General features: G+C 24.6%; 10 protein-coding genes across 14 annotated transcripts; 1 reads left to right on the top strand and 9 right to left on the bottom strand.

The window, feature by feature from the left end:
• Positions 1–13,314: 13,314 nt before the first annotated feature.
• On the bottom strand, positions 13,315–17,627 carry LOC129606075 (zinc finger protein 234). Of its 5 annotated transcripts, none has more exons than XM_055516167.1 (8): positions 17,309–17,604; positions 16,006–16,174; positions 15,619–15,810; positions 14,669–15,549; positions 14,421–14,606; positions 14,251–14,354; positions 13,944–14,165; positions 13,315–13,818 (listed from the first exon to the last, which is right to left on the bottom strand). In XM_055516167.1, exons 2-8 carry the CDS (start codon positions 16,162–16,164, stop codon positions 13,688–13,690), a joined length of 1,875 nt encoding a protein of 624 aa, XP_055372142.1. In that variant the 5' UTR covers positions 16,165–16,174; positions 17,309–17,604; the 3' UTR covers positions 13,315–13,687. The 5 variants fall into 5 exon arrangements, with proteins under 5 accessions (XP_055372142.1, XP_055372140.1, XP_055372139.1 ...); XM_055516165.1 differs by having other exon boundaries at positions 13,318–13,818; positions 16,000–16,174; positions 17,509–17,627; XM_055516164.1 differs by having other exon boundaries at positions 13,318–13,818; positions 16,000–16,174.
• A 3,348-nt stretch (positions 17,628–20,975) lies between these two features.
• LOC129606040 (very long-chain-fatty-acid--CoA ligase bubblegum-like) lies at positions 20,976–23,317 on the bottom strand. Its single transcript, XM_055516092.1, has 6 exons — positions 23,174–23,317; positions 22,248–23,053; positions 21,980–22,135; positions 21,495–21,636; positions 21,181–21,430; positions 20,976–21,049 (listed from the first exon to the last, which is right to left on the bottom strand). The coding sequence occupies exons 1-6, from the start codon at positions 23,315–23,317 to the stop codon at positions 20,976–20,978; spliced, it is 1,572 nt and encodes a 523-aa protein (XP_055372067.1).
• An 869-nt stretch (positions 23,318–24,186) lies between these two features.
• On the bottom strand, positions 24,187–29,327 carry LOC129606039 (very long-chain-fatty-acid--CoA ligase bubblegum-like). Its single transcript, XM_055516090.1, has 8 exons — positions 29,124–29,327; positions 28,778–29,065; positions 28,652–28,710; positions 28,461–28,573; positions 25,321–26,113; positions 24,872–25,166; positions 24,527–24,814; positions 24,187–24,459 (listed from the first exon to the last, which is right to left on the bottom strand). Exons 1-8 carry the CDS (start codon positions 29,325–29,327, stop codon positions 24,187–24,189), a joined length of 2,313 nt encoding a protein of 770 aa, XP_055372065.1.
• Positions 29,328–29,514: 187 nt separating this feature from the next.
• Positions 29,515–30,707, bottom strand: LOC129606135 (very long-chain-fatty-acid--CoA ligase bubblegum-like). Its single transcript, XM_055516253.1, has one exon. The coding sequence runs from the start codon at positions 30,616–30,618 to the stop codon at positions 29,533–29,535; it is 1,086 nt and encodes a 361-aa protein (XP_055372228.1). The 5' UTR covers positions 30,619–30,707; the 3' UTR covers positions 29,515–29,532.
• A 3,265-nt stretch (positions 30,708–33,972) lies between these two features.
• On the bottom strand, positions 33,973–36,877 carry LOC129606128 (very long-chain-fatty-acid--CoA ligase bubblegum-like). The gene is made up of 5 exons (XM_055516246.1): positions 35,687–36,877; positions 35,177–35,471; positions 34,831–35,118; positions 34,517–34,766; positions 33,973–34,425 (listed from the first exon to the last, which is right to left on the bottom strand). Exons 1-5 carry the CDS (start codon positions 36,760–36,762, stop codon positions 34,352–34,354), a joined length of 1,983 nt encoding a protein of 660 aa, XP_055372221.1. The 5' UTR covers positions 36,763–36,877; the 3' UTR covers positions 33,973–34,351.
• A 370-nt stretch (positions 36,878–37,247) lies between these two features.
• LOC129606038 (tigger transposable element-derived protein 1-like) lies at positions 37,248–39,231 on the bottom strand. The gene is made up of 2 exons (XM_055516089.1): positions 38,998–39,231; positions 37,248–38,941 (listed from the first exon to the last, which is right to left on the bottom strand). Exon 2 carries the CDS (start codon positions 38,916–38,918, stop codon positions 37,248–37,250), a length of 1,671 nt encoding a protein of 556 aa, XP_055372064.1. The 5' UTR covers positions 38,919–38,941; positions 38,998–39,231.
• A 1,593-nt stretch (positions 39,232–40,824) lies between these two features.
• Positions 40,825–44,082, bottom strand: LOC129606100 (very long-chain-fatty-acid--CoA ligase bubblegum-like). The gene is made up of 5 exons (XM_055516205.1): positions 42,895–44,082; positions 41,911–42,205; positions 41,432–41,719; positions 41,097–41,346; positions 40,825–41,022 (listed from the first exon to the last, which is right to left on the bottom strand). The coding sequence occupies exons 1-5, from the start codon at positions 43,971–43,973 to the stop codon at positions 40,949–40,951; spliced, it is 1,986 nt and encodes a 661-aa protein (XP_055372180.1). The 5' UTR covers positions 43,974–44,082; the 3' UTR covers positions 40,825–40,948.
• Positions 44,083–45,644: 1,562 nt separating this feature from the next.
• LOC129606037 (long-chain-fatty-acid--CoA ligase heimdall-like) lies at positions 45,645–51,587 on the bottom strand. The gene is made up of 6 exons (XM_055516088.1): positions 51,503–51,587; positions 50,018–50,237; positions 49,652–49,952; positions 49,283–49,538; positions 48,984–49,147; positions 45,645–45,650 (listed from the first exon to the last, which is right to left on the bottom strand). Exons 1-6 carry the CDS (start codon positions 51,585–51,587, stop codon positions 45,645–45,647), a joined length of 1,032 nt encoding a protein of 343 aa, XP_055372063.1.
• A 2,683-nt stretch (positions 51,588–54,270) lies between these two features.
• LOC129606127 (leucine-rich repeats and immunoglobulin-like domains protein 1) lies at positions 54,271–57,216 on the bottom strand (the record flags this gene model as incomplete). Its single annotated transcript, XM_055516245.1, has 4 exons — positions 54,271–54,511; positions 54,584–54,766; positions 54,833–55,396; positions 56,548–57,216. Coding segments are annotated over 4 exons (1,581 nt in total), but the record flags the coding sequence as incomplete, so codon positions are not given.
• Positions 57,217–60,613: 3,397 nt separating this feature from the next.
• Positions 60,614–64,652, top strand: LOC129606035 (protein tilB). Its single transcript, XM_055516087.1, has 5 exons — positions 60,614–60,623; positions 60,686–61,529; positions 62,025–62,230; positions 62,629–62,674; positions 64,503–64,652. Exons 1-5 carry the CDS (start codon positions 60,614–60,616, stop codon positions 64,609–64,611), a joined length of 1,215 nt encoding a protein of 404 aa, XP_055372062.1. The 3' UTR covers positions 64,612–64,652.
• Positions 64,653–72,089: the final 7,437 nt, after the last annotated feature.

The following is a 72,089-nucleotide window of genomic DNA, read 5'->3' as shown; positions in this document are numbered from 1 at the left end:
ATGAAAATCATATATTGCAGTGTGTGTTAAATTCATTTTTGTGCTACATATAGGCATTTTAATAAAAGTAAATAATACCTTTAATAATTATATAACAGTTTCATTTATGGCAATTTTATATAATCCTAAAATTATTAACAAACTTTATATTTAAAAATCTCACAACATAAAATTTATGGTATGTGGTAACATTTTTCTAATTATATTGCATTTATAGTAATAAATAAATAAAAAAAAACCCCTATACTCATCTAGCTTCTAGAATTCAAACCAAAATGAAATGTAAGCATAAATCGTTATACATACTTTTGTACATATGTATGTATACATATGTATGAAAGGACTCAAAACCAAAAATATATGTACGTATATAAATTTCATGGTATCTCATAAATCTAAATTTTAAGGTTCCTTTTTTAATGAAAATCAATTGAGTGAATAAATATGTGTATGCAATGTAAATTCTTACATAAATACCTTATTGAATTTGTTACCTAGAGCAAGTGCATTTCAATTCATAAATTTATTTACACAAAGGACTTTATTACTTTGACAGTAAATTAAAAAAAAGAAAGATAAAAACAAAAAATTTTTCTTTTGTTTTTAATTATTCACAAAATAATTTTTTATTTTTTCTTTTCTATAAAACTAGTTTTGTTTTTCAATAGAAATTCATTAAGAATTCATTAATAATTTTTTACTCCTTTCAATCATCGTAATGGTATGTATAAGTTTGTTAGGACAAAATAGGTTTCTTGTAATGCAATTTTTGGAAATATTTTCTTTTTGCTCTTGAGCCGATATATACGATTTTAAATTGCAAATAAAATTTAGGTTCCCTTTTTTTTTTTTTGAATATTATCAAAGAAACAATAAGGGAACACTAAAATTTCTTTACTCTTATTTCTTATAACTATTCAAGCGAAAAATTACAAACAACTTCCAACTAGACATATACAAAACCGGTACAGTTCAATTATTTTTGATTTTCTATCCTTATTTCAATTTCCTTATTTCACCTTCCAATATAGTTATTTCTTTAATTTAAATTTATTCTCTTAGTATCCTTTTTTAGCTAGTATGTATACAAAACTCTTATTGTGTTGCTTAATTCTGGTATTAATCCTCTTTTAAGAAATCCGATATTTCTTTTATTTAACACTTTCTTTATTTGTTTGCTGAAAGAAAATTTTAATTTAAAAAAAAAATATTTTTGTTTTTTTTTGTAAAGCAGCTTTGCAAATAGTTATAAAAATTGAAAAAAAAAATCCTATGAAATGAATGAATTGAAATTAAAATTTGAATGCTTTTTGAATGTAAAATATAGAAAAAGATTAAATTTCAAGAGAAATTAATTAACAAAATAAATTTTAACACTTTTTTTTTAATATTTTAATCAACACCTTTATTCATTCAAAATGGAAATTTTAAAATTTTTATTTTTTAACACTTTCAATTTCAATAATTTATTTTCATAAATCATAATAATAAATTAGGTGTTGTTCATAGATATTATAGGATATAATTGTTGTTATAGAATTTGAATTTAAAAATCTTATTGTTATGTGATTGAATTTTTGGATTTTTTAAAGTAAAATATGTATAAGATTTTAAAATTAATAGTAAATTTTCGTGCAAACATTTGCAGGAATGTGGTCATTTAAGGATATACTACGGGTATCTGACGAGTAAAACGATGAAAGTGCATTAAGATTAATTTCATTTTATACAACGCAATCATCTTATATCAGAAGATTCAGAATTGAAAAAAAGCACAGAACGAAGTATATTGAAGATTGTGAAGAGAAATAAATTTAGTTAGTGAAATTTTAATAAGTATGGAGTTTTACTGAATTTTCAGTATTGTAATACAGCAATTAACTCTCGTGAGCTCAACATTAATGATCTTTAAGCGATTATTTTGAAATTATTAAATTGAACACATAGTTACGTAAAATTTAACTTGTTAATTGAAATTTATTAATTAAATAAAAAAATTTTTAATTTAAAATTTATAAAGATTTTCATAAACGCAATACTGCAAAACAATCACTGCGAAAGGCAATACTGCAAAAAAATTAACGTGACCAAATATGATACAATATAATGAGCTTTATTCTAGTTGTCGAAGTAGAGCGACAATTGTCGTTACGACTTGAATTTGATATTCTAAGCGGCGATCGCAGTGACAATCGTCGGGGAATAGCGGGAAAATGTGTTTCAGCCATATTCCAGTTGTCGTTCTGATGCGAGATATGTCGTAGTGAAACGACGTTTTTTGTCGAAAAGTATTTACAAGTGACAAGAAAGAAGGATACACCAAAAATGCAAGTTAAAACAAAACAATTTAACAAAATCATAAAAAAATTAATTTTATACATAAATCAAGTCATAAAATAATTATATATAATTTAATTTTCGTTTTTAGCGTGAAAGTATTTATAAATTTGAAGAATTGGAAATTTCATGACAGAGAACGCCTTTTACGGGTACTCGTTTTTCCCGCGAATATACGAGTATTCAGTAAATATACAAAATCTGTGAATAAAATAAAATGTTTGCAACTAATTTACTAGAAAAAATTTGGCAAATCCTTTGGATTAGAGCTGTCGCTAATCTTAAATCTTTCGATCCTTAATTGTTGTTTTTTTTTTAATTTCATCACTACCGGAATGAGATGAATTCGTAAAATAACTTTTTTTATTATTCAAAAATATAAATATATACACTGAAAATTTTTTTTAACTTGAACTTTACTCCTCGAAATTTCTTTTTAAAATGTATCAATTTCACTTGAAACGTGTCATTTTCGATTATTTCTCGCACTCACGTCACTCGACAACCAGAATACCACATTTCAAATGATGTGACAGCGTCAACGACAAATGTCACGTAAGTGACGTAACAACTAAAATAAGGCTCAATACTTTGATCTATTCTACAAAATCAAAACAATTTATATTGATTAAACTGCTCTAGTATATATTTTTTTTCCTTCTTCACTCCTAGGAGGAGCATAGGGCTAGTGCATGATATCATGCCTTAGTTTCATATAGTCATAGAGTTATCTAGGTAGGTGACTAATTTCGCTATATTTCGAAAACTTACCAATGTTCATTAACAAACTAGACTAGTAACATTTGTGTCAGTAACATATCATGATATATAGCGTAGTTTCCGATATTTATCGTAATATACTACGTTTCTAAAAAGTACTTTATGATAAATTCTAAAATAAGTTATTCTTTGTATTCTCTTTAATAATTTCAATAAATTTCGAAAGAACATCGAGAAAGAAATTTAATTAATTAATCTAATGAATTGATGAGGGTATTATGTGGCGACACAATTTTCTTTATGTAAATTCTATTTTAAAACTCTTAATTTTCTTCATGATGATTATATTTATTTTATAATGCCGAACAAATTACTGACGTTATTTTTACAAAATTTAACTAAAGAGCCCAATTCAAAATTAATTTGATTAATAATGACAATTACATATATTGAATAGATCTATATTCAAATACTGTATTTACTCATAGAACTTTCATACTATAATATATGTACAAGAAATTTAATATAATATTTTGGTGGAAACTCCATATCGAACCACAGTAATAGTCTTTTTAAAACAAAATTCAAATGTATACAACTAGCAAATATGTATGTATGTACTTCATTTAAAAATGAAATTATTAATATTAATAGACAATAATTTAAGTATAAAATTTCTTAATGTATAGTCAGTCAGTCATGCCATATGCTAAAAATAATATGTAGAACAGTCACTTTCCTCATTTTTTTTTAAATTACTTTTAATTTTCCGGTTTCCTTTTATTTTCAATTAAAAAAGATTTTTATTTCTCTTATATTTTTTTTTTGTCTGCCTTTCAACCATTAAGTCAATCAGTGTTGCCTCTTAATTAAAATTACTTGAAATTGATATACCGCATATCAACAACTACTACTACTACTACAAGTATAAAATGGTTAACAGTTAATAAATTAAATACAAATTTTGAATATAGTACTAAGCCGTGTATTTATATCATAGTATGTGTGTCCGTTTGTATATTGCATATTTAAATATTCAAAACACTTTAATAATAAATACGAGTAATAATCTTCTAAATTTCTATAAAAAGCAATAAAATTAATTTCCATATTTTTACATATTTTTTATTTTTCTTTCTTCTTTATACTTTGTTTTCTTTCAGTTCATCTGATTCCCAATAATGTTATGCATATTTCCATAAAATCCAGTTCATTTTATGTGCGTCGTATTCAATTTCTCCTCTTCCGAAACTTGATAAAGAATGAAAATTATACACGAATACAAAATGATGACGACGGGTGTAAAAAGTCTAATGTTGCAGTAATTTAAAAGTGCAGCAGAGCGAATATGTAAAATAATTGTGAGTAAAAAAAATTTTTTTTTTCTTTTTTTTTTTGTTGTTTTTTTCTTTTGCTTTTTTTTAATGTAAATAAAAATGTAAATTAAATTAAAATCTTCCTCGTTTTTTACATTCTTTCCTACCATACAAATGCAACATTGATCTTCCTCTCATATATAATACATGTGGTACTCCATCTGGTAGATAACTCTGAAATCAATAAAATAAATAATTTCTTTTATGAATAAATTCAATACTTACCTACTTTGTGTGTATTTGAAAAAAATTAAATTAGGTCAAATAAATGGTTTGTAAAGAAGCAATTTTCCCTTCAACAAACGGAAAAAGCTAAGAACAATCGATTTCATTTTAAATTACATTCATAAATATATAAAATTACCAAAATATTTGTTTCGAACGATTATATGCATTTTGATGGATGGGCCAAAACAAAAAATTGAAAAAGGCGTTAACATAATGGTCGAATTCAAGCCTTAATTGCGTTTATTAAGGTCAATAACTTTTTGATGGCATGGCATCGGTCTCGTTAGCTTCCTGCATTCATAGAAATTTAGAAAAACTTACTGTTTCGAAAATATAAAGTTCCGATAATTCAAATTGAGAATGGATTGAAAAGAATTTCCTCTAGTGAAATAAACGGTTTATTAGTATTTAAAAGATGTTAAAATTTCAGACTCCTACTATTTTACATCCAAAAGAAAAACAATATCAAAAGTCTGAAATAAAACGAACTTTAAATAACGGTTAATTTTAACAGTCATTTTTCCATTCCCATTCTCATTCATATTTTGCTGCTGCAGAGGAAGCGAGCCACTACTAGTGTTTCGTTAATAAATAGTGAAAAAATGGCATTTTTAGGATTTTGAGGGGCTATAATTTTTGGAGGAGGGAATTTGTTTTTCATACATTTCTAGTAAATATGTATTTTTATATAAAATTTCTGTTTGTGTATTAAAGTGTGTAGAAGTTTTTTAAACAAAAACACGACGAGCTGATGAACGCACAGATTGAAACTAATAAATACTTTTTTCGAAATATTTTTGGAAAAGTACTGAAAAATAGCTAAGTTTTTATATGCATACAAACATCATAAAAAAAAGTTGAATATTTTAAGAGAAGGTCAGAGAGAGAGAAAGAGAGTAAAAGAGATGGGATGAATAAAAAACAAAATTTCAGTTTTGTTGAAAATTTGCCGCCAGCAATTTTAATAAAATTCGAAAGTGAAATGTTCACTTTTTTTTTTTACTGTTGTTTAATTTTTATAATACCACGATACTACACCACTATGCCACCACTATCTATCTATATAATGATGCCGGTTGATGATGATTTTGATAGTAAAGTAATAATAATAATGATGATTATAATGATGATAGCGATGACGTTAGTAGTACAACGATGTTTCACTAGCTGTCATGCCGTTAGTTAAATTTTTGTTTGACATCATTTTACTTTTGGCATTTTTTTATGATTTTATATTTTTTTTTTCTTTTTCTTCATAAAATCTTCTTTTGAAAATAAAAATTTAGAAAATTTTTTTTTTTTTGAAAAGTGAAAATTGCAGAAAATCTAGCTAAAGATATTTTTGTTACAATTATCCTCTACATATGTATTTAATAATACGGGTACTTATAATAGTGAATACGAAAATATTAATAGCCTTGATTGAATTTATTTGGGAAAATGATCAAAAAGAGAAAAAATGTCTTGATTAGGCTGATAGAAGAAAGTGCTTTATAGTTTTAAAAGAAATTTAAATTTAATCCTATATATATTTAAGATTGAAATCAAATTAATTCAATAAACGTTATATTGTAAATTTTATTTTATAATATGTTAGATAAATGTTTAACAAAAGTGGTAATTATATAAGCGATCAGATCAGTATTCTAATATAGATTTGATAATATTCCAATCTGAAAGTTACTGAATGCAAGTAAACGATTTTGTAGTTAATTCCTATAAAAATTCTCAAAAATCCGGGAATTCCACGTAATAATTATTGTTTAGAATAGATTTTATAGAAAATCAAAAATTGTATAGACTTCAAATTATTCCCATTTTGATTTCAATTTCAGATTTCATTTTTAATTGCATTAAAATTGGATTCCGAACCTTATACAGTCCACATCCATAAAGTGAAGTTAGCGAATATATGTATCTTATCGAAAGTTTCAGCAAAAGATAACGAACTTCCAATCAAAAACCAATTTTTATTCGTGCTATCTATACAGAAATATGTTTCGTCTTTTTAATAATTATCCCTTCTTGATGATAATAAGCCTATTTGCACGTATGTATATACATTGAGCTTATGCATAGCCCTTCTTGAATGGTTTTCGCATCCTTCTTCTTCTAAAAATAAAAATTATTCTAAAAATGATTTGCATTGTATGTGAACAAGCCTATAATTTCAGATTTGAATTAATTAATTTTTTTTTTGTAAATTAATATTGACTTTATAATATTACAATAATATTTATTTCACAATTAATTTTCATGAGTGCGTAAGAATTTGTTTCTTTTGCGGCTTTACAACAAAAAATTGTTTCTAATATTCAATTGCTTTTCAAAACTAATTAGCTTTCAATAGAGATCACAATTGCTTTTCCCCAAATATTTCATAGCTTAAACTATTTAATTCTCATAATAAAAAATTTCTATAATAAATTACAACTTTCCGCATTTTATTTAACTGTAGTAACACTACTATAGAAAATCTTTAGACATCATAATTTTTTTTTACAAACAATATGGCGCTTAAAATTTTTGTTATTGTTTACTGTTGTTACACTTACAATAAATAACGACACATGTACTTATTTACATAATTATGGGAAAATGAATTTTTCCAACGCCAGTATAATATTTTAATAGCATAAATAAAATTAAACTAAAGCAATTTCCTTGAAAATAGGTACATATGTAAAATAAAAAAGAAAAGTCAATACAACTAAATAAACAAAAACAAAAGACAAACAAAAAAAAAACAGAGCAAAATGAAATTTTATTATAGACACAAACCACATTTTATCGTGTGAGTTTTTATATTTTTAAAAAATACTTACATATTTCACTTACCTACATACCAACTATGTATGTATGTATAAAACAATTTTCATTTTCATGGCCAACGCATATTTTATCCAAAAGAACAAAAAAAATACCCTAAAGCAATGGAAATTTTCAATTTCAAAATAATTTTTTTTAAACAGCATAACAACAGCAATAACAACAAACATCAACACTTATACTTAAGAAAAACGAACGAATTTATGCCACAAAAATTAAAAAATTTGAAAAATCTTAGAAACTCAAGATTATAATAACAACATGTCTGGGAAGTCTAGTCAACCTATTGACGATAACAACAACTACATAAATACGCAATAATAATAGTAGAATATAGCAGGCAGCGGAATCAGCAACAACAGCAAAAAATTGAAAAAAAAAAAATGGTAAGAAAAGAAATTTTCTTTTTGTTGTTTCTTTTTCTTTTTTATTATTCTTTTTCAACTCCATCAAATTTAGGTCAATGTTACAACAACAGATGGAAGCTGCTACATAGTTAATGGTATACAAAAAAAATATGTATGTATGTATATAAAATGAAGATAAAAAAAATAATGTTACTGGTATCTATATAAGAGATGATGATAGTTAAGTTAATTATTAAATGATAGTAATAGACCCACATACATAATTATTAAATTTATTTCTATACAAGTATGTACAATGTATGTACATATAGCTCATATCACAGTAATACGATACTATAATAAAAAAAATTTATGTTCAGTGCAGTATTAAGAGCATTTTATTAAAAAATTAATTGTATTAATTCAAGAAAAATTTGGCTGCGTTACGATTCCGTTCAGTATATTTAATTAAATTAGGTTATATAGAGTGTCGAATACAGAACTACAAATGTTGACAAAAAATGTCATCTAATTATATCAGAATTTTCCAATTTAATAAAAATCTAAAGAAATTGAAAATCTAAAACTTTTAATTGCTTTTTAAAATTCGCCTATTAGTTATTACATTCACCTTATTCGAAAATTTGCAGTATCAATTATTATAATGTCCTTTATTAAATGTTACATATTTTAGGGTGCTGTAACTTTTTATCATTGTAGTTATTTTGTGCCTGTATTCATAATTCTTATGAATTATGAAAATACATTCGCATTATTTTCACCTGAAATACTTCACTGGACTTGTGTATTGAATATTTTAATTATATTTCATACATACAATATATATGAAATTAAAATTTACTGACTGGGGCAAATAAACAGTTAAGCTTCCATATGGGAAATTCAATTTCCATTGGATATACACTTATAATACATTTGTACAAGAGAAAGAGTGAAAAAAAATGTGTTTGAAAATAAGAAATGAAAAAAAAAAAATTTTTTTTCTATTCTGATTTTCACTAAAGTGGCTATGAAATTATTTATGTGTTTGTCAATATATTCGCTTTATTATTCATATTAATAAAACATTTGGGGGAAAAGAAAATTTGAGATAAGTGACATAATCGATCTTAACGATTAATATAATTATATTTGGTCATAATATCTAATACAAATCTTATTAATATAATTCTATAAAATTAACTGGATAGAATAATATTAATTCTTTGAGATTTTACAAAAAAAAATATATAATACATTCATGACAACTATACATACATATGTATTTGAAATCGACTAGGTTTTCTGATGTGTAATAACAATAGGATTATCATAAGTTTCGAAAAATAGAGAAAATATAAATGTATATTGTTGTACTATTGAGATGCTACTCTGAAATACATTGCTGAAATTCTTTTCGTTGACAATATACTCTTAATGTCTCAAAGTTCATGACATGACGAAGCGAGAGAGTTTAACAGAGCAATTCTTTAATAATTTTTTGAAACTCATGATTAAAATTCATTCAAATTATTAAGAAATTAAAAGTAATGACGCATACTTAATGAAAAATTTTATTTACAAATCCTTAACAGAATATAAAACTCAAAGTACAAAATTTTTTTTCTACTATTTTTCCAAAACTTAAACTAAATGATTATCATAATCAATGGAAAAGACAACCTAATATAAATTTTAATGATTCTTTTAATGTAGGTGACTACTAAGGCGATCATAAATTTAACAGATTTCCTAAATAAAACATACCTATGTATGTGTGTATGTATTAGTCGCGTAGACAGTTTGATGGTGAGAGTGAAATTAATTTTTTAGTTTTTCAAAAATTCCTTTTCTTTTTCTAAAATATTTTTTCTTTTTTGGACGAATGTATATACATACATGCCTATATGTGTTTGTTATCTCAATATCCGCATACAAAATTTAATTTTGGTTATTGTAAAGTAGTAAAATTCGTTTATAATACGCACTAAAAATCGTGGAAAGCATTTAGTTATAGAGTATGCTACAGATAGCCCGAGAAAGTAAATTCTTAGATTACTTAGAATAAATTAATTAGATTTCAAAATTCTGACCTTTAACCACTCGTAAGATTATTTTTTAATTTAGGTCATCTGTTTTTATAAAAATTTAAACTGATTTGAAAAGTTAGGAGTAGAAAGCAATGATCCTAATGATATTACTAATGACTAATATTCAAGTCTTGACCAATTAATTTATTCGGAACTGAAAATTTTTCAGACCAACGCTATATTTTTAATTTAATCATGATTTTTTTTTTTTATTGCATTTTGATTGTACTAAATTTTTATAAGAAAGTTTTTTTGTTTGATAAATGAATGTTTAGCACATTTGTAAATTTTTTTTTTCCTTTTTCGGAAAAAAGATTTAAAGAAGAATTTTATTTAATGATCAAAATCACAATTCATAATGGTGGTTTCTATTTTTTTTTTGATTTTAAATTTTTTCTATTCGGTCAAATATCATCTTCCTATTTTTAGTGGGAGTTAATTATGAAGTGGAAATGGATACTGAAAATGTACAGAATTATTTAAGATAGTTGAGAATTTATATGAGATTTTCTTTTTTTGTAAATTGACCTACTTAATGTCTTTTTAATAATATGTTTATTTCAAATTAAGTTGTCTAAAAATGGTGAATTGAAATAAGGCAAATAGCATTATTGGAACTTCTATTTGGTATAAATATACATACGTTACAGTTACCGTATTATTTAAAATAGAGAATTTGTATGTATGTAGGTATATAAGAGATTTTTTAATCAATATTTAAAATTTGTCAAATTTTTACTCATATAATGAGAGCATACCTGCCAAGTCTAAAACAAACTATAGATACCGTAAGTAATATGTAGTTGCCACCTTGTCTACAGATCTGTTTAAAAATCTATTATTATATTTTCAATTATTTACCTACACATAACATTATGTACATATTTACATCCACAATTTCATCGAAGTAAACCAAAAATTGTTTAATGAAAAAATTAAATAAAAAAAAAAAATTAAAGATTAAAATTATATCAAAAAATCAAAATTTCATTTGACTTACAAAATTTTTAATTATTCGTCTAAATTGTTAACATAATTAATATAACTCGGTCTAGAACGGTCAAAATTACATAATTATTTTTCTTTTATTTTAGAGGACTTTATAGAAATTTAGAAAATTTTTGTTTTGAAACTGTTTTCTTATATTTGTGCAAGATTCAAAATTGATCTAATAAAATATTAATGAAATATAAAAATTATACATAACATGCATTGTCTACATACATATATATGAATGCAATATGCAAATGTAATATGCAAATTATAATTGAAAATAATGTCATATTCAACACAAAAAAATTTATTTAATAAAAGAGAATTTTCTAATTTGAATAAAAATATTTTAATACCAGAAAACAGAAATTTAAATCATTGTACTAAATTTAATAATAATTATCCATTTTCAATAAATAATGAATTAAAAACGGAATACTTGAATGATTTATTAATTATATCCAATAATGTAAGTATGTATGTATATATTTATAAATTTTGGTTAATTTTAGTATTATATTGCGAGGATATAAAAGGATACATTTTCTCATGTCTATATTCAGATTTTATGCAAAAAATTTGGATATAGCATTATCTATATACATATGTATGTATAGTATGATAATTAGGATTTGCAGAAAATGGATAATAGAAAGGTGATTTAACTCAAGTATTGATGAAATTTAATTGGAAATCACGAAATTATTTCATTGGAAATTTTCATATTTTGAAATCTTAAAGTACATATGTACGAACTTTTATTCAATTAGTTTAATTTTCATAATGCATTTAAAGTACATATTCTAAATTTCTTAAATTTAACAAATTTAGTTTATAACAAGAAATAAAATAATATTTTAATTCCCATAATTTCTATTAATAAATCAATTATACGTACATAAGCCATAATCAATTTATACGCACTTATAATAATATAAATCCTTATTACAAAGATTTCAAATATATCTGCATACCTTCAATATTATTTTCTTTTTCTTTTAGACATCACCATCAATTTCTTATATCAAATATAGTGGACAATTAAAATATAATAACTTAAAAAACTGTTCACCTAATTTAGAAGATGAAATTAAAAATTCGAAATCAGAAAATATTTCAATTTTTAATGAAAAAACATGCACATTCGATGATGAACAAAAATTATCAATAATTATAACAAATAAATTATGCCAGGAAGTCAAATGTCTCAAAAACGAATTAAATTTATTAAAATGTAATTATAAATTATCTTTGAAACAATCAAAACCAAAAATAATAGAAAAAAATCTAAATATTAATAATAAAAACGAAGATTTTCAAATATACCAAAATATAATTGAATCTTCTGAATCACTTTCATTATTGACTAGAAATTCATCTATACGAAATCTAAAAACATCTTCTAAAATTCAATTGAAGTCCAAAAATTCTTTATGTTCGGAAAAGTTAAAATGTCTACAAAATAAAATAATTTATCTTAAAAAACGTGCATTAGAAGCTACTCAATTTGAATCTGAATTAAAATGTGTTCGTGAACGAATGCATCTTATAGAAAAAGCTGCTGAAAATCAAATAACAAGATTAACTTTTGAAAATGAAAAATTAGAAAATTTTTTACAATATAGTCAAAAAAGTAAAAACAACAATTTTCTATATTCTGAATTAGAAATTTTGCAAAATGAGAACCGGTTTTTAAGAAATCAAATTACAGATTTAAAAGAAGCATTAATGTATCAATTTAATTGTTTAACAAACGCTAATGTAAGATTTGATATTAAATTTTATACTTATTTCGAATTATTTACATACATATATAGTTTAAAATGTGTTTATTTAAAAAAAAAGCAATCTCAGAATAAAGAATTTTTTATTTTACTCAAGCTTTACAATAAAAATTTGAAAGGGTTTCCTTATCAAAACGATGTTCAAAACACCAAATTAGATGATAGTGCTACGTGTAAACATAAAATAGAAGGTAAAGAGGGAATTTTTTTGGAATACAAAAAACTTTTATTTGGAATACAAGTAATTTTTGTCTTTGTTTTTACTAACAATATCAAATTTATCTTATATTTTTTTTTAATAAGCAATTTTTTACAATTTTGTGGAAGAACTAAAAAGCTAAGCAAATACAAATGGCCAAAAATTTGAATCTTGTAAAAATACGGAATTTGAATGAAATTTTTGTAATTAGCTCAATTCTTGTAAAAAAAATATTTAAATGTAATTGTAATTTAATAAAACTTAAAAATTTCTTTACAATTGAAGTGATTGTAATTGATAAAAAATCTTTACTTTTCTATTTACGTTTTCAAAAGTAAGATTTTTTGGAAATAAAACAAGCTTTTCTCTCGAATAATTATTTACAATTTTATTTTTGTTGTTTTTCTTTATTAATTTAGTCCATTACATTAAATTTTCCAAAAAATGTATTAAAAATAAATGTTTATCTAATGATTTTTAATTTTTTTATTTTTTTCAATTAATTTTTAATAAAATTTGCGAAATTAAAAGAGGTATATATATCTCTTACAATTACTTGTTTTTTTTTTTTTTTGATTTTATTAAAGTAAAATTTCAGAAACTTTAAAGTTTAACTAAATACTACTTTCTAAAAACTACATATATACACATTTATTTATATACTCGCTTTTGCATCATATTTATTTAAAGATTTGTTTATTTCTTTTCTTCCTAAAGTAGTAAAATTATAAGAATTTTTTTGTTTCTGAAAATTTATCAATTTTTAATAATATTATGAAAACCCCTAAAGTCCAGATATAATAACTTCTGTTGGTTCGGTTCTATCTTCACCATTATCAATTTCCATTTTATGTATAATTAATGGCGCTTGTTGGTTATCAGCAGGCGGTTTTGGTTGTCTCGGTGCGGTTTGGCCTAAAAAATTAAATTTATTTATATATTGTAAATGTATTTATTAAAAAATATTTCTTAAATTATTTAATAGCAACAATTATTTAATAGCTTGTTAAAGGAAAAAATTTAATTTTGTGAGAACATACCGTATTTTTCATGAATTCCCCTATGACGTTTCAAGGCAAAACGATCAGCAAACGCAGCTGAACATATATCACATTTAAAAGGCTTTTCACCAGAATGAACTTTTGCATGATTTTTTAGATGTGCAGCTTGACTAAAACATGAACCACAAATGTCACATTTATATGGTTTCTCACCGGTATGAATGCGTCTATGATTCCATAATGTAGCGTGTCTAGCAAATCCTTAAAGAAGTAATGAAAAATTCAATGAAATATAAATCCTTACTTATTAATGTAATTTTAATTTTTTGTTATATAAAAGTTTTACCTTTGTCACAAACTTCACAAACATAAGGTTTCTCCCCTGAATGAGTTCTTTCATGGTTTTTCAAATGTGGAGATTGAGAAAATTGCATTCCACAAGTGTTGCATCTAAAAAAATTAATATTGAAGTATTAGGTGAATTTATATATTTATAAAATAAATATTGTTTTATACTTGTAAGGTTTCTCTCCCGTATGAATCCTGGAATGGTTTTTAAGATAGACTGCTTTTGCAAAAGCTAATCCACATATTTCGCATTTATAATTTTTTTCTCCACTATGCAACTTTTTATGTGACCATAAACTAGAATATCTTGAAAATGTTCCCCCACAGATATTACATTGAAACTGTTTTGAGTGCCTAGTATCAAAAATGAAATACAAGAATATAATACTGTCATTTTTTTTTTTAAAAAGGCTTACTCTTGTTTGGTTGTAGTATTCATATTTGGAGTTTTTACTGGATGTGAATTTGTAGTAGCTCCTCCTTGATTAACCAAAAATATTACCCCACTACCATTGCATTTGTTGCATCTGGTAACTTGATTACGTTTTTTCAATGGATAATTTCCCTGTTGGTGGTGATGATGATGATGATGATTTTGATGTTGATTAGTATTAGAATTATGATTAATTTGCTGTGTATGATGTGTTTGTATTTTATGTAAATTGTGTTGTGGTTGTACATGAACCATTTGTGTTTGGTTCAACGTTTCAATAGATTCTTCGTTTTCAGGCAATTCACTCATTTCAAATTTAACATCACCATCGGGTGCAACAAATATTTGAGTGGATGCTGCTCGTGAATTATTTACTACAGCTGAATTATCGTTATTTTGTAAACAGTTTTCACAACGAATTTTTGTATTTTTACGTTTCCCTGTTGGCGTATGTAAAATTGCAGCACCACAACCGGAGCATTTACCTCGCTCCAACTTTAGTCCATTTGCTGTAGTTACGGTTACTTCATTCGCTGCTGTTGGTTGTTGTTGCTGCTGTTGTTGCTGTTGTTGTTGTTGCTGTTGTTGCTGTTGCTGCTGTTGTTGTAATGAAGCTGATTCTAGAGATTCTGTGGCAACTATTTGAATTTGTCCTAAAGGTTGACCACTTTCTGAAACTAATGTTTGACCTTGTAAAACGTTTGAATTACTATTACCTTGGGTAACAACAGTTAACGAAGAGTCTTGACTTTGATCTGATGAAGTTGTTTGCGTATGAATCCTTTTATGATGATTTAATAAAGTTAAGTGCGAAAACATTAATCCACATACATCGCATTTAAAACTAATATTTGATATAGTATTCTAAAAAAAGGTGGAAATGCAATAGTAGTAATTCATAATGGTTTTTAATATAAAATTTTAAAAACTTACAGTTATTGGTTTATTTACTATCTGTAATCTTCCTTGATTGTCAACGGTAGCTACTCCTGCGACTGTGCCGTTTGGTGCAGCTAATTGCATTTGATTAACAAGAGCATAATTATATCCACCTAACGGTTGAGCTATATAACAAGTTTTATTTTCATCACCTGCTAATTGGGCTAAATTAATTGTTGCATTGCCCTAAAAAAAAAAAAAAGAAAACTATAAAACTTATTCGATATTCAAAATTAAATATAAAAGACAAAACGACGAGTTATAAACAAAAAGGAAAAAAGATATAAAAAGGATAAAAAAAAAATAGGAAAATAAACAAAATAAAAATTTAAAAGCTGCTATATAAGTGCGATTATTTTTATATAGCAAACTCACACCAACATTTGTTGTATAAAAAGTTGGAAAATCTTGAGTTTTTTGACCTTCAATTTTTGGTTGTTTTAATATTGTTCCATCAGCTGTTTGATATTGTATTGTTGCTGGTTGACCATTTTGTATTGAATTTGCTGTAAACATTATGGTTTTAGTGATATCTTCCATTTAAAGTAAACTACAACAAAATAAAAAAAACAATTCAAAAATATGCAATTATGTTCAGCAAACTTTCAAAAATACAACAATTAAAAACTTAAAATAAGTTAATCTTACAAATAAAGAATATTATTTATAAAAAACTAAAGAAATGAAAAAAAAAAAAATAAAAAAAAAACTTCACTCAACTTCAAACTCTTTTCCATTAAAAAAAAAAAAAATTGTGTTTATAAACAAATCCTAAACTGTCAAATTTTCTTTTAAGTTCGCATTATGTTGTTCTCATTTTCAAAAGTTTAGCAGAGACAAAAAGAAATAGATACATTATGTCCATATCTAGTATGTTAGAAAAGGAAAGATATATATAACAATTGAGAAATTGCACAAAAAAAATTCATAAGCATTTAATAAAAACCTACTTTCCCTTATTTTAAAATAGTTTCGCATTCAAATTTATGTGCCAGAAAGAAAAAAGCATATATCGCTTTTTTTATTTTAAGAAAAAATTCATTTTTGGGGGGATAAAATAAAAATAGCGCCATATTTAAAATCAGCAAACATCAAAAAGTTTTGATACAAATTTTATGACGCCAACAATATATTTCAATTATGTTTTTTTAAAATAGAACACCACCATCTTGGAATTTACGAAACGTCCAATTTTTTACATATCTAACATGCTAATTCGTTTTCTTTTAAATTAAATTTTGAAATTTTTTATTTTATGAAAATGTACTCATGGATAACTCCCTCTCTTTCCTGTTTTAGGAATTTTTCAATTAGAAAAGCATTCACATTTTCTTATCCAATCAGTCCAAGATGTGCGCCAGAGATTTTCCGTCTTCCGACATCATTTTCTTCTTTCTTTACTTGGAAATAAAGCGTGCGGAAGAAGATTTTCTATTTCTTTTTTTTTTTCTTCAAAAACTATGAATTTTTTTTTTCTGCTCTTCATTTCTACATACTAATGTCAAAAAATACCAAAACAATAACACTACAATTTCTTATAAAAAAAATTTCCAAAATTTTTGCCTAAAAATTTAAAAGCCAAAAAAAAAAACTTAAAACTTCAAATTAAAAAAAAACTTTACTCAATGAAATAAAAAAAAAAAAAAGAAAAAAGTGTATTAAATTGTATGAAGGTAACGCTTACACAAAAACTTATCTAATCACTATACCACAGAGCACTACATGTCCTCGTTTTTTTTTTTTTGCCTTAATTTTTTCAATTTTTCAAAAATTTTAATCACTTCAAAAATTTATTCAATTTTTTTTATTGTATTATTTTTAAATTGTTTTTAAAAATTATTTTATTACACTAGGAGTTGTTAAAACAAAAAATAAAAAACGTACAACGTAAGTTGAAATCTTTTGTCTCGGTTTTTCTAAAAGAAAAAAGTATGGCTGACTACTTGGCTTGCTTCTTTTTTTGTCATCCCTGTTGTTCACCTTTCGAAGAAAAAAAAAAGACTATGAAATTAAGAAAGGCTAGATGATAAATCGATTTGTACTCTTCTTTCATACATGACATAAATTTATATGACATTTGGGTTGACAATCTATATATTATTTATATATTAACATGCGACATCTGGCGGCTAGAATTGAAAACGCGAAATATTTTTATTCTATAAAAATGTGCTTTTTAATTATAATTTAATTATACAAACCATTTTCAACCATTTTCAAAATATTATAAAATTTTTAAAATGAATTACATATTAGATAATTTTCGATAATACAAAATAGCAGAACGAAAAACTTAAATTTCCGAAAAAGTATGAAAGGCGTTATTGCAAATATCACATCTTTTTTTAAGTGTATAATTTTAGTGGGCATTTAGTGAAAAATTTTTACAAGTACAGGCATTATATTGAAACACATGACCATTAGACTCGATTGAGTCAAATGAAAGCAAAATTTACAAAAGTATAATGAGCGATGGCAACTATTTTTGACAGTTCGTTTTTTAAAAATAACAAAAAATTAAAGAATAGATTCTCAAAAATGTGAATGATAAAAACAATTATAGTAGGCCCCTTTGTTTTATTGTTATAAGACCTTTAAAAAAACTTGGCGTTTGAAAAAATATATTTAGGGGTTATACAATGCGACTCAACGTAAGTTTTTTTTTTTATTCAACTGCAAACAAGATATCCAAGATCCAAGATATTTCTTCGATTTGGTCACTACAAATACTTTGCGACTCAACGTGTTAAAAAAATTTATAAGTAGTGTGCAAGACTTTTGTTTTGATATGGAAACCCTACCGTAGTTACCCTAAATACACTTCATCTAGAATTAGAATGTTCAATCTTTAACAAACAAAAAAAAAATTTTTTGTTGTTGTATTTTGGTTGGGGATCAAAAAAAGTTATTGATATAATTCTTCAAAATAAAAATATATGTGCTCAATTTGATGTAAAATCGAACTTTTTGATTTCGCAAAGTTTTCTATATTGAACACGAACATTTATGACATTTCGTATGTAAAAAACATGTTTTTGTTTTTTCAAACACAATAAAATATATAGACACATATAGGTATTGTTCATGTTTATTTCAAATTACTAGCTGTCTTATGTTTAAATGATCTCCGAAAAAGTTATTAGAACTATAGAGATAATTATAAAATAAACGGTAGACCTCTATTGTTAGTAGAACGAAGATAGGGATGCATTAATGTAAAAAAAACTATTAACTCAAAAGAGTTTGCGTCTTTGAAGATATTTCTATGTCATTTAAAAATGTCACAATTTCTATTCAAATTTCAAAGAAATTCACAATTGATTGTAATTCAGAATATCTTTCCGAAATTATAATTTAAAATATTACTGTGAATATTTAATGTTACGTAGCAGTATGCTAATGTAGCTAATTGAATAGAATTTTCTACGATTTATTGTGACTTATTGTCAAATTTCATTTATTTAAATTTAAATTCAGTTGGTGTGGTTTAGGAGATGCATAAATTTGCTATATAATGTACATACATATGTATATTCAAAAACTAAATAAAGGATTAAATTATAATAAGAAATAAATTGACTGTGTGATTATCGGCTTTTATTGAGCTTAATCAAAAAGCAATAAAGGATATCAAAACAAGAAAGAAAAATTAATTTAAAATTGAATGTCATGTAAGTTAAATTAGCAATAAGCGCGTATTAAAATATACAAATTTTTAAACACTAGTCCAAAAATATTACCTAAATAATAAGAAGAACTGCAACATTTGCATGAGTGATTACCGCAACTGACCGGCCCTTTAATTAAATTTTCAAACTCCAATAAATACCTACTTACATCAATTTGCGCATACTTTTATACATATGTACACAGGTGTATACAATTTGGCGGGTGTTTGCGGATGTCAAACATGAGTTTATATATTAATAAAAAAAAATTCTATTTAATATATGAATTTACTGTTATAGGTACATATATGTATGTAGGTATGTAGGTATAACTTTCAAAACGCATAAATATTTGTTAAACTTTATAAAGTTTTACACAATAATGCCCTTGTACTTTTTATTTACAATATTTTTTAATTTTAAGGTTGGATCTATTAAGAAATCGGGAAAAATATCAGAAGTTTTTAATTAAAATATGAAGTACTTATACTGCAGAGTTTGCAAATACTCACCTACATAATTGTGCTGTTTAAAAATTATTTGGCAGTGAGGTAAATTTTTTAATCTTGTGCACATTTTTATAAGTATAACCGTGTATTCTTCCATCTTGAGTTGATTTCAAAATTTTCTGATATGGTCCAGCATCTAAAATTTCTAATAATTTTGTATATTTAAAATTCAATGATTCCATTCACTTTAAAGATTCATATTGTAATTTTTGCTAACGAGTAGCATTTTTCAAGATCAATTTCAGTCTACTTAAAAAAAATATTATGTGTTGTGTAATTTCAAAATTGGTATGAAGGTATAGGTACAATAATATTTAAAAAATATAAATTTTCTTACCTTTATGGTCAGTGAAAAAGTTAAACGTTTTCTTTTATCACCTATCAAAAGTACATTTTCAACACAAGGGAACTCCCTTTTAACATATTTTTTAATAAAAACAGTTGGAATATTTTCACCACCGGTTGTAATTTAAGTTCGGTAATTCGCCAATCAAATATATAAATTATAATTATTGTAAAGTCGACCTAAATCATCATTAAAAGTTTCTGCAGTTCGTTCAAATGTTCCATAGAAAACAACGGCTTTCAATCCATATACCTATGAAAAAGTTGGAAAATTTTGTTTATTTGTACCATTTGTATGTACCTGCTAAAATAAATTATTTTTAAATAATCTCTCCAATTCCTATTTCATTAGAATTATGAATTTTTAAATCAACTCCATCTAAAACATGCCAATTATTTCACTTTTTCTCAATGTCATGTCGTTAAATGTAATTGGCTTCATTTAATTCTAGAAAAATACTTTTTTGTTTCCAAATTTGTTGGGGCAGATTCAGGTAAAAATGTAAGACATTTGCCGAGCCAAATTGCTGATTAAATTTTATATATAATTTGTTGTCCAGTTACCATATGAGGTATCATATGAGTTCCTCAAGAGAAATCTTGGGCATTTGAATAATTCTAATTCTGTAAGAAAGTGGAGAAAATCTCGATGCACTTCAGAAAATTATTCGTACCAGAAAAAATGGGAAGAAAAAGAAAAGATGGGAAGAAAAATATTTAAAATTTAAATATTTCTCGAATCCCGATAAATGTTCATAGGTGAAATAATTTTCTTTACTGTGTTTAATTTTAAAAGTAAAAGCAAAAATTAAAAACTATTTCCGAAAATTTATTCATAAAATTTTTCAATAATGTGCATGTATTTTTGTTTTATTCCGCTTCTTTTTAGCTTCAATGTTGGCCCTGAAAAAAAAAACAAGATGGAAATTATGAAAATTTTTTTCATATTTTTTGACATTCATTTTTGAAATTTTTATGAATTTACGGAAAATTTTTTTTTTTAATATGTAACTATGTATTTCTTGAATACTTACCTAATTCACCTGTAACCATCGAAAAATCGTTTGGCAGTAAAGCAAATTTTTTTATTGTGTGAACATTTGATATTGCTTTTTTATTATAACGATCGACTCCATCTTGAATTGATTTTAGGACTATAGGACATGGTCCAGATTTTAAAATTTCTGATAATTTCGTATATTTTAAATTTAATGTTTTTATCCACTGTAATGATTCCTGTTCTAATTCATCTAATGGGCCACCATTTTCTGGATCCATTTTAGTCTGTTAAAAGTACAATATATTATAAGTTTAGAATTAATAAATTAAGTACCAGTCCATTCTATACTTTTATTGTTAATAAAATACTTAAATATTTTCTCTTGTCACCAATTAAAAGAGCATTACTAATACCAGGTAATTCTTTTTTAATAGATTCTTCAATAAGAATAAATGGAATATTTTCACCACCCGATGTAATTATAAGTTCTTTAACACGTCCAACAATATATAAATCATTATTATTATCAACTCGACCTAAATCACCAGTTTTAAACCAATCACCTACAAAAGATTCAGCAGTTTTTTCGGGATCATTTAAATAACCCATAAAAACAGATCGGCCTTTCAGTAATATCTATGAATTTAAAATCAAAAATGGTTTTGAATTTTATGATAAATCGTTTGTATATTACCTCTCCAATTTTATTTTCATCTGGATTAAAAATTTTAATTTCATTGCAATCCAACGGATTGCCAACAGTATCAAAATTCCTGATGGTTGAATCATTAAATGCAATTGGTCCAGTTTCAGAAAGTCCATACGCTTCATATAATAAAATATCAATACTACAAAAGTACTGTTTTGTTTTTGAATTCGTTGGTGCAGCACCAGTCATAAATGTACGACATCTATCAAATCCCAGAGCAAATTTGACTTTATTCGTAATTTGTTGTCCGGTTTTGTAAGCTACGATATTACCATAACCTCTAAAATAAAATATATTGAAAATTCAAAGTTTTAAATTTTATCACAATTACATATTTTTTACCCTTCAAGTCAGTAAAATCTTTTTACTTGTTCGACTTATGTTAAACTTACCCACTAATTCGGGCATCGTGATAATTAAAAACAAATTTTTTGGCAACATTCAGTATAAAGGAGCTTAAGTAATTTGAATTTGATTCGACTTGAATCATTTTTTCATGTATTTTTTCCCATACTCTTGGTACACCAATAAATCTTGTTGGACGTACTTTAATTAATGCTTTGACAAGAGTACCTTTCAATGCATCACGGTCAGCAAAATAAACGCAACCAGCAAAACATATTGGCATAAATAAATCAAAATATTGAGCAGCGATATGACTTAGTGGTAGATATGAAACAAGAATTTCTTCCCCAATTTGTAAACTTTCAAGTCTTTTTGATGCTGCTTTGCAACTAGATATAATATTATCATGTGATAACATAACACCTTTTGGTTTACCAGTTGTACCAGAAGTAAATATTAATGAACAACATTCATTCGGTACCAATGAATTAAAACGTTTTTCTAATTCAATTTCAATATCATTATCAATTTGAATTTGTTCAATATCACTCCATTTATAATAACCATCTTCAACACTTACAAATGAATCAAATGGTCCATTAATTTGTATTATAGTTTTTAATTTTGGTAAATTTTCTTTAATTACACGAATTTTATCCATTTGTTTTTTATTATCAACAATACAAATTGTTGCACCAGCTGTTTCTAAAACATGTTGTACAGCATCAGGACTATTTGTTGTATATATTCCAGCTACAATACCACCAGCATATACTGCAGCTATTGCTGAATAAAACCATTCTGGACAATTAAATGCTAATATACCAACTGAATCACGTTCTTTTAATCCCAACTTAATGAAAATTTTCGCAATTTTACGAATTTTTTTCTCGTATTGATTGTAATTTATTGTATTCCAATTTTTTTCGATATCTTGAAATGCCAATGCTGGACGCTGATTAAATTTTTTTACAGTATTTTGAAAATACTCAGGTATTGTAATTGGTTTTGCGCTGCCAATTTGCTCAATATTCCCCATTTGAATTTTTACTCGTTGATCCAGTTTAATTGCATATCTAGCTAGCATTTCATTGTTATTTAAAACCTTGGTTTCCATTACTTTTTTGTTTTTGTTTAAAGCTTAAAATCCATAAATGTATTGAGTTTTTGAATGCAGATTAGGAAATATTTTCTTTAAATATTTTTAGAATATTTGAAGTAGTTTCCTTAAAGAAGTTCGCTTTACAAATAAACTGTTTTTTGGCTTTGCAGGTCATTTTTAAAATTATAAAATTTTTTCAAATAAATTTGTTTTTTTTATTTATAGTCATATTGTATTCTTGTTTTTTACATAATTATGTTGAAAATTTAGCAATAGATTTATTTTTAAAATTGTTTTCAATTGAAGGAAATAAATAATCAATTAAATAGGCATTTGAATGCTAATTAATTACACGAACTGTTAATGATGAATTAATGAATAATTGTTAATTAATTAAATAAAATTCTTAAAGTTTAATGGTAAAAGAAGAAGAATTATTTACGAGAAGAATATTTTGGATTAATATTAACAAATTAATCAATTTTATGTAAGTGTTTTATAGAGGCTTTGTAAGATTTCTCCTAAAAGTATGCAGATATTTAAAAAATTTTTTTGTTAAAATGACAAGTTATTTTAAGATCCCGTAGCTATGCATTTAATTTAAAAATAATACACAAAGTGAATAATTTTTAGTAAAAGTTTTATTTTAATTCATTAATTAACTTTGGAAAGTACTTATTAATTTGAATTTACTTCACAACTACGTACGTAGTTAATTCATAAAATATTAATAAACATTTTTAAATCTTATTCATAAATCTTTTCAATAATATCCTTGTATTTCTCATTGACAAAATTCCTCTTTATTTTTAAAGTTGGACCTATTCAAATCGGAATAGAAAAACATTAAAAGTTTATATCATTGTCGAGTATACTGAAATATCTTAATATTGTATCAAACACTGACCTAATTCTCCTGTAATAATCGAAAAATCATGTGGTAATAAAGCGAATTTTTTTATTGTATGAACATTTGAGATTGCTTTTTTATTATAACGATCAATTCCATCTTGAATTGATTTCAGGACTATAGGACATGGTCCAGATTTTAAAACTTCTGACAATTTCGTATATTTTAAATTTAATGCTTCCATCCACTGTAATGATTCCTGTTCTAATTCATCTAATATGCCACCATTTTCAGGATCTATTCTTGTCTATAAAGAAAACATTTATTTATATCAAAAGTTTTGAGATAATAAATGAAACTCTATTATTTTTCACCTTTATAGTTAATAAAATTGTTAAATACTTTCTTTTGTCACCAATTAAAAGAGCATTACTAATACCAGGTAATTCTTTTTTAATAGATTCTTCAATAAGAATAAATGGAATATTTTCACCACCCGATGTAATTATAAGTTCTTTAACACGTCCAACAATATATAAATCATTATTATTATCAAGTCGACCTAAATCACCAGTTTTATACCAATCGTCATCAAAAGTTTCAGCAGTTTTTTCCGATTCATTTAAATATCCCATAAAAACGGAACGACTTTTAACCAAAATCTTAAAAGCAAATGTTCTTTATAGATTTTTATTTTATAAAATTTTTATAAAAATTACCTCTCCGACTCCTTTTTCATCTGGGTTATGAATTTTAATTTTGATTCCATTTAAAAGTTTGCCAACTGTTACGAAATTTCTCATTGCTGCATTGTTTAATGAAACAAGTCCGGCTTCAGACAATCCATACCCATCATATATAAGAATATCAATACTACAAAAATAACGTTTTGTTTCTAAATTTATTGGTGCGGCACCAGTTATAAATGTAAGGCATTTATCAAAACCAAGACCATTTTTAACTTTATTTGTAATTTGTTGTCCAGTTTTATATGCTATAAAATTACCATATTCACTAAAAAAAAATAGAACATGTAGCAAGTTACAAAATTAAATTTGAGTTTTTGCTGTTATCAATTTTTCAGTTGGTGTATAAAATGAGAGTAGCTGAAGCTCATTTATATTTTGTTTTTAATGTTAATATTGAAACAAAAATATTTCTTACTCACCCTGTCATGTGCGCTTCGTGATAATTGTGAACAAATTTTTTTGCAATATTTAACAAAAATGAATTTAAGACATTTGAATTTGCTTCAACTTGAATCATTTTTTCATGTATTTTCTCCCATACTCTTGGTACACCCAAAAACCTTGTCGGGCGTGCTTTTATTAATGTTTTAACAAGAGTACCTTTCAAAGCATCACGATCAGCAAAATAAACACAACCGGCTAATATTATTGGTAAAAATATATCAAAAATTTGAGCTGCAATATGATTCAATGGTAAATATGAAATCAGCGTTTCTTCACCTATCTTAACAGCTTCAAGTGCTTTGAAAAGTGCTTTAACGGTAAATATAATATTATCATGTGATAACATAACACTTTTTGGTTTACCGGTTGTGCCAGAAGTAAATATTAATGAACAACATTCATTCGGTACTAATGCATTTAAACGTTTTTCTAATTCAATTTCAATATCATTGTCGATTTGCATTTGTTCAATATCACTCCATTTATAATAACCATCTTCAACACTTACAAATGAATCAAATGGTCCATTAATTTGTATTATAGTTTTTAATTTTGGTAAATTTTCTCTGACTACACGAATTTTATCCATTTGTTTTTTATTATCAACAATACAAATTGTTGAACCAGCTGTTTCTAAAACATGTTGTACAGCATCAGGACTATTTGTTGTATATATTCCAGCTATAATACCACCAGCATATACTGCAGCTATTGCTGAATAAAACCATTCTGGACAATTAAATGCTAATATACCAACTGAATCACGTTCTTTAAAACCCAATTTAATAAAAATTTTCGCAATTTGACATATTTTCTTCTTATATTCATTGTAATTAATGATTTTCCAGTTTTTTTCAGAATCTTGAAATGCCAATGCTGGACATTGATTAAATTCCTCTGTTGTATTTTGCAAAAATTCTGGAATTGTTATTGGTTTTTCAACATCATTTTGTTCTATTTGAATTTTTACACGTTGATCTATGCTGCTTGTATGCCTTGGAAATTCATCAATGTCATATTTCATATCTTCTTTGTTTTGAAACATTTTAATTTTCTTTAAAAATTTACAATATTTTTCGATTTCTTCACGAATTTTAATTATTTATTTGTTCACTTGACTAAATTCATTTGATTATTAAAATTTTGAGACGTTAAAAGAAACCATTTGAATATTCAATAGAAAAATTTATTTTGCTTTACTTTCAAAACTACAATCCAGTTTTTATTAACTTGCAATACCAAAATTGGAATTCCTAACACGGGTGTAGGTTGTCAAAAAAATAAGTAATTATTCTTCTGGATCTTCAACTTCAGAATTATTGTTTCCAGTGACTTTTTGGAAATTGAAATTAAATCAGTATGTGCTTTTTAGTTTCTCAGTTTTTAAACCAAATATTTTTGTAAATATTTTGTAAATTAAATATTTTGTAAAGTAAATATTTTTTGTAAAATAAATTTACTTCAGAATTAATGAATAACAAATTAGATCTCCTTCCTTAATTTAGTTAATGTTTGGTTTAGTAAATTGTATTTTGTTTGTATATTATAGATTTATTAATGTTAACACTTTGCTCCATAATTTGTTAATGGTTATTCTTTTATTATATTTTTTAGTTAAATAAAATTTCAACAATAACTCAAATAAATTAATAATGGATTTGATGAGAAAAGTTTTAGCAAATTATTTTTAAAATTTTTCGGCTCCTATGTTGTATTATAAAACGTAGTTTCAATTAGAACTTGTTTAAAAAGCTTTAATTCAATCTCGAATTGAATTTGACTTATAAATTTTGCTTTTTACATTATTACCAGTTTATTAATATTAGTTATATTTTAAGGAAGTAATATTACGGAATGGTGCGAGAGCGAACCCTCAATTCAATTTTTTTCAATACTAGAGATGTAGTTTTACACAACATATAACGTTATGCCCATAAAATTTGAAATTTTTTAATATTTTCTTTAACCAAGGTTCAACCACTTAATGGTTGATCAATTATTTCACTAACGATTCAACGTGTTGAAAACGTGTTGAGGAACCAAGTTGAATAATTGATGGCTAGCATAATTTTTTTAAAATTCAAACAACCCTTTTTACATGTAACAAGATAGTAGAGGATAGTTAATGAAGATACCAATTTAAACCTAATTATCTCGTGAGACTAGTATTTTTATGGTTTATCCCACAGCGTCAATAAATAATCAAGTAAAAATATTCGATGTTAGAAAAATAAATGTGCAAAAAAAATAAAAATAAACATGTTTTGCTACAAATTCTTATGTATAATTACCAAATTGGGTAAACATTAAGCAATAAGATCGTATTAATTTATTAGTTATTAAAAATATTTAGAAAAATATAATAAAAAATAAATAACTTTTGTTTTCTAGTAAAAGCAAAGGCTTAATGGTGCTGGTTATGAGGGTTATAAGCAATGAAAATGTTCCTAATGCGGGCATGTCTTTAGAATATCATAGTTTAGATAAAATCTACTTTGAATCTATGAATATGCCTTTTAGCCGTACATTTTCCAGGAATCTGTGGTCTAGTTAAACAGTATTTTCATTCCAGACATAATACCAGCTTATATCTATTATGATTATCAGCTATTAAGCAATCATGTAAAAATGTATGCGGGTAACATGTTTGAGAACATATGAGTTTATTGAGAAAAATCCTAAGCGTAAAGGACACTTGAATTCTGCTGCATGTTACTAATTTTGTAAGAACGTGGAGAAGACCTCGATGCATTTTTCCATAAATTTTATATGAGAAAAAAGAAGAAGTAGCAGTTATTGCGATTTAAAATTTTAATATATCCCGAATCCAAATAAATGCTCATATGTGAATACTTTTTTTACTATGTTAACTTTAAAAGTAAAAAAAAAAAAAATTAAAAATTCTTTTCGAAAATTTATTCATAAAACTTTTCAATAATGTGCATGTATTTTTCTTTTATTCCGTTTCTTTTTAGCTTCAATGTTGGCCCTGAAAGCATAACAAGATGAAAATTATGAAAAATTTCAGATTAATTCTTGAAAATCTTATGAATTGAGTTTTCCAAATTTTTTTTAAATATATAGGCACATAGCTGTGTATTTCTTACATACTTACCTAATTCACCTGTAACCATCGAAAAATCGTTTGGCAGTAAAGCAAATTTTTTTATTGTGTGAACATTTGATATTGCTTTTTTATTATAACGATCGATTCCATCTTGAATTGATCTTAGGACTATAGGACATGGTCCAGATTTTAAAATTTCTGATAATTTCGTATATTTTAAATTTAATGCTTCCATCCACTGTAATGATTCCTCTTGTAATTCATCTAATGGGCCACCATTTTCAGGATCAATTCTTGTCTATAAAGAAAACATTTATTTATATCAAAAGTTTTGGGATAATAAATGAAACTCTATTATTTTTCACCTTTATTGTTAATAAAATACTTAAATATTTTCTCTTGTCACCAATTAAAAGAGCATTACTAATACCAGGTAATTCTTTTTTAATAGATTCTTCAATAAGAATAAATGGAATATTTTCACCACCCGATGTAATTATAAGTTCTTTAACACGTCCAACAATATATAAATCATTATTATTGTCAAGTCGACCTAAATCACCAGTTTTAAACCAATCACCTACAAAAGATTCAGCAGTTTTTTCGGGATCATTTAAATATCCCATAAAAACAGATCGGCCTTTCAGTAATATCTATGAATTTAAAATCAAAAATGGTTTTGAATTTTATGATAAATCGTTTGTATATTACCTCTCCAATTTTATTTTCATCTGGATTAAAAATTTTAATTTCGTTGCAATCCAACGGATTGCCAACAGTATCAAAATTCCTGATGGTTGAATCATTAAATGCAATTGGTCCAGTTTCAGAAAGTCCATATGCTTCATATAGTAAAATATCAATACTACAAAAGTACTGTTTTGTTTTTGAATTCGTTGGTGCAGCACCAGTCATAAATGTACGACATCTATCAAATCCCAGAGCAAATTTGACTTTATTCGTAATTTGTTGTCCGGTTTTGTAAGCTACGATATTACCAAAACCTCTAAAATAAAATATATTGAAAATTCAAAGTTTTAAATTTTATCACAATTACATATTTTTTATTTACCCTTCAAGTCAGTAAAATCTTTTTGTTCTTGTTCGACTTATATTAAACTTACCCACTAATTCGGGCATCGTGATAATTAAAAACAAATTTTTTGGCAACATTCAGTATAAAGGAGCTTAAGTAATTTGAATTTGATTCGACTTGAATCATTTTTTCATGTATCTTTTCCCATACTCTTGGTACACCAACAAATCTTGTTGGGCGTGCTTTTATTAATGTTTTAACAAGAGTACCTTTCAAGGCATCACGGTCAGCAAAATAAACGCAACCAGCAAAACATATTGGCATAAATAAATCAAAATATTGAGCAGCGATGTGACTTAGTGGTAGATATGACACAAGAATTTCTTCCCCCACTTGTAAACTTTCAAGTCTTTTTGATGCTGCTTTGCAACTAGATATAATATTATCATGCGATAACATAACACCTTTTGGTTTATCAGTTGTACCTGATGTAAAAATTAATGAACAACATTCATTCGGTACCAATGAATTTAAACGTTTTTCTAATTCAATTTCAATATCATTGTCGATTTGCATTTGTTCAATATCACTCCATTTATAATAACCATCTTCAACACTTACAAATGAATCAAATGGTCCATTAATTTGTATTATAGTTTTTAATTTTGGTAAATTTTCTTTAATTACACGAATTTTATCCATTTGTATTTTATTATCAACAATACAAATTGTTGCACCAGCTGTTTCTAAAACATGTTGTACAGCATCAGGACTATTTGTTGTATATATTCCAGCTATAATACCACCAGCATATACTGCAGCTATTGCTGAATAAAACCATTCCGGACAATTAAATGCTAATATACCAACTGAATCACGTTCTTTAAATCCTAATTTAATGAAAATTTTCGCAATTTTACAAATTTTCTTCTCATATTCATAATAATTCATAATTTCCCACTTTTTTTCAGAATCCTGAAATGCTAATGCCGGACGTTGATTAAATTCTTTTATTGTATTTTGTAATAGTTCAGGAATTGTAATGAGTTTTTCTTTATTATTGCACTCATTATCATCGATTTCAATTTTTACACGTTGATCTATTTTAGTTGCATGACGCGGTAATTGCTTTATGTTATACCCAACAGAGTTATCTGCTCTTTGAAACATAATTTGATTTCTTTAGAACTATTGAAATTAATTAATAAGTTCTATGTTCATATATTTTTAATTTTTTAATTAAAAAAGTCTTCTTAACTTAATTTTATTTAATAAAAATTTCAAGAATATTAAAAAGTTCTTCACGTGTCGAAATTCACTTTGCAAATAAACGTTTTCTTTATTTGCTGATCACCTTAAGTATAGGCGAGAAATATTATTTTATACATATTTGATTTTTCTATTTTAATAATGGCCGCCCCCCGTTTTATTTTTGAGCTAACAAGCTAACAATGTGGAAATTCAACAGTTCAAAATCCTGATGCTAATTATTTTTGATTTGTTTGTTTTTTTTTTGTCATTATCTTTTTAAAATTTATAAAAATTCTCATTTTTTTTTTTGTTTTTTGGTTATTTTTTACCTTTATTAATTTTCTTCCGATTTCCCGCTAAAAAAGAATATTCATTGAAACGTAAAACACAACGGATAATAAATAATTTTAATTTTCATATACAGGCATCTGCTTACAAAAAAAATATAGAACCAGTTTTATTTTGAATTACAAGTACTTTCGTAAATTATACTGTCGATTAATTCAAAATGCGCTAACTCAAAAAAATTCAATTTTGAGTAGAACGTATTTTATAATAGAATTGCTGGCTTAGTGTTTTTGAAACTAATGAAATGTTTATAATAAAAGTTATAACATGAAAATAGCATAAAAATTTGAAATTAAAAAAATCATATGTTTCCAAAAATAAACGGAGATTTGGAAAAAAGTGATTTAGCACGTTTTGGATATTAATTAACAATATCTTAATTGGTTGAATATTTTAGTTTTAGTTTTAGTTTTATTTTTTTTTTTAAAATTTTGCAAATTGAGAATAAATGTGATTTGTTGTTTATTGAAAATAATTACATAATATTTTTAATTTCAAGAACTCTTTGTACTATTATTGCTTATTGCATTGATACGGTCTTAGATGACATATTTTTTTTACACTTATCGCGATATTATAACGATTGACAATGTCACAAATAAATATTATAGTGTGAAAATTGAATCACAAAGCTGTTTGAATATTATATTAAGCACATTTGAAATTTTTTCAATTTTAATGATGATTTGCTTCTAAAGAACTATAATTATATAAAAGTTTAAAATAATTTTTAGAAATTATTAATAATTTTCAGTTTAAACTTCTGTTTTTCCAGGAAATGGCCAAGTTCAACTGATCCTTAATGAGGCAACATTTCAATTCATTTAAATATTGAACGTTTGCGATCTTTATATAGCCTTTTATCTATTGTAAAAATCACTTATTCACACAAGTCGTTTATTTGTGGTTCATGTGATTTTCATATAATAATCTCATTGCTCATATAACCGGCCTCAACACCGACAATAGTCATAATGTGTTGAGGCCGGTTGATTAAATTGACAAATTTAAGAATAAAAGAGTCATAATTAGCTATTTAATTCAAACTTTATTTCTAAGCAAATAATTTAAAGATGAGTATAGTTTATGCAAAAAAAATTATGTATTACAATTGTTAGCTACAAGACATTTCAAAGAAAATCTCGTTTAAGATTCGATAATATTCTTATTTCAGATTCGTAAATTTTCAAAATAATTTTAAAAATTAATTTAAAAAAAAAATTAAATATCAAGTTGCCAGGAAAAATCAGTGACATTTAAAAAAAAATATAAACTAATATTTAAATTTAAATCAAGACTTTTAGAGTAAATTAAAAATTTAATTAATTTTTTAAAGAACTATACATAGATGCAGAATAATAAGGGGTGAAATCATGAAAATGAAATACCGTCTTCTTAAATAAAGTAAGAATGAGCACCGTAATCATAGATCACAAATCCGGTTTTTTTTTTTAATTGAAAATATGACTTTTTATTTCCAATTAATTAATTTATTAATTTTTTTATTAAGGTAATAAAGTAAACCACCTTAAGTGCACCGTTAAAAATTTCTGGGAAAAAAATCATCAGCGATTTTCCAGATTTCAGTGAATCAAGAGTAAGCTTTGGGATAAAATACGAACAAATAAAAATCATTTGTGATTTAAAAATTAAGTAAGATGTATGAAATTCAAAATAAATTATTAACATTTGTAGCAGCTCAAGTGCACACAATATTATGTAATGGCACCAAATTTCGCATGTCGAGTTCAAAGCGAAAATTCACTTCTTCACTGTCGGAAAGCGTTAATGAGCAAAATATGTTGGCCTGTTTATGCACCTAGTAATTCAATTTTTTGCTAAACTGATTTTGAGGAAACCAGGTGCAAACAACTGAACTTTTACTGCGGAACGGATTAATATGCTTTCGAAAATATAGACAAAAAAATCAATTAATTTCTTGAAATAATATTTCAACTCAGGGTTTGCTAAAACAATGAATTAGTAAATTTTGATCTACAAATTAATCTAAAAATTTCGACTAATAAATTAGAAATTGAACTTTCACTAGAGGTCACCAGGTTTATATCTAATTTTTTTTCTTCTTTGGCTCTGGAGCATTCATGCAACGGGAAAAATAAGTAAAGTTTGTTTTTTATATATTTGCAAAAAGGTGAGGGCTTAAAGCAAAGCCATTTGCTTAAAGCATTAATTTAACCGTTCAAAATACTTAATATAAGAATATCAATAAAATTTTTTACGATTTGTAACCAAAGTTACATAAAGAAAAAATATAAATTAAGGGGAACGGCACTTTACGTGGTTCACTGTACATTAAATTGTTGAAAAATATTAGTGAATTAGGAATAAATTTGAATTGATAATTCTAACTTAAGCAAGTTCTTCATTCAAAATTTATTTTTAAGTTCTACATAGCTATATTTAAATTTTAATATCTAAATTTAACTTTTTTCTAGAATATTTTATCAACCTGACAAATAAGTTTGTCTTAATGTAATTTAGGGAAATATTTTTTTTTTATTGAAAGTACGTCACTTTATTGAAAAATAAACTTTGAATATAAATTTTTTTTTTTTGTTATATGATAGTTTTTTTTGCTGTCATTCTCATGTTGTTAAGTTGTTTTTCTGCTTTTTCTTCATTCATTATTTTTATATACATATAAAATTCATTTAATAATTTCTCTATAATTTTTGTAGGAGCAATGATGCCGTTTTGGTAATTTGGCCGCTTTATTGAGCAATAAATAAACGAGTTTTAAGTGATTTTTTAAAAACAAGATGTGGATTCCGAAAAAGCTGTTTTATGTTCGAAATAATTTACAAGGCGCAATATTTGTGAATAATTGTGTTATTAGTTGAAAACTATTATTATTTATTTACTAAAAACGTTTTTGGATAACCAAGTTGCTTTACATACTAAGTATATTAATCAATTTATCTAACATATTAAAATATTTTTGTTACTTAAAAATTTTTGATGAAAAAAATTTTGATGGCCGCACTTATTATACAAATAATCGTAATTTTTTATAGTTTTAAATTATTTTAATATTCCATATAAGCTAATAGACTATAATGTTCTGTTTTAATCTTTAATCACAGCGCAAATCTCCAGAAATAACATTTACCATTTGCACAGGGATTTAACATTTTTGTTTATTGTATTGAGAAAATTAAACAAGTTAAATATCTTAAGTTAGTATTTGTTTTAAATTCCATTCCGAATTTCAGTTCTCCTTTACTAGTTTTTGTTAAATTGCATAATAAAAGATATTAAATTTGTTATTCAACTTTGATGAAATTTATTCATATAACTTGTCAATAATATCTTTGTATTTTTCCATTACTCCACTTTTTTTCAATTTAAATGTTGGTCCTATTAAAATAGGATAAAATAAAAAATATTTGGTAAATAAAAATTTGTAAAACCTTTCTGGAAATTTTTTTTCTAATTTTTAAATACTAACCAAATTCACCCGTGGCTATTGAAAAATCATTTGGAAGTAAAGCAAATTTTTTTATTGTATGAACATTTGATATTGCATTTTTATTATAACGATCGATTCCATTTTGAATTGATTTTAGAACTATAGGACATGGTCCAGATTTTAAAATTTCTGATAATTTCGTATATTTTAAATTTAATGTTTTCATCCACTGTAACGATTCCTGTTCTAATTCATCTAATGGGCCACCATTTTCTGGATCCATTTTAGTCTGTTAAAAGTACAATATATTATAAGTTTAGAATTAATAAATTAAGTACCAGTCCATTCTATACCTTTATTGTTAATAAAATACTTAAATATTTTCTTTTATCACCGATTAAAAGAGCATTACTAATACCGGATAATTGTTTTTTAATAGATTGTTCAATAAAAACAAATGGAATATTTTCACCACCCGATGTTATTATAAGTTCTTTAACACGTCCAACAATATATAAATCATTATTATTATCAAGTCGACCTAAATCACCAGTTTTAAACCAATCGTCAACAAAAGATTGAGCAGTTTTTTCCGGATCATTTAGATATCCCATTAAAACAGAGCGACTTTTAAGTAATATCTATGAATGTGAAAGCAAAAATTTTGTTAAATTTTAAAATAAATCGTTTATAACCTACCTCTCCAATACCATTTTCATCTGGATTATAAATTTTAATTTCATTGCCACTCAAAGGATTACCGACAGTATCAAAATTCCTGATAGTTGAATCATTCAATGTGTTTGGCCCAGTTTCTGAAAGTCCATATGCATCATATATTAAAACATCAATGCTGCAAAAATAACGTTTTGTTTCTACATTCATTGGTGCTGATATTGTTACGAATGCACGACATCTATCAAAACCAAGGCCAGATTTAACTTTATTTATAATTTGCTGTCCAATTTTATAAGTTACAACATTACCACGTTTGCTAAGAAATACATAATTTTTAAATTGTGAAAAAAAGTTTAAATAATTGAAAATCTGGCATAACGGCAAAACAACGGTGTTATTTCAAAATCAAATAGTTTAAAACTCTAATAGTAACTTAAAGTAACTCAACAAGTAAGTTTAAAAAATTTTTTAAATGAATAAATAATTTTTAATATATTTTTAGAACAGCGCTAATTATTATTTAAAACTTACCGATTCATTCTAGCAACATGATAATTATACACAAATTTCTTGGCACTATTCAACATTAAATAACTTAAGTAATTTAAATTTGATTCGGCTTTAATCATTTTTTCATGGATTTTTTCCCATACTCTTGGTACACTCAAAAATCGTGTTGGACGTGCTTTAATTAAAGTTTTAACAAGAGTACTTTTTAAGGCATCACGATCAGCAAAATAAACACAAGCCGCCAAAAGTGGTGATAAATATAATTCGAAAATTTGGGCAGCCAAATGATTTAATGGTAAATATGAGACAAAAACTTCATTACCAACACTAATTGATTCAAATCTATTAAAAATTCCTTTAATACCAAATATAATATTATCATGTGATATCATAACACCTTTTGGTTTATCCGTTGTACCTGATGTAAAAATTAATGAGAAACATTCATTCGGTACTAATGCATTTAAACGTTTTTCTAATTCAATTTCAATATCATTGTCGATTTGAATTTGTTCAATATCACTCCATTTATAATAACCATCTTCAACACTTACAAATGAATCAAATGGTCCATTAATTTGTATTATAGTTTTTAATTTTGGTAAATTTTCTTTAATTACACGAATTTTATCCATTTGTATTTTATTATCAACAACACAAATTGTTGAACCAGCTACTTCTAAAATATGCTGTACAGCATCAGGACTACTTGTTGTATAAATTCCAGTTATAATACCACCAGCATAAACTGCACCAATTGCTGAATAAAACCATTCTGGACAATTAAATGCTAATATACCAATCGAATCACGTTCTTTAAATCCCAATTTAATAAAAATTTTCGCAATTTTATCAATCTTTTTCTCATATTCATAGTAATTTATTGTTTGCCATTTTTTTTCCGCATTTTCAAATGCTAATGCTGGACGTTGGCTAAATGTTTGTGCCGTGTTTTTTAACAATTCAGGAAATGTTATTGGTTTTATATTATTTCCATTATTTTCAAATTGAATTTTTACACGATGATCTATTTTGGTTGTACGCCGTGGTAGTCCGTCATTAGTATATTCAAATTCATCCTCGAAATCTCGAAACATTATAATATATATTAAACATACAAAATTACAAGTTTTTTAAAATTTTTATTCTGTTTTTGTTCTATCTTAACGATTGCTCCAGTTTATTATCTAATTGGACGTATAAATTAAGGAATATTTCTTCGAAATAATTAAAGTTATCCACTTAACCGAATTCACTTTTCAAATAATCTAATTTTGATTTTGTAGATCACTTTATAAATACACCCAAACCTCGCTTTACGGCCTAGATACGTTCCGCAAAACTTGGCCGTAAAGCGAAAAGCCGTATAACGAATCAATTATTCTAATACGTATTCATACAAATTCAATGGGATCGGTTCCAAATTTGATAAATATATAATATGGTTTATCATTCAAAATGCATTTTATTTTTTTATTTTGTTTAAATTATAAACATATTTAACAAGAACATAAATTTTACATAAAATAAAAAACTCCAAAAACATTACATAATTTTTAAATAAAAATGAAACAACTAAAACCTACAGATCACTGTCATCATCATTTTGCGCTGGTGGTTTGAAAAAATTGTCTAAAGTTGTTTGTCTTGCCTTCTTGTCTATTTCTTCCTTTAGTGATTTATAACAGCTAATGGCTGAGTTAATTCCTCGAGACACATTAGCGCTACGTTCGACGTCAGGATCGTTTTCAAGGAGGATGTTTATTCCTTGTTCAAAATAAGAAAAAGCGCTCGAAATGATTTTTGATGTTAGCTGTTTGGATACAACAGGCTCTGTACCTTCATCAATTGCTGGTTCTGCTTGCAACTGAATGAGTTCCTCATATGAAAGGGGTTCTCTATCAGCTGCAAGTAGATCCAGCACATCAGATTCGTTTAAATCTTCAAAACCGAGATCATGTGCTAAATCCAAAATATTTTGTCTAACTTCAGGAAGGAAATTAACTTCTGCATCGGTAGTTTTTATACATTCTGGCCATATTTTTTTCCAAACATGGTTCATTGTTGTCGATTTTAATTCCTTCCAGGATTCACTAATGTTCTCAACAGCATCCTTGATATTATAGTTTTTCCAAAACGTTTTAATTGATGATGTACCATCGGTTTCACTTATAAGTTGTTGGAATGTTCGGCGTAGGTAATATGCTTTAAACGTGGCTATTGCACCCTGATCCATTGGTTGGATCAGAGCTGTTGTATTTTTCGGAAGGTACTCAATCATCACATCTTCTGATAGTTCGGATAAATTAGTAGGATGCCCTGGTGCATTATCTAAAATTAGCAAAGCCTTGTTGCTTAAGTTATTGTCTAGTAAATATTTTTTGACTTCTGTACAAAAGTGATTTTTGAACCAATCCTCAAAAATAGCTTTAGTCATCCAAGCTTTTTTGTTGGATCTCCATATGACGGGTAATTGATTTTTATTTAATCTTTTAAAAGGCCTTGGATTTTCGGACAAATATATCAAAAGTGGTTTTAGCTTAAAATCACCCGTAGCATTTGCACCAAGTAGCAACGTTAAACGTTCTTTGGACACCTTATAACCAGGCGCAGATTTTTCGGTTTTTGAAACGTATGTGCGAACAGGCATTCGCTTCCAATAAAGCCCTGTTTCGTCTACGTTAAACACTTGCTCAGGTTTATAACCACCTCTTTCAATAATTCCTTTTAAAATGTTGGGATATTCGTTAGATGCGGCCTCATCGGCGCTAGCTGCTTCACCTTTCAATTTCAAATTATGCAAATTAAATCTATTTTTAAATTTTTCAAACCATCCTCGACTTGCTTGGAATGTGACATCTTCAGATTCATTGGTATCTCCTTTCTTCAAATTTTCGAAAATACCCAAAGCTTTTTCCTGGATAGTCATTTTACTCATTGGAATTTTCCGTTTGTTATTGTCCTCAATCCATATAATCAATAGTTTTTCCATTTTTTCCATAATCCAATTTCTATGGCGTGTTAATCTTGAGATATTTAAAGGTGCAGCAGATTCCAAATATGCTTTAATATCCTCCTTTTTATCGCGAATAGTTTGAATGCTCGATTTCGCAAGTCCCATTGCCTTGGATATTTCAACAATTTTCTCTCCAGCTTCTATACGACGTAATACTTCTTTTTTAGTTTCTAGCGTGATTGCTTTGCGGCATCTTTTTTTATCAGTCTCCGAAGTCGGTAATCGTTTCGTTGCCATTTTGTCTAAAAAATAATGAAATTCTAAATTAAAAATACATATCAAAATTTTTTTAAAATTGTAAAAAATGAGTACTTACCGTCCAAAAATGTTTCTAATTGTTTACAACTTTTTCAGTTAATTTGTAACAATCACTAATAAATATGTACATAAAACACTCACAGACAAATCTAAACCAGTCGCATTATAAGTACACACTGAATAACACTCGTAAACAAGGGAAACACAAAGAAATAAAGATTGCGCTTGCGCAATATATCGACATAGAAAAAAAAAGCCGTTATAGCAAAACATTTTAGGCCGTATATTGAAAACGTACCTTAATTAAAGAGGGCCGTTATAGCGAAAGGCCGTATAAAGAGCGGCCGTATAGCGAGGCTTCAGTGTACTTTAAGACCTCCAGTTTAGAGTTATTTAATAATAGTAGATAAATATTTACATAAATAGCTTTTTTCAATAATTTAACACTTTAAAAATTAGAGTTTAAGGCACAAAACTAAACAGTTTCATAAATAATATTCCTATCTCAAGTATACATATGTTGTTCTTGTTTCAATATGAATTTAAAATTTATAGTTAAGAAATTTGAATACGAATTTGCCATTTTAATCACGAATCTTTATACATAATTAAATAGCATGAATAAAGGTACAGCAGATCAAGAGCGATCATATATTTTACGATATATAATAAAATATTAAATCAGTTCGTGAAATTTTTTGTTCTCGATTAATCACCATTTCTGAATAATAAAATAGCTTTACAAAATTGAATTGAATGCACTACTATGACTTAAGGTTTTCTTTTGAATTTCTAGAGCGAAGTATGCCCATATAACAGTTTTCATGAACTAGAGCAATTTCTATTTCCTTGCAGATCACAATTGAGTAAAGTTACCCCAACCTTCTAAACAAATTAAACTATGTATTTCGTTTCAAACATAGTATAAAAACTGCTTATATAATGGATAAACTGATTAAATTGGAAACAAAATTCGGCCTTTACATTTATAGGAGACATATTCAAAATTTGGCTCGATATTTCGTAAGGATCCTTAAATATGAAATAGTGAAGAACCTGAACGTGAAATCACTATACTATGCCACATTTTTTTTTTTAATTAAAATTAAAAATCAATCTAAAATTTGTCAAAGAAAAAAATAAAAATACATACATATATATATTTTTTTCTATTTTTAGTTATGAATTTAATTAATTGCAAATTTCGTGTTTAAAGCTTAATTAAAATCAACGAGATGATATGTTTAGTTTCGTGTATTTATTATGCCATTGTATATGTATGGGACGTGCAAGAAAGAGAATACAGGGTAAAATTAAAATATTTGGTGTGAAGGCATTAACAAATTTAGCCCTGACAGATGGAAAACGGAAAGTAGACGGTAGATTAAAAAAACATCTTTACAAATATTACTTCTTGGCCATTCAAAAAAAATCATTAGAAATGCAAAAAATCCCCGACCAAATGTTTTCTCTCCAAATACAAGACGTTGGTAAATATGAATCGGTTTACTTGTACAAAACTTTTATTACAAATCCTCTTCCATTTTCAATTTTATAGAAACAAATATTATTGGTAAAACAAAAATTATTTCTTGTTGACAAATCAACACGCTAGCAGAATTGTAAATGATGCTTTCAAAATTATAATATAAACATTGTTCTGGTATTGATCTAATTTCAAAATTATGTTTACTCTTGAAACATGACTATAATCAGAATTTTTTACTTCGAATTTAAAAAGAATAAATTTCTTACAAATTATAAATAAAAATAAATAAAAACTAATTAAAATGTTTTACCTTATTGTGCATAAGACACAAAGAATTTAATATTCTTACACGTGTTGTTCTTTATTATTTATTTTTTAATAATAAAAAAAATAGTATTAATGCTATTCTTTTTCATCTTTTATTGAAAAATACAAAATATTATACCATAATTATTTTATAAGTTATATATAATATATGTATAATATATCTAAGAAGAAATTACATAAATATTTTAAAAATTTATTCATAAAATTTTTCAATAATATCCTTGTATTTCTCATATACAACATTCCTTTTCAATTTTAACGTGGGTCCTATTTAAGGGAAGATACAAATTGTTTAAAAGTTTTTTGTCTTTTTTATTAATTTAAATTATAATCATACTGACCTAATTCATCTGTTGCCATTGAAAAATCATGTGGTAATAAAGCGAATTTTTTTATTGTATGTACATTTGATATTGCACTTTTATTATAACGATCGATACCATCTTGAATTGATTTCAAAACTTCTGGGCATGGTCCAGCATTTAAAATCTCTGATAATTTCGTATATTTTAAATTTAATGTTTCCATCCAATGTAATGATTCATATTGTAATTTATCTAATGGATAACCAGTTTCCGGATCCATTTCAGTCTTTAAAATAAAATATTTATATAAGATTACATTGTAAATTAATTTAACATTTTTAATTATAAATAAAGATACAAATATTATTTACCTTAATTGTTAATAAAATTGTTAAATATTTTCTTTTATCACCGATTATAAATGCATTACTAATACCAGGCAATTCATTTTTAATTGATTCTTCAATAAAAACAAATGGAATATTTTCACCACCCGATGTTATTATAAGTTCTTTAACACGTCCAACAATATATAAATCATTATTATTATCAAGTCGACCTAAATCACCAGTTTTATACCAATCGTCATCAAAAGTTTCAGCAGTTTTTTCCGGTTCATTTAAATATCCCATAAAAACGGAACGACTTTTAACAAAGATCTGAAAATAAAAGAGAAAAATGGAAAATTTTTTTTATTGTATTCTTTTTTTTTTATTAAATTTTATAATATCGTCACAAATGCATATGTGGAAGAGGTTATCATGAATAACATTAAGAATGACTTTTTAAATTTTTTTCCAATATTTTTTTTTTTTTTTTTGGTTTGTTACAACATTTATGATTCAATTACCTCTCCGATTCCTTTTCCGTCTGGATTATAAATTTTAATTTCATTGCCATCTAAAGCATTTCCAATTGTTTCGAAATTTCTCATTGTTGAGTCATTTAATGCAATTGGTCCTGTTTCAGAAAGTCCATAGGCTTCATATAATAAAATATCAATACTACAGAAATAATGTTTTGTTTCTAAATTTGTTGGTGCAGCACCAGTTATAAATGTACGACATTTATCGAATCCAAGACCAGATTTAACTTTATTTGTTATTTGTTGACCAATTTTATATGTTATATTATTACCATGACATCTGTAATTAAAAGTTTAATGTTAATTGGTCGCAACTAATTGTTTGATTTGAAATAAAGTTTGATTAACATGATGATATTTTAAAAATAGTACATAATATTTAACACATGTGTTGATTTTTCTTTTTAGGTGAAATAACAAATTCAAGATTTTAAAAGAACCTAAGCGCAAAAAATTCCTCATACTAATATTGTTCACAAGAAAGCAGTGTGCTGCTAGGTATTATATGCATTTTTTGGGCTTTAGATAAGATATTTTTATTTACTAGTTTACATTATTTGTCTAGTTCACTTGATTGAATCTTATAGATATTTATATAAATAATTTATTCAAAGTTCAAAAGGTAAAACTCTACAATAAATAAGTAAATAAAATAGACCATCATCACCTAGAGCATATATTTTTTATAATTCTCTAAATTAATTATTTTCTAAAATTAAATTTATGTACTTAACTTGCTCGAAATTTTTAATTTTAAAAATATGTAACTAATTAAAATTTAAACAAATTCATAAAAGTTAAACAAATTTCACCAAATTTAAAACAGAAATCATTCTCTTCATAATATCATTCAAATAATTTTTTAGAGTTTATTCGTTATAGGTGCTAATATACATTATAAAAGTAATTTACCGACCTGATTACCTATTACTGTATTTTAACCATTTATAAAAACAAATGCGAACTTACCCATTAATTTTTGCAACATGATAATTATAAACAAATTTTTTGGCAATATTTAACAAAAATGAATTTAAGACATTTGAATTTGCTTCAACTTGAATCATTTTTTCATGTATTTTCTCCCATACTCTTGGTACACCCAAAAATCTTGTTGGACGTGCTTTAATTAATGTTTTAACAAGAGTACCTTTTAATGCATCACGATCAGCAAAATAAACACAACCGGCTAATATCATTGGTAAAAATAAATCTAAAACTTGTGCAGCAATATGATTTAATGGTAAATATGAAACAAAAATTTCATCACCCATTTCAACAACTTCAAATCTTTTAAAAACTGATTTTACACTAAATACAATATTATCATGTGATAACATAACACCTTTTGGTTTACCAGTGGTACCGGAAGTAAAAATTAATGAACAACATTCATTCGGTACTAATGCATTTAAACGTTTTTCTAATTCAATTTCAATATCATTATCAATTTGAATTTGTTCAATATCACTCCATTTATAATAACCATCTTCAACACTTACAAATGAATCAAATGGTCCATTAATTTGTATTATAGTTTTTAATTTTGGTAAATTTTCTTTAATTACACGAATTTTATCCATTTGTTTTTTATTATCAACAATACAAATTGTTGAACCAGCTGCCTCTAAAACATGTTGTACAGCATCAGGACTATTTGTTGTATAAACTCCAGCTATAACACCACCAGCTGAAATGGCACCCATTGCTGAATAAAACCATTCCGGACAATTAAATGCTAATATACCAATTGAATCACGTTCTTTAAAACCTAATTTAATAAAAATTTTAGCAATTTTTCGAATTTTCTCATGATATTCGTAATAATTTATTGTTTGCCAATTCTTTTCATTATCTTGATATTTTAACGCTGGATAATAACCATAATCTTTTACAACATTATCTAAAATTTTAATAATAGTTATTGGTTTTGTTGAATTAATTCCATTTTCAGTTAAAGGTATATGTACTTTTCCATCTATTTTAGTTGTTCGTTTTGGGAATCGTTCAGTGTATTCTTGTTGATCGATTTCAGTTTCCATCATCATGATTATTAGTAAAATTTAATATTTGTACGTAAATTTCGTTTGTCTTTATTTTTTTTTCCGATTAAGGGCTTTCTTTTGTTGTAATATAGAAGTGTTGTTCACTTATTAAAGTTTAAATCGTAAATGAAATTGAATTTAAAACAAAATATTTGCTTTAATTTATTTACGTATATACATACATACACATTTGTATATTTATTTTATTTCCTTCCATAATATTATTGATAACACGCATCATTCATTTTAATAAGTCAAGAGACTCTTTAGGCTCATTGATAAAATAAAAAAAAATAGCGTTTTTAAATACAGAATAATATCGGGCCCATATAATAAAATAATCAAATTGATTTTATATTTTAAAAATACACCAAAACGAAAATCAAAGCGTAATTTTATTTTTGTTTTTATTTTGTACCCTTCCTTATCTTTACAAAACCAAAACAATTCTCTAAAGTTGAATTAGCTATTGGACAGAAATATATTACAATTCAGATTTAAGACTGATAATTTTTTCTTTTCACTATTATGTTTATTACCCAAAATAGAAAATAGAAATTATGCCTTAAAATTTCGAAATAAAATATTAATAAAAAAAAAATATTAAATTTTGAATATTAACCCGTTTTTTAATTATTTTTTAGATAAAGAAGAGGAAATTCTGATAGATTAACAAGCACTAACGATACTAAATTAGAAATTAATGTAAAAAATAGTGGAGAAGTTATTAAAGAACTAGGAAAATTCAATTCTATTTTATAGTAGTGGCGAAAATTAACTATTAAAAACAAGCAATAAAAATTGAAATAAGCGAAATTAAATAATTGTTACAAGGATCTTAAAGCAACATGATTCCAGATTACGCTTGAATGTTTACGCTTACCAAGAAGAAGAAGAGTGTTCGAATCATACTGAATTAATTAGAATTTAATTGAGTAGTACTCAATATTTTCAAGGAAATTTTGTAAAACGAGAGTTTATCACACTAGTAACAGAAGAAGAAATTATTTTACTAATGTCTTCTAATACAAAACTATTAATCTTGCAATCAATTATAAATTTAGATTGGTGATATACAAAAATCGGTAAGATATTATTATAAAATCAATTATAGTGTTTTCAAAATTAAAACACAATATAATAAGTACACGAATAAGCATTAAATAACTCATTTAAGAGGTAGGGGAATATAAAAGTTTATGTTAGTTTTGAATTAAGCTTACTAACCAACCATATATTTAGGTTTAACAATTATTTTTTTAAAAATTTCATTTTAAAATTTCATAATTCTTTGAATACTAAGCTAAATATGAAATTTTACTATAATAGAGATATTATTAATAACTTGCAATTTATTCATTCATAAAAATCTCACTTCAAAAACGATAATGATTTTCCTTTAAAAATATTTTAAAAATTCTTCCATATTATAAATTACAATAAGATTGTAAATATATTTCAATGAATGTTATTATATTAAAAACTAAATTGCAATATTCCTATAGCACGTTTTAAAAAATAATATGAATAAGTGTGAAGAAATTATTAATAATGAAATGTTTGTGTAAGACCGAGTTTTTTTTTTTTAAGCTATTGTGGGCTAATTGATATTAAATTGAATCTTATATGTTATAAAATTATATTCATAGTACGATTTCCAATTATACTTATAATTTAAATCTGAAAATATTAACAATATAATTTCGTATTTAATATAAATATAAACAACAACAAAAAATACAGCATATCACAAAAAAAAAATTAAAAATTTCACAAACAGGTCTATTTTATTTACGTTATTGTTTTTTTTTTTATCTTGTTCTAAACAGTTTATTTTTATATTAAACAAAAATTTTAACAAAATGTAGATGTATACCGATAATGTTTTCTCGTTTGGGAAATTATTTCGGGAACAAGTTATAATTCTTTGAATTTCTTGACATGGTATTCCGTTCTTCGAACAAGAATTTCATTTCGAGGCAAAATTTTGAAAATATACAGTTTGTTATTAGAGTTAACTATTACCATTTTAGGATACTTTAAGGCGAGTTGCCCAATAATGCATAAGATTGCATAATTCATATTTTTTTTTTAAAATACATACAGAGAATTTTTTATGGAAATTAATGATTAATATTTTACTGCGGAAATTAAATATAAGCTATTTTGCTAATTGTTTATTTTTAATAGCATTTACATACAAGTTATTAAACTGCGTTCACTCTATTTTAAAAAAAAATAAAATTTATTTCACACAATTACAATTATTACTTAAAAAATAGATTCTAAATTTAATTGAGATTCTAATTAACAGTTTAATTTATTTCATGCTACTGTTATTAACACCAAATTAAGACTTATCCGATATCTTAAAATCTAACGTTATTTATACTACTTAAAATTAACTTCATTTCCGGCCGCGTACAAAATTGTAGACGTTACATCAGCACATTCGATGGGAACGATAATTTCATAATTTCTTCATGGTTAAATATGTTCGATTGCAGACACTGTGCCAGCAATTTACATGTGATTAGTATTGTACTAAAGATGTAATTCGATGCCTCTTGAATATGTTACTTGACACCGTGATAACTTACACGACATATTAAAACCATTACAGCTAGCCCTATTAGTGGATAAAATACACTTTTTAATAAATTATTAATATTAATTGTAAAAAATAAATTTTGTTTTGAAGTTTTGGTACGCTAAATTTGCTAATAGAATTAAAGAAATTAACAGAATTTTATGAGGTTACACAAATTTAGAAGTTTCACTTCGATTCTATTGAAGAGTACATAATATTAATTTTAATTAAATTATATATTTTAAATAATAAAATCACACATAAAAGCATCCCTCCAGTAGCCTGGTTTTATAAAATTTTACAAGTTTAGAATGTCAAGATAAAAAATAAACCCACAGTATGCTTGTTTTCTCAATTATTATTATAAATAAATAAAAAAAATTTAAAATTGCTTTCGCTACCTGCCGGTTGTCATTCTTTCCCGGTTGAAATCAATGAATAATAAATTTAATTTTTATATGGTAATTTTTGAATATTTTGGAAATATTAAAAATACTCACAAATAAAATGACGCATTAAAGAAAAATAAAAAAAAAAAAACGATAAAATAATATAATAAAATAAAACGAACTAATTATATGTGATTATATTTTATATTTACTTGTGTTGAGGTAATCATAAAGTGTATATAACAATGTAATGAGGAATAGATGCAGGATTGAACAGAAAAACTAAAATTAAACATATTTTTGCAGCCATTAGAATTATCTTTTAAAACTATATTTTTAGAATTAAGTGCTTTCAATATTTCAGAGCTATGATTTTTAAGATTAACTTTTTTAAATATTTATACTTTTTATCAAATATCATCCGAAAACTAGTTAAGAATTTGTAAACTAAAGCACATCCAAAATATAACAGATTCCGATGCAATTCAACACGCTTATGTGTACATCCTTTTAGGCAGAATTTTTGTTGTGCATGCATCTGTATTGTACGTATCCATCTCCTATTTGATATGAAAAACTACATTTGAAAAAAAATGCAATACGTCTAAAGAGGTTTTTCTCATATGTGTGTTGCAAATTATCGTGTTCGACTGTATACTTGAAATTTAAGCTGGAGCTCATTTAAAATTTTTAATCTCTGTAATAGTGGAAAGATACACATTTACTTACTTGCAATTCTTACTATTGGGTAATTTTGATTACTTAATTTTCATAACGTTGCTCAATATTTTAAAGTTTCACTGTATTGTACAAGTTTACACAATTCAGCAACTACAATTCATAAAATGAAATGTATGTATTAATAACGCTCAATTACTCCAAATTTCAAATCAAAGTATTTAATTAGATTTGACTTATCTGTCGTTTCAATTTTAATTGCTCGATAAGTTTTTAATTGCATTTAATTGTTAATGAACTTAATTTGCACATAGTTTGTAGTTTGATATTAAAAATCAAATTTTTAATTAATTAACTTAAAATATACTATGAATTTAATTAGGGCAACAATCAATATTAATTTGCATTACACATTATATTGAAAAGGAATAAAAAAAATATTAATCTAAATAATTATTAAGAAAAAATTCCATTCAAAAATTGATTTTAACCATGACTTTACATATTAAATATGTAAACGTCATAAATTTTTTAATAAAACTATACTGGAACAGATTACTACATTGTAAAACAACAATGTTAGTAAACATAAAAATATTCTTAAATTTCGTTATCAGAAAAACTATTAGTAGAGCTCCTATTACTTTTTCAATATTAATGAATTTGTCTTATCAATTTAAAGATGACAATTATAATAAAATCTAAACTGAAGAGGAAAAAGCAAAATATTTACAATATATTTGGAATTATTTTTATAAATACTAATAAGTGCAGAAGTACTTAAAATATATAAAAATCTAAAATTTTAGATGCAAAGTATTTGGGCAATAATTATAAAAAATATTATTAGATCTTTTAGGAAACAATTTAGGTAATGACTCTGTATTACTTATTAAGTTTAGTTTAAGAATTGAGAATACACAAATTCCAAGTATAGAACTGATTAAAACGAAACGCACACGGAAACTGTTTTTCCATTTCCATTTTAATGTAATTATCAAACGCATATGGAACATTTATGAATTAAAAACATTAAAATGTTAATGTTTTCTTTATTGCATTTATAATTGTTTAAGATATTTATTCAAGGAGAAGGTGTTAAAAAAAATTTCTACCAAAAATTAGATCTTGTATTTACATTATTAATAATAAAAATAAAAAATTTTATAATTTTAGATACAATAAGTTTATGAGGCAGCGCATCCACTTTGGAAGTGAACATCTTATACATCCTGCCAATCAAATCATGAAGCTACAAATTAAAAATATTATCCTACATGCTAATTGATTAATTTATTCCTTATACATTTCATCAATTAATTTAGAATATTTTTCAATTACAAAATTTCTTTTAACTTTTAAAGTTGGTCCCAATTCACCAGTTATCATTGTAAAATCATTTGGTAATATACGAAATTTTTGTACTTTTTGTGCATTTGATATTGCATTCATATTAGCACGTTTAATACCATCAGCAATTGCATATTGTACTTTAGAACATGGACCAGCTTTTAATATTTCTGATAATGTTTTATATTTTAAATTTAATGATTTCATCCATAAAAGTGCATCATCCTGAAGTGTATCCAATGGTGCACCAGTATTTGAATCAAAATTTGTTTTAATTGTTATCAAAACTGTTAAATATTTTTTACGATCTCCAACTAAAAATACATTACTAATACCTGGTAATTGTGTTTTAATTAGATTTTCAACATGATGTGGTGGTATATTTTCACCACCAGATGTTATTACAATTTCTTTAATACGTCCAGTTATATATAAATATCCTTGTTCATCTAAACAACCATAATCACCAGTATGTAACCAACCATCTGAATCAAGAGTTTCATTAGTTTTTTCTGGTTCATTAACATAACCCATAAAATTACTGCGGGTTTTAATGCAAATCTAAAAATTTATAAAAATAAAATTTATTTTTTTTTTAAATAATCTTAAAATTGTGCTGATTTATATAATTAAATTAATTAAAATATAATTTCAATAAATTTTTTAATACTTACTTCACCATAACCTTCAGCATTTTGTTTATATATTTTGAATTTAATACCATTAACTGGTCGACCAATAGCATCAAAATCTTTAATTTGTTCATCACCAAATGCAACACCTCCCGATGTCTCTGACAAACCATATATTTCATATAATCGTATATCATAATCCAAAAAAAATTTCTTTGTTTCATGTGATATTGGTGCTCCTCCAGTTAAAAAATATTTACATTTTTCTAAACCGAAAACAGTTTTAATGCTTGTTAAAATATTTTGAGCAAACCAATAACGTCCACCATATTTTGGTATAGTACTGTTTGAAATATAAAAATATCAATTAAAATTTATAAATTTTAAAATATATAAAAATTTTATTACCCATTCATTACAGATAAATGATAATCAGATGCATAATATTTGGCCCAATTTAAGATTATTTGAAGAAAACTATAATTTTGTTTTTCTACAAGAGATATTTTATCTTGCATTTTTTCAAAAACTCTTGGTACACCAAAAAATCGGGTTGGTTTTGCTTTTGCAATTGTATTCATTAAAGATCCTTTCATTGCATCTTTATCAGCAATATGAATTGAGCCACCTATGAATAAAATTAAAAATAATATTTAAAAAATTAGCATAAAAATATTTAGTTTTGGTTCTCCTGAAATTATGCAACACTTTTTTAATAAAGATTTTGTTTTTGATTTCAAAACATTTCTTGTTTTTATAAAATTTTGAGTGATTTGCTGTCTGTTAATACAAATTGTATGATAGTTATGCTTAAGTTGTTAACAGGTTGGTCGAAAAATGCTGTATTTTTCAGATCTAATGATTTACAGAAGCGTATATTGGTGATTAGTAATATGTATAACATTTCAATCAAATTGCTTTAAAAGACATGCTTTCCATTATTGTTATTAGCACAAAAATTAAAGTGTTGGATGTTTACCAAGATTAAATTATTGCTTAAACTGAGATTGGTTATTGGAAAATAAATATTTCAATAAAAGCAAAAAATTTCCAACAATGCTGGTGAAATTTGTTAATTAATAATTGGAAATTAATGGTCAGAATTTATAAATTCTAAAAGGCAGAGATTTTAATGTTATTCAAAATCGTAAAATTGAATATGTGAGGGTAGCATTGTAAAAAAATTTTAACCTTAAGGCAAAAATTTAGCTTGTATGCGCTTTCAATTAAGCTTAAAATTAGAATTTAATTTCTACTTACCTATTAGAAATGTTATGAAAATATCAAATATTTGACCAACAATATGATTTAATGGTAAATATGATACAATTCTTTCATCACCATAACAAATATTTGGAAAATTTTTTATAGCATTTTTAGCATTTGTTATTAAATTATCATGACTTAACATAACAGCTTTTGGATAACCAACTGTACCAGATGTATAAATTAATAGACAACATTGATTTGGTGCAATTGAATTTAAACGTTGTAAAAGTTTTTCATTTAAAATATTTTCTTCATTTGCAAAATTATTCGTTTGATAAATATTTTCATTAGAGTTGGACAATTCATTTTCATTATTTAAAATTTCTTTATTATTAATTTGCCATTTTAATATATTATTCATATATTTTGTATTACTCGTATTATTACTAGTATTTTTATTATTATTTATAAAAATATCATTCCATTTTAAAAATTTTAAATTATTAAAATTTTTATTTTCAGATTCATTACATGATATTTCTGTTATTGCAGCACTATTAAATAAATCATTATCATATGGACCATATATTTGTATTGCATATTTTAAATATGGTAAATTATCTTTTATTTTAATAATTTTTTCCATTTGTAGATTATCTTCAACTATAATTAATTTTGCTGAACATAAATTTAATGCATGATGTACAGCATCTGATGAATTTGTAATATATATACCAGCGATAATTGCACCAATCATAAAACCACTCATTTCAGCATAAAACCATTCTGGACAATTTGATGCTAATATACCAATACAATCATTTGCTTCAATATTAAGTTTAATTAATTGTTTAGCACAATATATTACTTTATTATAATAATCATTATATGTAATTGTATTCCATAAATTATTATTAGTCTCTTTATAAATGATAGCTGGTTGCATTGAATATTTTTCAATTGTTAAACTAAATAATTCTGGTATTGTTATTGGTGGTTCATCAATACCAGAAATTGGATATTTATTTGAACCACTTATATATCTAATATTAACTGGTTCTGATATATTACTTGTTTTATAAGATTTAGCTAATTTTAATGGTCCAGTTTTTAAATTATTACGTAAATCCATTTTTTTTTTATAATTATAATAATGATAAACAATATATTTTACAGATTTAGTATAGTACACGATCTTAATTTTCAAATTCTTAATTAATAAAAGACTTCAATTAATAAAATTATAATTTTCTTGAAGATACTTTCACGATTAAAACTGGATTTAAACTGAAAACGGTTTTGTTTTTCTTTTAATATTCTTAAAAAAAAAAAATATTAATTAAATATTAAATTTTGAAAACAGGGCGATTTTTTTTTTTGTTTATCATATTTTTATAATAATGCAGAATAAATAAATCAATCATTTCTGTCCAATTTTGATAATGAAAATAATTTTCCATTTTCAAACGAAGCTAGTATTAACAAATACATATAAAATGATTATACTATAGATTGTACGTGTACTAAGCCCAGTAATTACATATTATTTGAGTTGTTAAAGAAAGTGAAAGATTTTTTGTATATACATTTTTACAAACTAACTCAACTTATCAAGAATGTTTGTAAATTCTCACTTATATTCGCTTCTTAATACATTATTTTCTTATTTTTCTGATTTTAAATGGACAGTGACCTTTCATGGTCATCTATATTTACTTTGTTAAATTTAAACTAATGAAATCAAAATGATTAATAGACTCAAAAAAATAATAAAATAAAGTCCAAATAATTTGGGACGTTTTATCGCTATTATCACTACATACTAGACTATTGACCGTTATTAAAAATTAGAATATTATATTTAATTATTCGCGGTAATATTTTAATATGATAAGAGCGGTAATTTTCAAATTCATCCGGTTTTAATTTTAATTGACTACTAGTAAACGCTCTACCATTGATATTATTAAAATGTAAAATTTATGAATTTTTACTGTTTAGTTAGTTACTGATTAGAAACAAAACAAAATTTAATAAAATTAGTAATTTAAGCTAATTAATAATTTAAGCTTTAAGAACAAACACGTTCTTTGAGTTACAAGAATTTTACACGTGTATAACCATTGTATATATTTATATTTTAAAAATTATAATAAAATTTAAATTAAATTTTTAAGATTTTAAAATTTAGAATTTGTAATCATTTAGAAAATTTATGTAAAAGTTCGGGTTCTACTATATAATTATAATATAGTAGTTCTACTATATAATTATAATATAGTAGTTCTACTATATAATTATAATATAGTAGTTCTACTATATAATTATAATATAGTCGATTTTCATGAAACGAATTTCGTATTCGGAAAAATTGTAAGTAGCACCAATCAATTTGTATGGTACTACTTTTCCATTTCTGCTTATATGAAAATCGTTTCACGTAAATCGAATAACATAAGTAAGGCACCTGGTTACAATTTAATTTAGATTTAGATAATTAAAATTTAGATTTAAGATATTTAAAACAAAATTAAATATTGTGTTGTGATTTTTTAATTTATGTTTAGATTTTATATAAAAAATTTCTTATGATTTTAATTTTATTTCACCTGAATTTTCAACGTCTTAGCATTTCGTAAAGAAAAATGAATTAAATGAATAATATAATATTTCTAATAAAATTATCAATATATTTCTAAAAATTTATAATTAATTAAAATTTAAAATTATGTTTACATCATAAGATTTATTTACACTTTGTATAATGTTCAATTAATTTTATATGAATCTACTTTAATTTTTTTAAATATTTATAATTGATAATATAAGAGTTAATTCTTTAAGAGTAGTTCTACTTTATTTTGGAATACATAATTTGTAAATCATTTTATAACAAAATTTTTCGGTGTTATATAATAATTTATAATTATTTATTACATTGTCTAGACTCTAGACTTTGTTTTTTGTGGTTCCCAGATTTGAGATAATACAGATGTGTTATCAGTATTAGACTAGAGGTCTTAAAATATTAACAAGGAATAACTATTATCAAAAGTAGAATACGGTAGAGCCGGGACATTCTTCTGAACCGACATTTTTTTGTCTACTTACGTCTGTGCTACATTGTTCTACTAACATATTATATTACATTAGTTTACTCAGGAGATACTTTAATAAACCATTATATAGTAAAATTTTTAGGGGGATTCATTATCGCTTGTAGAAACCAAAATTGAAAAATGTTTTCACGTAACAAGTTTTACTTTATGTATTATGAAAAATTTCAGTTATATAAGACAAAATTATATGAAAATGCAATGAGGAAATAATTGTTGTTTTGGTTTGGTTGTTATTCATGTTCCACCGTAGATAGAGTAAAAAACTCATTTGTAAATTAAATGTTTGTAAACATTTAAATAAAAACAATCCTTAACTTATTTATGTCGTAACAAAAAATTATTTTTTATTACAAAAATCATAAATTAACACAACAATATCATTAGATCATTATAATATTAAAAATTGAATTTATTTTCGTGAATTATTTGCATTATATGCACAATTCGGAATACAAGGCTCCGATTGACAAACATTACCATTATGTGTTGATTGTTGATTTTGTACTGGAGGTGATTGTTCTTGTTGTTGTACATTTGGATGCTGTGGTAATTCTTCATAATCATTTTTTTTTGCCTTAAAAATAATAATAATTTTAATTTAATATTTAATTCTAATAGAGTTAAAATTTTTAATTTGAATTCAAACCATTTTTTCTTGTTTTAAAGCTGCTTTTTTTCTTTCTGATTTCTCTAAAATTTTTCTCATTATACGTATTGCCGTAAATATAACAAAAACAAATAATATTAACCATATTATAACACTTTTTTGATCGAAACGATCTAAACGAAATTTATAAACAATTGTCCTTTGAACTGGTACATTATTATTCTATACATATATTAAAATTAAATTAAAATTTAATAGTAAAAATAAAAAAAAAAATAATTTACTTACAGATCCAAGATAATTATCAATAATTTGTATTTTATTAACAACAACAAGACTTTTCCATAATTTTCCATTAAAGCATTCAATACCAGGCATATCTAATTTTAAACTACCACCAGCATCAATACTATAATTAGCACCAAAATATACTGTAGCCGGTGCACGAATATATTCATTTAATAACCATTCACAATTCCATGGATTCGATTCCAAATTAACATAATTTATATTATATAATACTGACATATTTAATGTTTTATATTCATTACCACTTAAATCTAAATATTCTAAATTTGATTGTATATTAGTAAGAAAATTATCTTGATAAAAATTATTTAATGATAAATCTAAAATTTTTAAATTTTTCAAATTATTAAATATTGTTATATTAAATTCATCTAAATTATTTCCTGATACATTCAAATATTCTAATTGTAATGTATAATTAAATGAAGTTTCATCTAAATTATCTAAAAAATTTGATGAAAAATCCAAATGTGTTAAGCTTGTCAATTCATTAAAACTTTTTGAATTGATTTCGATAATTTGATTGTGACTCGCATTCAACATCTGAGGAAGAAAAAAACAAAGCAGTTTTAATAAAATTTGTCTGGAAAGTATAGTTTAGTGATTGTTTATGATTTGAATTATAATCTGAGGTTAAATTGAGATTAACAATACTTTCCCATGTTTAATCATTAATTTCATCATTAATTTCCCAAATCGTTTTGATCTAAATTCGATTTGATGAGCATTAAATGTAATAAGTGCTCAAATTTTACATAAACCAATTATTTTAGGAAGTCAAAATGTCTCTGTTACATTCATCGATCATTACAAAGATTTTAGTTTTATTAATGATTAGGGAATTAATAATAGGTTACTTTGCGATTGATTTAGTGCCAGTTGTTTAAGCCTATTTTATTAGAATTTAGAAACGGAATGATAATTAAATTTGTTAATTGAACAAATCTTAAAAAAATTACCGAATTTTAACAATATTTACCGAATTTCTAAAATATTTAAAATTTCTATAAATTTATTTAAGAAAATTTATAATTACCAAAATTTTGAAGCTACTTAAACTTATTTATTTTTTTGTTTAATTGTAGGTATGGTCACCATAAAATAATTTTCAAGGATAATTATAAGAAAACTGGAATAAAGGACGAAAAAAGTGAATGCTCCCATTAGAAAATTAAAATTTTTTTCATAATCCAGTAGCCAAAAGACAACAGTTCAAATAGTCCATTTAGAAAATTGTGGAGGAGAACCAAAAGCATTCCTGTACTGTTTTCATCAAATATTTAGTAATATCAAAATTTACAACATTTATATTGTTATCAGTTTTTTGGGAATTTTGTAGAATTTTAACGTAAATTCCTCGTTAAGTGAAAATTAAAAATGCAGTTTGGATCTTGTACAAGTTTGGATTTCCGATTTTGAAGAATGAGATTTTAGATATGTTTAGCAGTTTTGTATTCTGTTGATATCCAGATTGTAACTTTTATTTTCTTGAACACAAAGCCGTTAATTCTTAGAATGGTTTTGTTTTTGAACTGGAGATAAATCTATTTTTCATTTTATTTACTATTGAATTATTTTAGATTAACCAATTTTAGGTCAACATTACCATTTCTAATGTTAAATATAATTTTGCAAATTTTAAGTTTTATTTTAAAATAAAATATTTTAATTTTTTATATTATATTATTACTTACCTCCAATGAATGTAATCCACTTAATGTATTTTCATTTAATTCAGTTATTTTATTATAACTAATATCTAAATCTTTTAATTCAAAATCTTTAGCAAATGAAAATTGTTCTAAACTTTCAACATTATTATAACTAATATTAAAATGTACTAATCTAGCTAAACTTAATATATGCATAAAATTTAATGTTGTTATACGATTACCCTCTAAACGTAATGTTTTTAAATGGGTATTCGTTTCGAATGCCATTTCATCAATATGCTCAATTTGATTATAATGTAATGCTAAATTACTTAATTTAATTAAACCATGAAATGTTTGTATTGTTATACGTTTTAATAAATTTTTACCAATATTTAAATATTTTAAATGATTCATAAGTGGACGAAATGTTTCAGCTGGTATTTGTTTTATATAATTAACAGCAAAATTTAATTTTTGTAAATTTGGATAACGTTGAAAATTTTTTGAATTTATTTCATATATTTGATTACGTCTTATATCTAATGATATTAATGATGTTAAATCAATTACTGACCATGATTTTAAACCAGTTAAATTATTACGTGCTAAATTTAAATATTTTAAATATTTTAAACCATTTAATGCAAAATCTTCAATATCATTTAATTGACAATCGGATATTTCTAATGTTATTAAATTTGGAAATTTAATAAATGCAACATTATATAATATTGGTATATTACAATGTTGTAAATAGATTTCTTGTAATTGATTTGATCTTTCTAATAAAATTTTCATTAAATCATTATTTAATGAACAACTAAATATATGAACTGTTTGATTATTTAAATCAAAATGTATAAATTTTTCATTATCATTATATTGTTGTGTTAATTTTATTAAATTAATAATTATTATTATAGTTGAAATGAATTTTATTAATTTCATTTTTTGATTTTATTAAAATTACAAATTAAAATTACAAATGTCTCTAAATATTAAATAAAATTTTTTTAAAGAGAACCACACACGCAATATGTTATTTTTAAGGCAAATTTTAAATTTCAACTAAAATTTTTCTTATTTTATTTTAATCCATAATAGTTTTAATTATCCATTATATGAATGCATCACCATAAAGATAATATTCTAGAAGAATGTTGTTGGTTATAAGCATTTTAAATCAATCTTGTCATCTGATAAGAAAATCACTTTTAATCTACTTTATTCTTTCGGTTTTTTAGTTTTTGTTTTGTTTAATTCTGTTATTATCAAATAAATAAAAAAGATAAATTAAAGTAAATATAAAAAATTTAAGTCTATATTTACATTTCACTATTATAATTAATTTGCAATTCAATTATATTTAAAAATGATGTTAGTTTGTATGATGTTGTTCTCTTCTAGAGGCATTTTAAAGTATAATATTGTAATATTTTTGTTTTTTTTTTTGTTAGTATAGATTATCTTTCCATTTTTAATACAAGTTTTATCATTTTAGGTGCCTAGCATAGCTGATACTAATAGCGAAATATTGCAAGTAGATTCAAAAAATGAGGAGACTATGAAACATGAAATTGTGTACTGTACAAGTATGTTCAATATCAAAATTTAATCCTTCAATGCATATGGCACGTTTTCAGTTTCATAAGAATAGAATAAAAAACTGTTTGAGCCTAAATTAATTGTCCTTTTCGTACAAAATTGAAATTTTTTATAATTTTGCACGAAATTTGTATTAATTTTTTTTTACTGAAATTTGTTATAATTTTGCTTCAACGTGCGTATTACAGGATTTAATATATTTGTGAGTTAATTATAAAAATTTTAAAAGTTTTTTAAAACAACTTTATTAATATTGATTATTCTTTTTTTTTTAGATTGAATTATTTGAAATGAATAAAAATTTCTTAATACTATTGATTTTATTAAAAATGAAGGTGATAATTCAAAAGTGATATTGGCTTTGTCGAAAAAATCTATGAAATTTATTTGCAACATGTTTGATTTATTAACAACATAATATTATGTATTAACAAACAACATGTTCGATTTATTTAAAAATTTATTTGCAACATGTTCGATTTATTTAAAAATTTATTTGCAACATGTTCGATTTATTTAAGATGGCAAAATGAAACCACACAACAAATTTCATAAAGCAAACGAAGTAAACGAAAATTTGTTTTTGTATAAGATTAAATCGTTGTAAAAGATATTTTTATACTGTAAACGAGAATGAAACACTGTCTTATACAAAAATTTGCTGGTGACAACACTGAAAACGCTCTATACGAAAATAAAATATAGAATAAAATAGTTTAAAAAAAGCTTGTACGTTATCCGCATACACTATTCAAATAACCACGTGAAAATAAAACAATAAAATGAAAAAGAAGAGTAAATGTATGTAAAACGTATATATATATAAATGATAACGGGGTGTGTACAACTAAATAACGTTAAAAATATTGAAATACTTGCGGTGCTTAACTTAACCATCTATTACAATTATTTTTTTTTTAATTATATTTTATTAGGCGACCGCGTAAGTAATCATAATACCCCGACAATTTAAAAGAAACTGCATAATTATAAAACTGAAATTCAAACTATACACGGTCATTGTACATAATAGATTCTCACATATTTACATACATTATATGTATATGCATAAATTAAGTATCTACTTATTTGCATTTTATTTGTCTATAGAATATTCATTTTTATTTATATTTTTAATTTTTACATTATTTAAGTTTTATAACCTCTTTGAGAGGTTTTATTATAATAGATCTATATTATGTTATTTAATGTATAGATGGGTATAACGTATGACATGAGAATTTTACTTTAAAAAAAATATTACAAACCATTTATTAAAATTACAGTATGCTCGTAATTCCATTGTAAATATATATTTATAAATAATTAGCACATAATTGCAACTCTATAATATATAAAAATATAATATTTATTTCTAGATCATGTAAGTACAGAAAATAAATTGAAAAGCACCTCTATATTTTGGACATTACAATACTAGGATATTTCAAAAATGGTTTATATCGATTCTATTATTTGCATTTTATTTTTTAAAACAGCAATCATAAAGTTTCTTCAAGACTTTATGATTGTTGTTATTACGTCATTACCAGATTTTGTGTACCCAACATAGACCGACTGATACTTGGCCTGGATTAGAACTAATCCTCATGGATCAAGGCCAAGGTCAAGGGCTTCTCTCCCGTAGAAAAAAACCCAACTATAATTGGAGATGTTTTCGATTGTTGCTTAATTAGACTGGTAATTTTCAAGTTATTTTTAAAAGGGCCCTGAAATGACAAAAATTAAAAAAAAAAATCGCGAACGTAAACATAAAAATAGTACATATGTACATACATACAGAAGCCAAAAATAAATTTAAATTTTGAAAAATTGTTTTATGTTTTAATGAGGAAAAGTTTTCATACTAATTTAAAGTATGTGTAAGTCTTAATATAATGTATCAGTGATAATGGGCAGTATTTTATTATATGGCAGTATAGAATTATTAAAGTCGATTAGTCAAATTTCACTATTTTTTTGCTTCTGTTGGAACAATCGGTTCCATTTCTGTAATAGTGTTAATCATATTAATACGACAGTGCAGTTTCTTTGGCATAAATATTAATGAATAATCCAAATCTAATTTTTCAGCAATTTTCCTACCGTGATCGAAATTTTCCTTTATTCAAGTTAGTTTTGCCGAACAAAATCGCCCATTCGTAATAAATGTTAGGTGCTGTTGGACTTGCTTGTATATTTAATAAGTTACTCATGAATGAATAGGTCCGAAAATGGAAGTTAAGTTTATTTAGCAGTCGTAAATTGTTATAGAATTGCTGTTACATTGACTCTATAGAGACGAAATACTTACGAGTATAAATAAATAAACTTTTAATATAAAAAATTTATTTGAATGTTAATAAAAGTATCTAAGCAACAAAATATTGATTTTAATATATTCTGTTTGTCATTTTAAAATAAATTCTAATATTTTGAATTTTAGACTTTGTCAGCATAATACGGAAACTTGAACATTTATTTAAATTGGATATAAACCATGGTTTTGAGTAAGTTTAATTTTTAATTATAAATAATTTAATTAATAATTAATAAATATTTTATATTACAGTCACTGAACAACTAATTCGAAAAAAATCCGAACATAATGAATTAATTATTAGTACATTAGAAGAATTGTCCTTACATCAAGAGGATATTGAAAAAATTGAACATTTACATAATTGGTGCCGTGATTTAAAAATCCTTCTTCTGCAATCAAATCTAATTAGTAAAATTGAAAATTTATATAAATTAAAGAAATTAGAATATTTAAATTTAGCAATGAATAATATTGAATTAATTGAAAATCTTGAACAATTAGAATCACTTAATAAACTTGATTTAACATTAAATTTTATTGGTGATTTACGAACTAGTATAGAGAATTTAAAAAATAATTATAATCTTCGTATATTAATTTTAACTGGTAATCCATGTACTGATTATCCAAATTATCGTGATTATGTAATTGGAAAATTAAAACAACTTGAAAATTTAGATAATATTGAAATAAAACCATCTGATAAAATTCAAGCTTATAAAAATTTAGATAAAATTCGTTCAGATATTGTACAAGCTGAATTTGAATATAGTATTGAAAGAGATGAACAAAAAATTCGTGTACGTTTACAAAAAGAAGAATTGGATAGAAAAATGCAAGAAATTGATAATGAACAAGAACGTGTAAAATTATTTTGGAATACGAAAAGTGAAAATTGTCCGGAAACACGCTGTGACATTTCAAAACAACATCGTAAAGGAAAGAATTTAGATGGGAACTCAGAGAAAAAAGTAAAAAAATGTCCAAAATTATTTGCACCCTGCGGTAGACCATACAATTTAAATCAACCAAAATTAGATTTTAAACTTTTAGATGAAATAGATCGTTATGAATTGGAGCTGTCTGTGTATAAGTAAGTTATGAAATTGGAAAATTGGAACAAATAATGCTATTCCAGTAAAACCAAATTATAATATAAGCAATCACATGTATACTTCGTTAAAAATTTATAAGAAATCTAAATGTGATTTCATGAATTTATAAGAGCTGTTAATTGAAATGAATTTATTCGAATTTTTGATGTTTATATTAGTAATATTAGATTAGAATATTATCACATAATTAAAGCAGTTCTAGAATTAATTAACAACTTTATGGTGATTGACATTTTTTAAACTGTTCTGTAAGGCCTTAGCCGTATACTAAATATTTATGTAGGCTTGAAAATTACTGAATAACTAGTAAACTTTCTTAGAAATACTATTTATATGACAGTTTACAGTCCTGTGCTAATATTATATTTGGTAAAACTATAAAAAATTTTGTAAGGTTGCCAAATTCAATTATAATACACATGTTTACTATACACACCAGTTTTTTTAATTTAATATTTTCTTATTTTTTATAGGTTTATGGATACTTCTTTATTAAAATGTGATGTTCAACCGAATTATGTTCGAGTAGATGTTAAAGATAAAATATTTCAATTACATTTACAAAATGAAGTAAAATGTAGTGAATCTTCGTCGAAACGTAATCAAATAACTGGACAATTGTTAATTGTTATGCCTAAATTGAACTATAAAGCTACCGATATTATTAAAACGCAATCTGGTAAGTGTATATGCGTAAAAAAACTAAGAAATTCAACAATAATTTTATTCCTTCGTTTCTCGTTTTTAAAAATTTCAAATTTTTTAAGTTAAGACACTTCAAATGTTTTTATTACTTGAATTCTTTATATAAGAATTTATTTTCAATTTTGGGATTGAACTATCCCTAATGTATTTATATCTAACTATAATTAGATATAAAGACATTACTATTCCTATTTATTTGTAGATTTCTTTTTGATATTTTAAATTTTAATATTTTTTTCCAATATTTAATTTTAATTTTGAAATTAATATTACAAATTTTGATTCCCTTTGTTAAATGAAATTAATTGAGACTAAAAATACGAGTATAAAATATATTAAATAAAATAATAAATTCTTTAATTATATTTTTAGAAAATCGTGAACATCAGAAACAAAGTAGCTCAAACAATCCAAAAGAGTAAGTTAAAATACAATTTGATTAATTTCTAAATCTTTTTTTATTAAATTTTTAATAAATTCAACATTTGTAAAAAAATTATTTTAATTTTAAATCGTTTAGCGGGCTTAACGTAAGAGTTATACCCGAGCTATTTCTGTTATACATTGAATATTAAGATACACAGTCTCTTCTAGGATTAAAGAGTATTAAAAGATCTCTTCCAACAAAATTTTATCTCTTCCAACAAAAATTAAAATAAAATGTACGAATTTTTTATTTTGCTACCAAAATTAATATTTTCTAGATTCTTATAATTTTCCCATCCCACGGAAATCATCAAATTTCCTTGATTTTTTTTTAATAATGTAATAATTAGGTTCTAAAAAAATTATTTCGACTCTTAAACATTTCTAGTATTTGGGGTATTCTTCTTATTTAACTTTTGTTCTCATACTCTCATGTATTCTTTTATTAATATAAATTAATTCTATTAATAAAAGAATAACTATTTTCAATTCATCATATTATAATATCATAGGTATTGTTTCAATAAGAAACGTTTCAAAATGCTTAAACGAAACAATAATTGGAAAATAAAAATATAAATTGCAAATTAATGTACTCGTAGGGAGGTATGAATTATTTCTTAGACTTTACGATTCTTCATGTATTCTCTAAAAAAATTATAATAAAATTTTTTCATTTTTACTTTGAATTTATTAAAGAAGGTGATATAAAATTTAACAAGCATGTATATATATTCTTACCTTCAAAAATTTCTTAATGCCCCAATCATATTTAAGAATTGCATTTCAGTAAAATAATGAGTATATGAGCATTAACAGAATACTGAACTTTCATTTTCAATTGCTGCAAACCTGGAAATAAAAATTTTTCAAACAATTTCAAAATTTTTTATTAAAGTTAAGCAATTAGAATTTTAAATTTTTTTTAGAGTTATTTTGCAATAATTTATTGTCTTATTATGTATGTGCGAATTTACAAAGAATTTTGAGGAATGTGGCAATTTCGGGTTCATTTAGTGTATCGAATTAAGTAAGGTTAATTGTTGAAAGTTTAAAAAATAAAAATTTTATAAACAATAACCGGTATACTTAGAACAAGAAAATATTAAAAGTTATAAATACAATTTTGACGGAAGAATCAGTCTGCTTACTGTACCCTGCTGCCATTTTGCCCAAAATAATTGTAGAATAAATTTTTTTGGGCGTACGGCGTATATGACTTACAAATACCAGAAATTTGACTAGATCAAGAAAATTTGACAAGTTGGCGAGAATTCGCCAGCCAATATTATTTAAATAGCAATATTGAAAATTTAAAATAAAATTTTAAATAAAACAAAACTTAATTTTAATTTTTTTCAAATAATTTTGACAACATTTATTTACTTCTTTTTTAATTTTTTTTTTTTAAATAAATTTTAGTTTTTTTTTTTTTGTTTTTTTTTTTTAATTTTATTTTAATTAACTATTAAATATAATATTTTCTTTCTATTGTTTTTTTTTTTTGTTTATTTAATTTTTTAATTTTTTTTTATTTTATTCAAATAAAATAAACTTTTGTTCCATTTCATATTTTTTTTTCAGATTATATAGGAAATTTTTCTTTGTTTTTTTTTATATTCATTCCTTCAATTTATTTATAATTTTTTCTTTATTAAATATATATATATGTATGTATGAATATATATTTATATAATTTGTTTTTCTAACATTTAATTTTCTTAAATATCTATATATATATATATATATATATTTTTTTTTTTAATTTTTAATATTTTATTTTTTCTTATTAAATTTAATTTTTTTTTTTCATTTTCTAGCAATTTGAAAGGCACAGTTAATTACAAAAATATCGTTAAGCCGAATGAAAAACAATTAGAGTCACAGACCAATTCTGTAGATCTAAAAGAAATTCCAGCTTTAATTTAAAAAAAAAAAAAATATATAAAATGAAAATTGAAGAAACATAAAAGAAAAATAAAATGCGGTAAATAATAATAAATTAATTGTTTATTTGTTTGTTTGTTTGTTATTTTAAATATTTTTTTTAATATATTTATGCATTGCTCCTTGCCATTTTTTTTGTTTAATAATTAAATAAATAAATAGTTCTCTTCTTTAATTTTGGTATTTTAAACATTTTTAATTTGTTAATTAATTTCTAGAGAATTTTAAGAGAAAAAAGTATTTAGGTTTTTATGAAAAAACAATTCTTAACGTTAGAACTATGTTAAATACTCAAAGTTACAGGGATTTTCGGTAACTTATATTTAAAAATGTAGACAGAATTAATTTCTAAATTAAATTTTCAAAATCTTATTTTTTCATAATTACAGATGAAAACGAGAAAAAAAGTAGAGTTGACCTTGTCAACTCTGTGATACCCGTACTAATTTGTTATCCTATGTGCGAATAACTAATGTGCCATAACTAACTATGGGGCAGACTATGACTTTAAGTTGCCGTATTACCATATTAATTTATGCAAAATTTCAGTACTATGTGTTTTTCAAAATACTGGTTGTGTCAAACTACTATTGAAGTTGTATGGCGGCTACCAGAAAGAGCCAAGAAATTTTAGCGAATTTTATCAAGCACATCGGCCATACTAATATATTCACTTGTGTGAAATCTCAATATCACAGCTTTTATAGTTTCTAAGATATAGCCAAATAACTTTTGAAGTTGTACGGCAGGTACCAGAAGGAGCCAAATAATTTCAACGACTTTTATGAGACACATTGGCCTTACTAATATATTCGTTTGTGCGAAATTTCAATACCATAGCTTTAATAGTTTCTGAAATATAGTCAAATAACTTTTGAAGTTGTATGGCAGGTACCAGAAGGAGCCAAGTAATTTCAACGACTTTTATGTGACACATTGGCCCTATTAATATATTCGTTTGTGTGAAATTTCAATACCACAACTTTTATAGTTTCTGAGATATAGCCAAATAAATTTTGAAGTTGTATGGCAGCTACCCGAACCGGTACCCCGATCACGTCCAATTTAAATAGGGTTCTGGCACTTACTACAATAAATCATTTGTGAAAATTTGGTGAACTTAGCTCAATTAGTTTTTGAGTTATCGTTCGGACGGACGGACGGACGGACAGACAAAGCTAAATCATCTCAGAATTTGACGCTGATCAAAAACATACACTTGAGTCTATATCTAACACCGTTATTTCTTAGCGTTACAAACGGTAAGGCAAATTTAGTATACCCTTCGAACATACGTTCGTACGGGTATGAAAATATGAAATGACTTGCTTTTGAAAATTCATAATGGATCTCAGGGCTTTCTCGGAAATTCATCACTGAGCTGACTTAATTAAGTTAGATTAAAAAAAAATGTTTCTTTCAAACAGTTCTTAAAAAAAAAAACTACATATGTACCTAAAGTATTTCCAAAAAAACTTGTAGTTTTTGCAGTTCTTGTAGGAGTAAGAAGGTAAAAATTTATAAATTTTATTAAGAAACACTGAAATCATAAAAATTAATATTTTTTTTTAGTCTAAAAATTCTTCTATATCCGGTATTGGTTGAATTTGACTTTTGCAGTTCTGACTACGAGAGATCTTACTAGTAAAAATTGCTCAGCAATAGAAACTACTAAGAAATCCTGGTGAATCAAAAAGTTTCAGTTATATTTTAATGACATTAACAACTGATATTATATTTCAATAATAAGTTCTCTACTTGTACAGTTAAAAATTAAGTTTTGTATGTGTTTTGGTATGAAAAGCCGCTATGTCCCACAATTTTGTAGATTTAATATTTTTCTTATTTAAAGTACTTTTAAAACTGTTTATAAATAAAAACTTTAAAAATACATCAGAGCTTTTAATAAATATAGTTGCATAGTTTTCGAATATGCCATTTTGGCAAATTTTCTAGTTTTAATTTAAAGGGCATAATACTTTATATAAAAATCTAAATTGGAACTACATATCTCTTTCATATATAATTTAATTAAATTGAAAAAATTTTGAAGCTAAAAATTTCAAACCTTAAGAATTGTATTTCCAAAAAAAAAATTTACCCCAATTACACTTGGTCTATTTTGTTTTATATTTGTCTTATTTTTATATACATATATTTTTTTTTCATTGAATAGGAACGTGGCGCGAAATTATATTTTGCATTTGATTTCTTCCTTGTTTTGTATTAGAAAAAAAAAGCGTCTAGGCGTTATTGTTATTTTTATTATTGAAGTGTCTTTTATACGTAATATACTTCATTTAGATTATGAGAAAAATTTTCTACCAAATATTAGAAAAATAATATCTTGCAATTTGTGAAAGAAAACCTCAATAATATTCTCCAGAATTAATCTTACTTTAATCAATTTTTTGGAGGATCGAGTAATGAATACATAATTCCAATATTTTTCAAATTTTCGGAATCGATAATTAAAATTTTTTAATTTTGAATGGTAGATTTTCCCCATTAGACTACGATATATTATGTCTTAAGATAATGTTCCAAATTAAAAAGCTAAATTTGAAAAAATATTAAACACAATGAAAATATGAAATGCAGAGAAATAAGAACATACTATACCAAAATGCAGAACTAATGTTGTAACTTATTCATCTAATAAAATTTTAATAGATGAACAAATTTAAATTGACTAACACTGGATCTACATTTTGGTAGACATTCAAAGATTTTGTCTAAATTTACTTTTATAAATAATAAATGCTACTTATATTGCTTTAATAAAATATAATAGTTTTGTTTTCTTATATAAACCTCAAAAACTAAAATTTATATACACAAAGCGATTATATAAAAATTTAATTTTTTAATTATATTAACAGACTGATAGCGATCACATTGTACGTTTAATTTACTACACAGAGTTCATTTGGAGAACTACATACTAGCTATTTCTCTAAAATCTACATATTTATATTACATATATATATATATTATCGATGTACATATAAATTAATGGAATATGTATATATAAGTGCTTAATTTGGAAAATATAAGTATATTAACAAATTAAATTTAATGTTGCAAATTATGTAAATTCCTGAACCGTTTTAAATAGATTTAATTCTCTATTCCAATATTTTTTTTAACCTCCTAGCAAAGGTACAAAACTACTGAAAATTTAAATATAAAAGCAATTAATTAAAAATCAAAATTCAAAATACATATACTAAATAATTTAGAAAAAATTTTAGAAATAAAATTATTTGATCTACATTAACAGCCCAATCCTTCTTTAATCGATGTATAACATTTTTATTATCGTTAATCTTTTATTTTATTTTTTTATAAAAATTACTAAATAAATTAGATAATATTCGAAAATGTAGAAAAAATAAAATTTCAATTGCTTAACAAATAAATTTATAATAGTATATGGCAACTCCATTAATTATGGAAGAATGCTAATAATATCTTTAAACCTTTTTAAATGTGATTCAATTGAAAAGGGTAAAAAATTTTCTTAAATTAGTATTTAAATCTGACCATTGGTGCAGTGGTTATGGCACCGGCCCTTTAAACGAAGGGTCTCGGGTTCAAACCCCGGTCAGGTCACTATGAAAATTATATTCAATATTATATAACTTAATATGCAAATACTAATAAAATATTATACAAGTAATTTTCAAATGTTCATAATATTCGATACTAAAAACTAAGAAAAATTAACAGTAAATATTAATAAACTGAAATATTTAATATAAATAAAAACTACGGTAGACTAGTCACCTACCTAGCTAACTCTCTATGACTATAGAAACTAGAGCCATCATAGATATCATGCACTAGCCCTATACTCCTCCTAGGAGTGAAGAAGGAAAAAAAAAAAAAAAAAAGTATTTAAATAATTTATTTAATTTTATAATCTTAATTTTAGATTCAACAAGTTCAGAAAAGTCTCGACTGAAATCATCAAGTCTCGGCTGAAATCATCAATAGAATACAATTTGGAGCAATATGAATAGAATACAAATTGGAGCAATAATCAGATTCATATTCAATACCTTAAAGGAATACCTTGAAGAAATTAAATTGCATACAGATGTTATTCAAAGGTGTATAATTAATAGCCCACATTGTAAAAACTTATTAGAATAAATTTGGATTAGCTATATTATATTCCAGCTTCTTATAGTAATTCTTTTATTGAAAACATTTCAAATATTGGGGCATCTGGTTATTGTTTTTTTATCATTTACATTTTTATATGAAACTAACATTCATTTTTTGGTATGTCATTATTAAAAAAAATCAAACTGCTGCGGTCAGCATATAACCGTAGAAATTGTAAAATCGGTACCCATTTCGGTTTCCGAGCTCTGATATTGTCAACACATAGTTGAGCTCTGATATTCCAAAAAAATATTATACGTTCATTGTTTTATCACCTTTGAATTCAGATATTAAATTTCAGAGAAATTGGTTGTAGAGAAATTTTTTTTCCTTATAATGTGCAAAAATGTAAAATTGGCTGGTAGTAAAAGTTCAGTTATTGACTCCTGAAACCGTTTCATGCACAAAACAAACTCAGATTTGGTGAAAATTGGTTCAACTAAACTTCAGGTAGCGAATTGTATAGGCAGACTGAAAACAAAATGGACACAGACAGGCCAACCGACCGACATCTCTTTTAAAAATAATTTATTTTTGCTGCCCTAGTATTTAAGTTAGATGATGAATATTAACATAACAGCCAAATTTTTATATTCAATTAAATTTAAGTACAAATTTAATTTAAAATGAAAATTAAAATTAGAATTGCAATTTGTTTTTTCTACATTTACGAATTTCTCATTTTTTTTTTTTAGAAAATTATAATTTTTTTTTAAATATTTAATTGCTTTTTATATTTTTTTTTTTAAATTAAATTTTTTTTGTTAACATTTTCATACTATTATTATTTTTTTTTTTCGTAAATAATTAATTATTAATTTTGCTTGTTCGTCTATTACCCTTAATGAAATTTTTATTTACAATTTTTAAATTTTTTTGTAATTTACCTAAAATTTTAAATTATTTTTATTTTTTATACAATCCTACTATTTTTATATTAATATATGTATATGATAGCTGTTGTATCTACAAATACCAATATTTTAATCTTAATTTATTAATTAATAAAAAAAAGGTGGTTTCAATTTTGATTTTTTGTCTTATTAAGGGTTTGTTTTTCTTTTTTTATCAACTTATCTTACATAGCTATTTTTATATTTAATTTAATTTAATTTATATATACATTTTATGTATTTATAATATTAAAAATTAAATATATTAGAGGGAATATTAATAATTTTGATGAAAATGTGAAAAAAAAAATTAAAAGCAAATTTTATTTTTAGGAGTCTTCAAGGCTTATGATTCAGTATGAACCGCTTATTTTGATCGGTTCTAGAGCAGTAATAGTAAAATGTAGATGCATATAGGATTTTAGGGAGCCCATTATGTATTTAAAACAAGCACACAAGAAAATAAAAATAATTACAACGACAATTGGATGGTGATTTATGAAAGCAATAAAAGTTCATGTTACATTACAATTAAATATTGTACACATCTAGTTTAAATTAACTAAAAACTCGTGTTTTTGAAAATTCAGTTCTAACTTTTGTGGTAAAAAGTACTGAAACATGCAGTGTGTTAGTTTGAATATGAAATGTTCAGGAATTATTTTTAAAAATTAAGTGATGACTTAGCAGTATGTATTTATGAAAATCTAGTGTTGTTAGAGATAACAACGATGAATGACAACCTTATTGAAGAACTTTTGGAGTAAAATTTAATAAATTAATTTAAAATTAATTTTTATAGAATTACAACACAATAATTATTGATAATAAATTAATCTTTTATCACAATTCTTTTTCACTTATTGTGCTTAAAAGACGGAGTTTGCAATTAAAATTTTATTGCTCATTTTCTAAAAAAAATTTTAATAACTAAAATAATTAAAAGCAAATTTTTGAACAGACTTTTTTGATTTTAAATTAGGGGTTGGTAGGGCGGTCTGTATTACTACTTTCATAATTTTCACAATTTAAAATCATCGCTATCGCTTGAATGTAGTGCTATGCACCTACTCTACCTTTATATTTTATTTTTGTAGTATTGTCAAATATCCTAAATCAAATGTTAGCTACGAAACGTACCTGCGTTAGCAATTACATATATTTTGATGCACATTTTGTTACATGGTACATGGTACTAATTTATTTATGCATCGAAACTCAAATGCGCACAGGTTTGCGATGCTTTTTTTTTCATTGTAGAGCCCCAGTGAACACGAGAGCCTAATTATTACAGGGTAGTGGTAGCAAAACGGTATATATGTGCTCATTGGGGACCTGCTGCACCTATTACGTCAACTAATGAACCAACAAATCAACTAGGGCCCCAGTACTGAGACTTCAGATTTTTTTTTAGTTCTTGACGTTAGAATTTTTTTTTGTTTTTTCTTTGAACGGTTAGTTCAGTACTGAATTTTCAAAAACACCTGGATAGTATCCTATCCAATTGTATAATTTTCAATTTCATCTATATTGTTACATCATTGTTTTGGAAATAAAAGAATTTTAGAATTATAAAATAGATTTCAAAAGGGTACATTCAATTAATAAACCATCCAATTAGTTTTAGATTTTTTAATCGTACAATTTAAAAAATAAAAATAGATTTTTTAACTTACCAGCACTTATGATGGTAATTAAAAATCTGTTCCAAGAAATTAAAATAACAAAAACACCAAAAAATTAATAAAATTTGTTTTTTAAGTTAATTAAAATAAAAATTAATACAAAAAGAAAAATAAAACAAAAATTAAATTTTATTTTAAATATTTTATATATATTTTTTTTCTTTATTGTATTATTATTATAATTATTTTCATTATAAATTTGAAATAATAATTAAAAATAATAATTAAAATAATTTTTCCAATTTTTTGCTTTTTTTTTTATTTTTTTTTTATTTTTCTGTTATATTGTGTATTTCATATGAAATGGTCAACATTTGTTTATTTATTTAATAATTATTTTTGTTTTTCATTTAAACATAAAAATATTTTAATTAAATAAAATGTAAAAATTTAAATTATCTTTATTATTAACAATTATTTATTTTTATATTATAATTTTTAATACATATTTTTTTTTTTTTAAAATAATTAATTAAATGTTGCCGAAGAAATTAATTTATTTACTCATATTCCCTTAGACGTTATATTTGTGACAATAGGATATTATCCAAAAATTTTGAGATTTTTATTACGAAATTAAAAAATTTCGAAATTGATTTTATTGTGATAGACCATCAAGCAAAATGCAAAGCTCTTTGGCTTTGTATTCTACTTTTAAGCTAAACAAAAAATTTACTTTTGTTTTGCATTTTGATAAACAACAAAAATC

This window comes from Condylostylus longicornis, unplaced genomic scaffold (assembly GCF_029603195.1).
Source record: "Condylostylus longicornis isolate FDR11 unplaced genomic scaffold, ASM2960319v2 ptg000017l, whole genome shotgun sequence".
NCBI lineage: Eukaryota > Metazoa > Arthropoda > Insecta > Diptera > Dolichopodidae > Condylostylus > Condylostylus longicornis.
The sequence above is the reverse complement of the archived record's forward strand: the minus strand, read 5'-3'. Positions and strand labels throughout refer to the sequence as shown.

Excerpts from the sequence above, each read along its gene's own strand:
- LOC129606037 (XM_055516088.1), bottom strand. The coding sequence starts at position 51,587 with ATGAGTGGTTTTATGATTGGTGCAATTATCGCTGGTATATATATTACA. Across the intron at positions 49,953-50,017 it reads CATTTATCTGTAATGAATGG|TACTATACCAAAATATGGTG; the intron begins GTAATAAAATTT and ends TATTTCAAACAG. Across the intron at positions 49,539-49,651 it reads ATGCTGAAGGTTATGGTGAA|ATTTGCATTAAAACCCGCAG; the intron begins GTAAGTATTAAA and ends ATAAATTTTTAG.
- LOC129606075 (XM_055516165.1), bottom strand. The coding sequence starts at position 16,164 with ATGGAAGATATCACTAAAACCATAATGTTTACAGCAAATTCAATACAA. Across the intron at positions 15,811-15,999 it reads TTTATACAACAAATGTTGGT|GGCAATGCAACAATTAATTT; the intron begins GTGAGTTTGCTA and ends TTTTTTTTTTAG. Across the intron at positions 14,607-14,668 it reads AATACTACAACCAAACAAGA|GCACTCAAAACAGTTTCAAT; the intron begins GTAAGCCTTTTT and ends TTTTGATACTAG.
- LOC129606038 (XM_055516089.1), bottom strand. The coding sequence starts at position 38,918 with ATGGCAACGAAACGATTACCGACTTCGGAGACTGATAAAAAAAGATGC.
- LOC129606039 (XM_055516090.1), bottom strand. The coding sequence starts at position 29,327 with ATGACTGGTGCTGCACCAACGAATTCAAAAACAAAACAGTACTTTTGT. Across the intron at positions 28,574-28,651 it reads TTACAAGAGGAATCATTACA|ATCAATTCAAGATGGAATCG; the intron begins GTGGATGGAAGC and ends TATAGTCCTAAG. Across the intron at positions 25,167-25,320 it reads CACGAAGCGCACATGACAGG|TGAATATGGTAATTTTATAG; the intron begins GTGAGTAAGAAA and ends ATTTTTTTTTAG.
- LOC129606135 (XM_055516253.1), bottom strand. The coding sequence starts at position 30,618 with ATGTTTCAAAGAGCAGATAACTCTGTTGGGTATAACATAAAGCAATTA.
- LOC129606035 (XM_055516087.1), top strand. Across the intron at positions 61,530-62,024 it reads TTGGAGCTGTCTGTGTATAA|GTTTATGGATACTTCTTTAT; the intron begins GTAAGTTATGAA and ends TATTTTTTATAG. Across the intron at positions 62,675-64,502 it reads AGCTCAAACAATCCAAAAGA|CAATTTGAAAGGCACAGTTA; the intron begins GTAAGTTAAAAT and ends TTCATTTTCTAG.
- LOC129606100 (XM_055516205.1), bottom strand. The coding sequence starts at position 43,973 with ATGATGATGGAAACTGAAATCGATCAACAAGAATACACTGAACGATTC. Across the intron at positions 42,206-42,894 it reads CATGTTGCAAAAATTAATGG|ATGTCATGGTAATAATATAA; the intron begins GTAAGTTCGCAT and ends TTTTAATTACAG. Across the intron at positions 41,023-41,096 it reads AATGGCAACAGATGAATTAG|GACCCACGTTAAAATTGAAA; the intron begins GTCAGTATGATT and ends TCCCTTAAATAG.
- LOC129606128 (XM_055516246.1), bottom strand. The coding sequence starts at position 36,762 with ATGTTTCGAGATTTCGAGGATGAATTTGAATATACTAATGACGGACTA. Across the intron at positions 35,472-35,686 it reads CATGTTGCTAGAATGAATCG|CAAACGTGGTAATGTTGTAA; the intron begins GTAAGTTTTAAA and ends TGTATTTCTTAG. Across the intron at positions 34,426-34,516 it reads AATAGCCACGGGTGAATTTG|GACCAACATTTAAATTGAAA; the intron begins GTTAGTATTTAA and ends CTATTTTAATAG.
- LOC129606040 (XM_055516092.1), bottom strand. The coding sequence starts at position 23,317 with ATGGAAACCAAGGTTTTAAATAACAATGAAATGCTAGCTAGATATGCA. Across the intron at positions 23,054-23,173 it reads CTGAGTATTTTCAAAATACT|TTGGGATTAAAAGAACGTGA; the intron begins GTAAAAAAATTT and ends ATTTTCATTAAG. Across the intron at positions 21,637-21,979 it reads TGTAGTATTGATATTTTATT|AGAACTTATAATTACATCGG; the intron begins ATATGAAGCGTA and ends TGGACGTGTTAA.